Here is a 72,089-nt window from a genome sequence, read left to right as displayed (position 1 = left end):
TGGGACAGTTCTTTGTCGCATGTACCATTGCACAGTGTGGAGGGGAAACAGTTGTGGGGAAGGGCAGGGCAGAGGGGATTCTATTTTAGAACAAACCACTGTGTGTGAATGAAGACATCAAAGCTCCATTCACACGCAATGGACTTGAAACACCAGCCCCAGGTGGAGGCAGGATTGGAGCAGTTTTGACCGTGCATGGCCCATCACGTTGGCCTTCTGGTTCTCCCCAGCCTTCGAAGGAGGACACTATCATCATTATGCCAATATAATAGATGAGAGACGGAGTCCCAGAGAGATGGTAGGTGTCTTGTCAGAGGTCCTACAGCTGGCAGGTGCAGGAGGGGCTGAGTTTGGAGCTCACTGACTTCAGAAACTTTAAGGAGGACAGGTGTGTGTGGTGGAGGGAAGGGGAATTGAACAAGCCCTGGGCTCTGACCCCAATCAAAATGTAAAGGCTGTGGGTTCATTTACCGAAGACAAGGAGCCCTAGGAGAGAGAGAGTGCAGGGAGGGAGAGGCATTCGTGGTCACAGCAGGGACAGTGGGAGACAGAGATATGCAGGGTGGGCAGAAGAGGGGCAGGCAAAGAAGCAGGGGAGACAAAGCCACATGTGGGCTGTCACAGCCACCAGAGGGAGAGGGTGCCAGGAAGGAGATTGTGGAGCTCCAGGAGCAACAGAGTTTCCCCAGATCTGTGAGCATGCCCTGCCTGGCACTGCAGGAAGAGGTGGCTGCCACCCAGGTCAGTGTGGACGTGCCTCTACCTGTGTCTCAGAGGGAACAAATTCTATTTTATCCCAATATAGTTTTGTATTACACAAATGTAACATTCGGCTACTAGATATTGAGTGCCATGTCCTCCATGCAAATAGAGGAGAGGATACCCTAAAAGAGATACCGAAGCATTTGATTTTTCTTTCTCCCTGGGACGATGGGATCCATAAGTTGGGTCCCCCAGCCCACAAGACAGGTGCAACGTAGTGTGGCAGGAAGATTGTGAGTTATGACAGGGAACATTTTTCCTTAGGTTACATGGGTATGTAAAGCTCCGGACTATCTGTCTATCATGGATAGATAAAGAGTGAACATGGTCCCTTCTCCACAAATGTGTTTCTCTCCTCAATTATTACTGTAAAGGGCTGAAGTTACACCAAGTCCTGATACATTACTTTTTCGTGGTTTTTTGTTTTTGGTTTTTTTTTTGTTTTTTTTTTGTTTGTTTTTGTTTTTGTTTTTTTTGAGACAGTATCGCAGTCTGTCGCTGAGTCTGGAGTGCAGTGATGCAAGCACAGCTCACTGCAGCCTCGATCTCCCAGGCTCAAGGGATTCTCCCACTTCAGCTTCTGATCTAGCTGGAACTACAGGCACACGCCACCACACCCAGCTAGTTTTTGTATTTTTTTTATAGAGACGGCATCCACTATGTTGCCCAGGCTGGTCTGGATCCCCTGGCCTCAGGCAATCCTCCTGCCTCAGCCTCCCAAAGTGCTGGGATGACAAGTGTGAGCCACCTCGCCAGGCCTTCACTTTCTTTAATGAACAATTATCAGAGTTTCATCTTAGAGGCAAAAGTGGCTACTGCCAGCCAATCTGTCTGTGGCGTTGGAGGGGAATCTGGCTGATTCAGATGTTTCTAATGAACTTTTTATCTTCATTATACTTTAAGTTTTAGGGTACATGTGCCCAACGTGCAGGTTTGTTACATATGTATACATGTGCCATGTTGGTGTGCTGCACCCATTAACTCGTCATTTAACATGAGGTATATCTCCTAATGCTATCCCTCGCCCCTCCCCCCACCCCACAACAGGCCCCGGTGTGTGACGTTCCCCTTCCTGTGTCCATGTGTTCTCATTGTTCAATTCCCGCCTATGAGTGACAACATGCGGTGTTTGGTTTTTTGTCCTTGCGATAGTTTGCTGAGAATGATGGTTTCCGGCTTCATCCATGTCCCTACAAAGGACGTGAACTCACCGTTTTTGATGGCTGCATAGTATTCCATGGTGTATATGTGCCACATTTTCTTAATCCAGTCTATCATTGTTGGACATTTGGGTTGGTTCCTCTAATGAACTTTTAAATTAACCTACATGATGTGATTATCCTAAGGCCCTTTCCAGCTCCGTGTTTTTTTTGATTCAGGGTTTGGAGATTTTCAGAGGCTTTGTTACAAAGAGAATCTCCTGGGCGGGCGCGGTGACCCACTCTGTAATATCAGCACTTTGGGAGGCCGAGGCAGGCAGATCACTTGAGGTCAGGAGTTTGAGACCAGCCTGGCCAACAGGGTGAAACCCCCGTCTCTACTAAAAATTCAAAAATTAGCCGGTAGTGGTGGCAGGCCTCTGTGAATTCCAATTACTGCGGGGAGTGAGGCGGGAGAATCCCTTGAACCTGAGAGACGGAGTGTGCAGTGAGCCGAGATCACGCCACTGCACTCCAGCCTGGGCAACAGAGTAAGTCTGTCTCACAGAGTAAGTCTGTCTCAAAAAGCAAACAGCATCTCTTTACTACAGTGATTTGAGCTGTGGTCTTGTCTCCTCGGGTTTCTCTATCAGTCTGATCCCATCTACTCTATCTCCCAGGAATGCCTCAATATTTCTGGTGGACCGCTGACATGTTTTCTTATTTTCCTCTACTGTTAAGAGTTGACCCTTGAAAACATTTTCTTCTCAGTTCAATGGAATGTTGAGTGGGGCATGGGATCTGTCTGCCATCTTGCTCCAATCATCTGGTTTTAGATATTTTATGTACTTTTGTCACTATGAAAGTGTAATTTTTCTCAATTTGGTTTTCTAAATGGTTATTATTGGTATGTAGTAAACCTATCTATGATTGTATATAATATTTTGTTACCTGTCTGGGTGCAGCTTCCCCTGCATTTTGGCACAAGACTCAACCTGTTTTATTCTCCAAAATAAATGTGACAGGCCGGGTACGGTGGCTCATGCCTGTAATCCCAGCACTTTGGGAGACTGAGGCAGGTGGAACACCTGAGGTCAGGAGTTCGAGACCAGCCTGGCCAAGATGGTGAACCCCCTTCTCTACTAAACATACAAATGAAAAAATTAGCCAGGCATTGGTGTTGCATGCCTGTAGTGCCAGCTACCAGGGCAGCTGAGGAGGGAGGATTACATAAACTCAGGAGGCAGAGATTGCAGTGAGCCTAGATCGGGCCACTGCACTGCAGCCCAGGCGACAGAGACTCTGTCTCTAAATAAAAAAGAAAAAGAAATAAAAAGAAAATTCACTTCACAGGCAGTAGATATCCCACAGGCACGAACTCCCCTACACTTCTAGATTGCATCACCCGCCCCTTTGGCAGCTGTCTGGGAAGCCAGATCCCACACTTGGAAGTGTAGTGTTTCATACAATCCAAAAGTGGTAGCAGAGGCCAGGCGTGGTGGCTCACACCTGTAATCCCAGCACTTTGGGAGGCCAAGGCAGGCGGATCATGAGGTCAGGAGTTGGAGATCAGCCTGGCCAGAATGGAGAAACCCCGTCTCTACTAAAAATAACAGAAATTAGTTGGGCATGGTGGTACGCGCCTGTAATCCCAGCTACTCGGGAGGCTGAGGTAGGAGAATCGCTTGAATCTGGGAGGCAGAGGTTTCAATGAGCTGAGATCACACCACTGCACTCCAGCCTGGGCAACAGAGGGCGACTCCGCCTCAAAAAAAAAAAAAAAAAAAAAAAGCAAAACAAACGAACAATAAAAAGTGGTAGCAGAAATCGGAAAGTCCAGATATGTAGGTAATTGGCCTGGCTGAATGGCAGCAGCCAAGGGTGAACACTAAATGCTCCCAGGCAAGTCCTAAGTTCATCAGGTAACTGGAGTACCCATCTGTGTTAGTTAATTGCCTTTATCTGAATGAAAAATAAAACTCATGTCTCTACGACAACCAGCTGCTTACAGCTTAGAGCAAGGCATCTAGGCTAAACTCCCCTGGTGACAGGGAGACAAGGACATCATCTTCCTCAATGTTCACATTTCGAAGAGATGGCTCCAAGGCCCTGAAGAAAGACATTTCAGGGGCAGGGCGTGGTGGCTCACGCCTGTAATCCCAACACTTTGGGAGGCTGAGGCTGGAGGATCACTTGAGGCCCGGAGTTCAAGTTCAAGACATTCCTGGGTTCTAGGATGGCCAGAGGCTTACAGATCAAAGGAAGAATTTACAAATACAAATTTTCTCAAGGAAATGCTCTAAGGAAAGTGAAATGGAGACAGGTTTCTTCTTCCCTCTTGGCAACAGGAAAAATTCAATTTTATGTTTAGTTACCCTTACAATTTCCCCCTTTTCTTATTCTTTTATAGTAACACTACAATTTTCTAATTATCTCCACTGCTGTTTCTATCTTTCTCTGCGTAGTTTACAGCCACCTAGATATCCAACAAGTCCATAGTAAGATGCAAAGCAAAGCAATTATCAAGATTGTAATAGAATGATTTTTTTTTTCGGGATGGAGTTTCGCTCTTGTTGCCCAGGCTGGAGTGCAATGGTGCAATGTCGGCTCACTGTAACCTCCGTCTCCTAAGTTCAAGTGATTCTCCCGCCTCAGCTTCCCGAGTAGCTGGGATTACAGGCATGTGCCACCACGCCCAGCTAATTTGGTATTTTTTTAGAGATGGGATTTCACCATTTTAGCCAGGCTGGTCTTCAACTCCTCACCCTAGGTGATCCACCCACCTCGGCTTCCCAAAGTGTTAGGATTACAGATGTGAGCCACCATGCCCTGCCTAGAAAGAATTTTTAAATTCAGTATAATACTCACCCTGTCAGGGGGTGGGGCAACCTTTAAGCACATCATACTGGTTAATTGTGTCAAAGTCAAAATAAATTATAGAGACAAATCCCTAAATCAAATGCTGTATTTGGGAATCACAAAATTGCAATTCAGGGCATACACACAGACTAGGGTGGTCTTCAGTATGTCCAACGAGCAAACAGAAGTTGGAAGCTTTATTAGAAAGAAAAATGTTACATATTGTTTTGAAATGAGGCTCATTGGCACTGGAGAAGCTGGTTCATTCGCACAATCAGCTTTCACATTCCCTCTTTTGATGAAGATCTTTCTTTCAAAACCTCACTGATCAGCCATCTTAAAGTGAGGCTTCACTGTCACTCCATGCCAGGATGGACCTGTGCCGGTTGTCTTTATCCCATGTCAAGGGAAAGGTAAGGGAGTCTAGATCAGGGACATGGGCCATATTTGAGCCACAAAGAGGACAGAAGGAAAAAAAATTTTGGGCAGGTTTGCCTGGAGTTCAGCATCAAGTTCCATCTTGTTAGTCCCATCTGTATTAGCAATCATCTTGACGCACTGGGCTAACATTATTTTCTTGGGAGAACTGGCTTAACAAATATTAGGCAACAAGTATGGAGCTCAAAGATCATAATTCCAAAATAATTAGCAATTGTTTATTTTATTTTATTTTATTTATTTTATTATTTTATTTTATTTTATTTATTTTATTTTGTTGCAATGGATTCTTGCTCTGTCACCCAGGCTGAAGTGCAGTGGCGTGATCCCGGCTCACTGTAACCTACATCTCCCGGGTTCAAGCGATTCTCCTGCCTCAGCCTCCCGAGTAGCTGGGATTACAGGTGCCCACCAACATGACTGGCTTATTTTTGTCTTTTCAGTAGAGATGGGGTTTCACCATGTTGGCCAGGCTGGTCTCGAACTCCTGACCTCAAATGATCCCCCCTCTTTGGCATCCCAAAGTGCTGGCATTACAGGCGTGAGCCACCACACCCAGCTATAATTAGCAATAGTATAATAAATTTAGTTTGTATAATGGTTTTGAACCAAGATCCCAAGCCTAAGGGCCACCAGCTAAACAAATCAAAAAGCTATGGGGGAATTGAATGAGACCTCTTGTAGTCTTTGAGTAGCATTTGAGGACTGGGTTGAATTAAAGCAGAGTGCCAACTCTAAAGGGACCACTAGGTGAGGTAAAGGATTTGGGCGTCGGGTTCTGTCAAGTGAAAAATGTAGACATTCAGGGGGTAAGAGTCTCATTACGATATGAAGACTTATTCTGACGTCTTGGGAAAAGCTGTCTATAGTGTGGAAACGTCAACTTCTCGTCCTGATTTGTCGTTCGAATGTCTGTGGTTATGGCATTGGACAGTTCGGTGAACTTTTTGTGTGGTCCATACATCAGGCAGCAGACTTGTTCCTTAAAATGTATGCACTTTTATCTTATAGAACTTGTAGATCAAAAATAAAATCCTATCCCCCGCCAACCCGCAACCATTTGAATGGACTTCTTCCTCAGCCAGGGCTCTTTTAAAATTTAACCTGAGAGATGGTTTCAGGCCATGACAGGAAGTGGGGGTCAGGCATGCCTCATTATACCTCTCTGGCATCAACATCAACGCAGACTTTCAGTCTAATAAGAAACATGTTACAACCTAGTCTCTCTGAAGCCTAGTACCTGAAGGCTTCCTCTGCAAATAAGAACTTGGGTCTCCACAATCCTTTATCTTAACCCAGGCATTCCTTTCTGTTGATCCTAGGGTTTTGTTTTGAGATGGAGTCTCTCTCTGTCGCCCAGGCTGGAATGCAATGGGCGGGATCTTGGCTCACTGCAACCTTTGTCTCCCGGGTTCAAGCAATTCTTTTGCCTCCTGTAGCTGGGACCACAGGCGTGGGCCACGACACCCAGCTAATATTTTGTCCTTTTAGTAGAAAAGGGGTTTTGCCATGTCGCTCAGCCTGGTCTTGAACTCCTGGCCTCAAGTGATCTGTCCGCCTCGGCCTCCCAAGGTGCTGGGATTCCAGGGGTGAGCCAACACGCCCGGCCTACTAATTAGGTTTCTTCTTGCTTAGGAAAACTGAGCTTTGAAAGGGTAAGTTTTTAAGTCCATGTAACTTTCTGTATTGCTTTTGAAGTCTGTGGACTATCACTCTGGTTAAATGAGTGACTATTATTTCACAGTGACCCATGATCCTGTTTTGCACAAGTGTTTTGAGCCTTTTAACATCTTTGACAAACTTCCCCAAAACGCAATTCTTTTTTAATTTATCTATTGCTGTTGAACAAACTAATCAAATTCTAATTTAAGTCTTTTTAACCTAAAATTGACTTTGAGATTTACCAGTGAGGCCCCTGGAGAGCCTCAAAGAATGTGTCTCTCATTAGGCTTATTTGATATGTTACATTATATGAAAAACAATGTCAGATAATAAAAAATACTAATTGGTGTTTACATTTACATAGATATATTATTGATGTTAATGTTCAGAAGATCATGTAAAATTTACAGAGGTCTGATGGTCCTGGTGTGATGCCATTAGTCATGATTCTGGTTGTTATCTTAAAATTCTCTCTATAATAGAAATAACTGAATTTCCTTGTCAATTATTGAACTTTCATCGGATTTTAATCGTTACTATTCTAAGCTTTATCATCTACAGTGCTGATTCTTCTCTAAAGGCATCCAGAATCAGATTCATAAAAAATATTTTAACAAGTACTATTGAATATAGATTTGTAATAACTTTCAGATCAATGAACTAAATGAATTATTTTTGAAAACTCTTAACGAAAACTGATGGGTTCATGCAACTGATTATCAAGATCAAGCAGAACAAACATTAATTATATGAGGCTAAATAACCCATAATGTTTTTGTGACCTTTATTTAAAACTTTATTTATTCTTGGGCTGGGTGCAGTGGCTCACACCTCTGATCCCAGCACTTTTGGAGGCTGGAACAGGAGGATCCCTTGAGTGCAGGAGTTCAAGACCAACCTGGGAAATATAGGAGACCCGGTTTCTGAAAGAAATTAAGAAAATAAAACTTTATTTGTTTTTTACCTAAATGTTTTGTTTTCCACATTTAAGAAAATTTTCTGGTGGGATGTGGTGGCTCACTTTGGAAGCCAAGGCAGGAGGATCGCTTGAGCCCCGGAGTTCCAGACCCGATTGGGCAACATGGCAAAACCCTGTCTCTACAAAAACAAAAACAAAAATAAGAAGATTAGCTGGGCATGGTGGCACGCACCTGTGGTCCCAGCTACTTGCAAGGCCGAGGTGGGAGGATCACTTGAGTCGGGACGCAGAGGTTGCAGGGAGCCGTGTTTGCACCATTGCACTCCAGCCTGGGCGACGGGGCACGATCCTTTCTCAAAAAAATGAAAAAAAAAGGAGAAAATTTTCTCTGTTAAACTATCTATAGTTTATAATAATTTTGTGAAGTATACTTTTGTAAACTGAGATGGAAATGTTTGCTTTTTCTTACTACTCAATTCCTCCAGAATTTGAAAACTATTTGTAAATATTCCTATGGCAATATGGTTATTTACACAGGTCCAGTAAAAACCTGCTCTTGGTGCCTCATTCAACTCCAACATGGCAAAAGTCTCCAGCCCTACAGAGAGTCCCTGATTGCTGTTTTCCAGAAATAGGCTGGAAAGGATGGTTACGATAGCACTCACTCCAAGATGGAGTTCCCAAGCTTCATGAATACAGAACTGGATGCCTTCATGAAGAACCAGAGGCCCCCAGTGTCTTTGACCACATGATGAAGAAACTGGACCTCACTAGTGATGGGCAGCTAGATTTCCAAGAATGTCTGCATCTGATGGATGGCATGACTGTCGCTTACCATGACTCTTTTCTCAAGGCTGCCCATTCCAAGAAGCGGATCTGAGGATCCCCTGGGCCTGGTTTCCAAGCCACCCCCTTTCCTTCCAGCCTCACCATCACCATCTCCTCACAGCCCACACGTACCCTGGGCCCAGCACACCCACCACCTCATGCAGGCCCTGCCTGCAGGTAGTAATAAAACCATTCCCTCCTCCGTGCCGCTCCACCGCTCCCCCTCCCCTGTCCCCTTCCTCCCCCTCCCCTGTCCCCTTCCTCCCCCTCCCCTTGCCCTTCTCCCCCCCTTTCCTCCCCTCCCCTCTCCTCTCCTCCGTTCCTCTTCTCTTCTCTCAAGTACACCCACCACCTCATGCAGGCCCTACCTGCAGGTAGTTATAAAACCATACTTCTTTTCTCTTTTCCATCTATCTTTCCTTTTTTTTTTCTTTCTCTCTTTTTTTTTTTTTTAGCAATGGGGGTCTAGTTATGTTGCCCAGGTTGATCTTGAACTTCTGGGCTCAAGTGGCCTCCTAAAGCTCTGGGATTTTAGGTGTGAGCCATTGCACCTGACCCACCTTTTTTCTAAACACACACACAAAATCTGCTCTCTCTTTATAGACAGATACAATTAAAAACATTGGTTATAGGGCCGGGCATGGTGACTCACACCTGTAATCCCAGCACTTCGGGAGGCTGAGGTGGGTGGATCACCTGAGGTCAGGAGTTTGAGACCAGCCTGGCCAACATGGGGAAACCACATCTCTACTAAAAATTATAAAGAAAAAATGTAGTAGGGCATGGTGGTGTACATGTGTAATCCTAGCTACTCAGGAGGCTGAAGCAGGAGAATTGCTCGAACCCAGGAGGTGGAGGCTGCAGCGAGCTGAGATCTCACCAGTCTGGGTGACAGAGCAAGACTCTGTCTCAAAAAGAAAAAAAAATGGTTATATTACCAAGGCTTTCATCAAAATGCATGGAATGCCTGACTTCAAGTGTGTTTGGCTTTAGAGTGGGTGAATAGAAACGGTCACTTTCTGTCAGGCCCAGGAACCTTAAGAAGGTAGGTGAAATCTAAAGTCGGCCTTGGTTTCACTTTCTATGCTCAAGAGGTTTTTAAATCTGAGATTCCTAAGTGATCAATGTATAGAGAAAAATTATGTTGCTAAAGAAAAGCTCTAATAGACCAGTTATTAGATTGTAGCTCTCTGCATTTTTTCGAGTTCTTGTGTTTTTTTTCTTTTTTTTTTTTCTTTTTGTGTTGTTGTTGTTGTTTTTGAGACAGAGTCTCGCTCTGTCACCAGGCTGGAGTGCAGTGGCGGGATCTCGGCTCACTGCAACCTCTGCCTCCCACATTCAAGCGATGCTCCTGCCTCAGCCTCCCGAGTAGCTGGGACTACAGGTGCATGCCACCACGCCCGGCTAATTTTTGTATTTTCAGTAGAGACGGTGTTTCACCATGTTGGCCGGGATGGTCTCAATCTCTTGACCGCGTGATCTGCCCGCCTCGGCCTCCCAAAGTGGTGGGAATACAGGCCTGAGCCACTGCGCCTGGCCGAGTTCTTGTTATCTACATACAGACTAGACCAGATCCAACTTTTTCCCATAAAATTACTAAAAACAGAAATTGCTCTGTTCCTGAAGCCCGCTGATGAAAAGAGTCAAACTCTGGAAAACACTTGAAGAGACTTATTCTGAGCCAAATAGGAGCGACCATGGCCCGTGACACAGCCTCAGGAGGTCCTGAGTTGCCCAAGGAGGTTGGGGTGCAGCTTGGTTTTACAGATTTTATGGAGACTCAATCAAATACATTTAAGAAATACATTGGTTTGGTCCAGAAAGGCAGGACAACTCGAAGCAGGGGCTTCCAGCTTACAGGTAGATTAAAAAATTTTCTAGTTGACAGTTGGTTGGGTTTTCTAAAAACCTAGGATCCGCCAGGCCTGGTGGCTCATGCCTATAATCCCAGCACTTCGGGAGGCTGAGGCAGATGAATCACCTGAGGTCAGGAGATGGAGACCAGCCTGGCCAACATGGTGAAACCCCGTCTCTACTAAAAATACAAAAAAATTAGCTGGATGTGATGGCGGGTGCCTGTAACCCCAACTACTGGGTAGACTGAGACAGGAGAATTGCTTGAATCCGGGTGGCAGAGGTTACAGTTGGCAGAGAATGCACCATTATACTCCAGCCTGGGCAACAGATCTAGACTCTGTCTCAAAACAAAAACAAACAAACAAACAAAAATGCCTAGGATCAACAGAAAGGAATGCCTGGGTTGAGATAAAGGATTGTGGTGACCCAAGTTCTTATTTGCAGAGGAAGCCTTCAGGTACTAGACTTCAGAGAGACTAGGTTGTAACATGTTTCTTATGAGATTTAAGTCTGTGTTGATATTGATGCCAGAGAGGTATAATGAGGCATGTCTGACCCACAAGTCCTGTCATGGCCTAAAACAGTCTCCCAGGTTAATTTTAAAAGAGCCCTTGCTGAGGGGGACGTCCATTCAGATGGTTAAGGGTGGGGGTGCTTAGGATGCTATTTTTGGTTTACAAATACTCTAAGATAAAAACACCATAATTTTTTTTTTTTTTTTTGAGATGGAGTCTCACACTGTCGCCAAGGCTGGAGTGCAGTGGTGAGATCTCGGCTCACTGCAACCTCTGCTTCCCGCGTTCAAGCGATTCTCCTGCCCAAACCTCTCGAGTAGCTGGGACTACAGGCACGTGACAACATCCCCGGCTAATTTTTTGTATTTTTAGTAGAGGCGGGGTTTCACCGAGTTACCCAGGATGGTCTCTATCTCCTGACCTCGTGATCTGCCCACCTCAGCCTCCCAAAATGCTGGGATTACAGGCATGAACCACTGCACCTAGCCAAACTGCATACATTTTAAGGAACAAGTCTCGTGTCTGATGTATGGACCACACAAAAAGTTCACCAAACTGTCGAATGCCATAACCAGAGAGATTCGAACCACAAATCAGGATGAGAAGTTGACGATTCCACATTGTAGACAGCTTTTCCCAAGATATCAGAATAAGTCTTCATATCATAATGAGACTCTTATCCCCTTAATGTCTACATTTTTCACTTGGCAGACCATGACTCCCAAATCCTTTGATTCACCTAGTGAATCCTTTTTATAGAGTGGTCCCTTTTATAGAGTTGGCACTCTGCTTTAATTCAACCCAGTCCTCAAATGCTACTCAAAGACTATAAGAGGTCTCATTCAATTCCCCCATAGTCTTTTGATTTGTTTAGCTGGTGGCCCTTAGGCTTGGGATCTTAGTTCAAAATCATTGTACAAACTAAATTTATTATACTATTGCTAATTATAGCTGGGTGCAGTGGCTCGCGCCTACCGTCCCAGCACTTTGGGATGCCAAGGAGGGCGGATCACTTGAGGTCAGGAGTTCGAGACCAGCCTGGCCAACATGATGAAACCCTGTCTCTGCTGAAAAGACAAAAATTAGCTGGGCGTGGTGGTGAGCACTTGTAATCCAAGCTACTCGAGAGGCTGAGGCAGGAGATTCGCTTGAACCCAGGAGGTGGAGGTTGCAGTGAGCTGGGATCACGCCACTGCACTCCAGCCTGGGTGACAGAGCAAGACCGCATTGCAATAAAATAAAATAAAATAAAATAAAATAAAATAAAATAAAATAAAATAAAATAAAATAACGATAGCTAATTACTTTTGTATTATGATCTTTGAGCTCCATTCTTGTTGCCTGTCTAATATTTGTTAAGCCAGTTCTACCAAGAGGAAAATGTTGGCCTAGTGCTTCAAGATGAATGCTAATATAGATGGGACTAACAAGATGGAATTTGATGCTGAACTCCAGACAAACCTGCCTGATTTTTTTTTTTTTTCCTTCTGGCCTCTTTGTGGCTCAAATATGGCCCATGTCCCTGATCTAGACTCCCTTACCTTTCCCTTGACATGGGACAAAGACAACCGGCCCACGTCCATCCTGGCATGGAGTGACAATGAAGCCTCACTTTAAGATGGTTAATCAGTGAGGTTTTCAAACAAAGATGTTGATCAAAAGAGGGAATGTGAAAGCTGATTGTGTGAATGAAACAGCTTCTCCAGGGCCAATGAGCCTCATTTCAAAACAATATGTAACATTTTTCTTTCTAATAAAATTTCCAACTTCTGTTTGTTCGTTGGACACACTGAAGACCACCCTAGTCCTTGTATATGCCCTGGATTGCAATTTTGTGATTCCTAAATACAGCATTTGATTTAGGGATTTGTCTCTATAATTTATTTTGACTTTGACACAATTAACCAGTATGATGTGTTTAAAGGTCCCCCCGCCCAAACAAGGGGAGTATTATACTGAATTTAAGAATTCTTTCTAGGCAGGGCATGGTGGCTCACGTTTGTAATCCTAATACTTTGGGAGGCCGAGGTGGGCGGATCACCTGGGGTAAGGAGTTCAAGACCAGCCTGGCTAAAATGGTGAAACCGCATATCTACAAAAAATACCAAATTAGCTGGGCGTGGTGGCACATGCCTGTAATCCCAGCTACTCGGGAGGCTGAGGCAGGAGAATCGCTTGAACTCAGGAGACAGAGGTTGCAGTGAGCCGACATCGCACCACTGCACTCCAGCCTGGGCAACAAGAGCGAAACTCTGTCCTGAAAAAAAAAAATCATTCTATTGTAATCCTGAGAATTGCTTTGCTTTGCTTTGCATCTTACTATGGACTTGTTGGATATCTAGGTGGCTGTAAACTACACAGAGAAAGATAGAAACAGCAGTGGAGATAATTAGAAAATTGCAGTGTTACTATAAAACAATAACAAAAGGGGGATATTGTAAGGGTAACTAAACATAAAATTGAATTTTTCCTGTTGCCAAAAGGGAAGAAGAGACCTTTCCCCATTTCACTTTCCTTAGAGCATTTTCTTGAGAAAATTTGTATTTGTAAATTCTTCCTTTGATCTGTAAGCCTCTGGCCATCCTAGAACCCAGGAATGTCTTGAACTTGAACTCCAGGCCTCAAGTGATCCTCCAGCCTCAGCCTCCCAAAGTGTTGGGATTACAGGCGTGAGCCACCATGCCCATCCCCTAGGAATGTCTTTCTTCAGGGCCTTGGAGCCATCTCTTTGAAATGTGAACATTGAGGAAGGTGATGTCCTTGTCTCCCTGTCACCAGAGGAGTTTAGCCTAGGTGCCTCGCTCCAAGCTGTAAGCACCTGGTTGTCACAGAGACATGAGTTTTACTTTTCCTTCAGATAAAGGCAATTAACTAACACAGATGGGTACTCCAGTTACTCGGTGAACTTAGGACTTGCCTGGGAGTATTCAGTTTTCACCCTTGGCTGCTGCTTTACAACTAGGCAAAGTAGCTACATACCTGGACTTTCTGACTTCTGCTACCACTTTTGTGTTTGTTTGTTTGTTTTGTTTTGTTTTTGAGATTGAGTCTCGCTCTGTCGTCCAGGCTGGAGTATAATGGTGAGATCTCAGCTCAGTGCAGCCTCTGCCTCTCGAGGTCAAGCGATTCTCCCACCTCTGCCTCCGGAGTATCTGGGATTACGGGTGCACGTCACCATGCCCACCTAAATCTGTACTTTTAGTAGAGACGGGGTTTCACCATGCTATCCAGGCTGGTCTCGAACTCCTGACCTCACGATCTGCCTGCATCGGCCTCCCAAAGTGCTGGAATTACAGGCGTGAGCCACCACACCTGGCCTCTGCTACCACTTTTGGATTGTATGAAAAACTACACTTCCAAGTGTGGGATCTGGCTTCCCAGACAGCTGCCAAGGGGGCAGATGATGCAATCTAGAAGCGTAGGGGAGCTCGTGCCTGTGGGATAAATTTTGACCGTTAAGAAAAGGAACCAGGAGTGAGAGCCAGGTATGTAAATTCCCTCTCCTCTCCTCTCCTCATGCACCGTTCCAGGCGTGGTTTCTCGGTATAGTCTGTCTAGAGGTGTCCGGAATGGCCCAAATTCTGTTTCCTTGGGAACCTGAGCTAAAACAATGGGCATTCGAACACTCGAAGAGAGTGCTAAGTGTTGTGGAGGACCTAGATCTGGGCAGAGGAAAATTATTGCAATAAGAAAATGGACAATTTGAGGATTTGGAATAGAGGGAAGGACTAGAAGAACCAGTAGTAGAATAGCTTAGGGGTAATAATTTTGGAGAAAAAGGCAGTTCTGGTGATTTTTGCTGTGAACTGCTCAGCTCTGTAAAATATACACTTCTTTCTTTCCATCAGTCTTCTCTATGAAATCTTCCTTTTATAACTCTCTATTGCCTGTGAAGTGATTTTTCTTTTTTTCTTTTTCTTTTTATTTAGAGATAGAAACTCTGTCGCCCAGCCTGGAGTGCAGTGGTGCCACCTTGGCTCACTGCAATCTCTGCCTCCCGAGTTCAAGTGATCCTCCCGTCTCAGCTGCCCTAGTAGCTGGGAATACAGGCGTGCGCCACCAGGCGTGGCTAATTTTTTTTTTATTTTGTATTTTTAGAAGAGATGCGGTTTCACCATCTTGGCCACCCTGGTCTCGAACTCCTGACCTCAGGTGATCTACACACCTCGGCCTACCAAAGTGCTGGGATGACAGGCATGAGCCACCACACCCAGACTATCAGGTTTTGTTTTGTTTTGTTTTGTTTTTGTTTTTGTTTTTTTGAGAATAAAACATATTGAGTCTTGTGCCAAAATGCAGGGGAAGCTGCACCCAGACAGGTAACAAAATATTATATACAGTAATAGATAGCTTTTCTACATACCAATAATAACCATTTAGAAATCCAAATTGAGAAAAATTACACATATATAGTGACAAAAGTACATAAAATATCTAAAACCGGATGATTGGAGCAAGATGGCAGATAGATCCCGTACCCTACCCAACATTCCTTCGAACTTGGAAGTGCAGTGGGAGATCTCGCCACTGCGCTCCAGCCTGGGCGACAGAGTGACATTCTGTCTCAAAAAAAAAAAAAAGAAAAAGAAAAAAACAAATAATAATAATAAAAGTAATGTATCAGAACTTGACGGAACTTCAGACCTTCACTGTAATAGTGAAGGAGAGAAACACATTTGTGGAGAGGGGACCATGTTCACTCTTTATCCCTGATAGACAGATAGTCGGGAGCTTTATATACCCATGGAACCTAAGGAAAAATGTTCCCTGTCATGACTCACAATCTTCCAGCCACCCTTCTTTGCACCTGTCTTGTGGGCTGGGGGACTCAACTTATGGATCCTATCTTCCCAGGGAGAAAGAAAAACCAAATCCTTCGGTATCTCCTTTAGGGTATCCTCTCCTTTATTTGCATGGAGGATAAGGCACTCAATATCTAGTATCGGAATGTTACATTTGTGTAATACAGAACTATATTGGGATAAAATAGAATTTGTTTCCTCTGAGACACAGGTAGAGGTAGGTCCACACTGACCTGGGTGGCAGCCACCTCTTCCTGCAGTGCCAGGCAGGGCATGCTCACAGATCTAGGGAACCTCTTGCTCCTGGAGCCCCCACAACCTCCTTCCTGGCACCCTCTCCCTCTGGTGGCTGTGACAGCCCACACTTGGTCTTGGGTATCCCCTGCTTCTTTGCCTGCCTCTCTTCCGCCCAGGCTGCACATCTCTGTCTCCCACTGTCCCCACTATGTCCACGATTGCCTCTCCCTCCCTGCACTCTCCATCTCTAAGGGCTCCCTGTCTTGGAAAATGAACCCACAACCTCTACCTTGCAACTGGGGACAGAACCCGGGGCTTGTTCAATTCTCCCTCCCTCCACCACACACACCTTTCCTCCTTAATATTTCTAGAGTCAATGAACTCCAAACTCAGCCCCTCCTGCACCTGCCAGCTGTAGAACCTGTGACAAGATGCCTACCATCTGTCTGGGACTCCCTCTCTCATCTATCATATAGGCATAATGATGATAGTGTCCTCCTTCCAAGGCTGGGGAGAACCAGGAGGCCAAGGTGATGGGGTATGAATGGTCAAAAGAGCTCCAATCCTGCCTCCACCCGGGGCTGGTGTTTCAAGTCTGTTGTGTGTGAATGGAGGTTTAATGTCTTCATTCACACACACTGGTTTGTTCTAAAACGGACTCCCCTCTGCCCTTCCTTCCCCACAACTGTTTCACCTCCGCACCTTGCAGTGGTACCTGTGAGAAAGAACTGTCCCATTCCCAAATCATCGTCCCCACCCCAGCCCCCAGGCCCTTGGGTGGTGAGATCCTTGATGGGCAGTCTCATGCTCCTGTCCAGGAGACTTTCCCACCGTTGCTCCTTTGCATGGAGACTAAGTGGACTCTTCTATTCCCTGTGCATCACAGGGTCTACAGTGCACGCATCTTCCTCATCCCTCTGCGTTCCCCAGATGACGATTTCATCTGTGTCTCCTCCTACATACTCCCAAATGGACCGTCCCAGCCCTAGAACCCGAAAATGGTTCAGAGAGCGAAGGCCAAGATGCCCAAACACCTGCTGCAGAATCCTGCTCCAGGACTGAAGTGTATAGTCTCTATCAAAATAAAAACTGGAGGCCAGGTGCGGTGGCTTACGCCTGTAATCCCAATATATTAGGAGGCCAAGGTGGGAGGATTGCCTGAACCCAGGAGGTGGAGACCAGCCTGGGTAACATAGTGAGACTCTCTAGACAAAACCTAAAAAAATCAGTGGGGCGTGATGGTGCATGCCTGTAGTCACAGCTACTCTGGAGGCTGCTGTGGGAGGATCACTTGAGCCCAGGAGTTCAAGGCTGCATTGGGCTATGATCATGCCACTGCACTCTAGCCTGGATAGAGCAAGACCCCATCTCTAGAAGAAACAAACAAACAAACCAAGAAACCCAACAACGGGAAACATCTTCCTCTAGAATGGGGGTCAGAAACATCTGTCTGCCTTGTTCCCTGATGTCTCTCCAGCACCTAGAACAGCGCTCAGCATGAGTATGCACTCATTAGTTTTTTGTTGAATAAGTGACTCGTTTGACACAGCAATTCCACTTCTAAGAATCTTTCCTAAAGAAATATTCATACACATGCAGAGAGCTGTGTGCACAATAATGAGAGGAGCAAACAACTGGGGAACGTTTGCAAATGTTTATTAACTGTCAGTGACTGATAGAGGGGAATCGGATGAGGGGAGTACAAGCAGATGGGAGATGCTTATAGTGTTACTTTGTGTGTGTGTGTGTGTGTGTGTGTGTGTGGTGTGTAAATGCAGAGGAAAAAATCGGAAATTAAACACTCAGACCTCCCCTCAGCAGTCACATCTGGGGAGAGAGGAGGGTAGTGTTGTTCTATGGAGAGAATACCTGACTATACTTGTTTTCTAAGGTAGGTGCATGGATACACAAACCGAAATATGCATTAAGTATGTCTTGCTGATCAGTGAAAATGTTAATATCTAACAGAATGGCACACTGTAAGAAAGTACAACGTAAACTCTAACATCGAACTCTTGGCACACTAAGAAAAATGACGCTCAACTTTTCACTGTTGTGAACACTTGCTTTCACTTGCTGTGCAGCTGATGACGAGGGGTCCGCAGCCATGCCCATGTTCGTGAAAGGTCACCACGTTCTGCTTCTCATCATGGGCATGTGTCGTATCCCCGAGGCTGAGGCAAGAAGAGAGAAGGAAAGTAAGTGGCAGTGAGTTCCCACCACGTGACAACTCAATCTCAACTCCTCCTGACCTGCAGACCCTGCACACTCTGATTCTGTCCTACCTCAGGACCTGCACACGCCTTCCACGGTTCCTCGAAGTGAACCAACTGTTCGTGCCACAGTGACTTCTTCGCCTGGGTTATCCATTCCTAGGCTAGAGGAAGGTGTGGCCCGCATATCAGGGCTGACCTGGGGTTTGGGACCCCACAGCATCCTGGGTAGGGAGCATCACTGGATATACAGGGTAGAGAGTAGAAAGAGCATGGGAAATCGGCCGGGCGCAGTGGCTCATGCCTGTAATCCCAGCACTTTGGGAGACCGAGGCAGGTGGATCCCGAGGTCAGGAGTTCGAGACCAGCCTGACCAACATGGTGAAAGTTCATCTCTACTAAAAACACAAAAATTAGCCGGGTGTGTGGGGTGCACACGTGTAATCCCAGCTACTCAGGTTGCTGAGGCAAGAAAATTGCTTGAACCGGGATGTGGAAGTTGCAGTGAGGCGAAATCGGGCCACCACATCCAGCCTGGGCGACAGAGCAAGAATCCCTCCAAAAAAAAAAAAAAAAGAAAGAAAGAAAGAAAGAAAGAAAGAAAGAAAGAAAGAAAAGAAAGAAAAAGAATGGGAAATCTCATCATTCAGCCTCAATGCTGTACACTAGAAAATTATGAGAAGGGAATGATTTGGGGAGCAAGTGACAGATGGGATACCAGTATCATAACAGAATAGCACATCTGCAGGGATGTGGGGGGTGAGTGGAAGGTTCACTTACGGAGTTACTCGTCGTCTTCTTCAGGGTCGCTGATCTCTTCATAAATCACCAGTTGCTTTCTCTCACGCAGTCTGTGGGTCCAGGCATGTTTCCCCCTTTTGGGTCCTATGATGAAGAAGAGTTGGAAGATGAGGGCTGGGTAGATTGGAGAGTGTTAGGCTCTGTTTTCTCAAAAAAAGGAGATGCCTCCCCCCTCCCAAGTGCCCATGGGCCTTCTTTATCCAGTTTTTCACATTCTCTGGCTTAGAGAGGCTGAGGCCTTAGATCCACACCAACATAGGCCAAATGCCAATTAAAGTTTTAGCTTCTGGCTCCTTCCGTTGTCAGGTTTAGATTCCCAACGTCTTCACTTACAGGAACATTCACCCATACCTCCTTTCATGCTGCACGTATTTGTTAAGGGCACAGAGGCATACCTTGTTTTATGGCACCTCATTTTTATAGTGCTTTGCAGATACTGTAATTTTTTGAGGGGAATTCTCACCAATGTTACACTTTTCTGTTATTAGTATATCTGTTATGGTGATCTGTAATCAGTGAGCTTTGATGTTATTATTGCAATTGTTTTTGTTGTTTTTTAGTCTTTAAAATAGTTTTTTTATTTTTGTGGATATACAGTAGGTGTACATACTTATGGGGTATGTGAGATGTTTTGATACATGTATGCAATGCGTAATAATCACATCATGGAAAATAGGGTATCCATCCCATCAACCATTTATCCTTGTGTTACAAACAATCCAATTACACTCTTTTAGTTATTTTTAAATGTATGACTAAGTTATTATTGACAATAATCACCCTGTTGTGTGTAAATGTTTTGGGGGTAACAGGAACTCCACCCAGAGAAGATGACGAACGTAATTGATCAATGTTGTGTGTATTCTGACTGCTCCACAGATGAGCGCTTCCCCGACTCTTTTCCTTTTCTTGGGCCTACCTATTCCCTGAGACACAGCAATACTGAAATTAGGACAATTAACAATCCTACAATGGCCGCTAACAGTTCAAATGAAAGGAAGAGTTGCATTCTCTCGCACTAAATCAGAATCTAGAAATCGCTAAGCTTAGTGAGGAGGGCATGCTGAAAGCCAAGATAGGCTGAAAGCTAGGCCTCTTGCACCAAATAGCCAAGCTGTGCATGCAAAGAAAAGTTCTTGAAGGAAAGAATAGTATATAATGCAAGGGAAAAGTTCTTGAAGGAAATAATAATACTAATACCCAGTGAACACATGAATAAGAAAGCAAAACAGCCTTACTGTTGAAATAGAGAAAGTTTGAGTGATCAGGATAGAACATGAAACCAGCCACAAAATTCCTTTAAGCCAAAGTCTAATTCAGAGCAAGACCCGAACTCTCTTCAAGTCCATGAAAGCTGAGAGAGGTGAGGAACCTGCAGAAGAAACGTGTGAAGCTAGCAGAGGTTGGTTCATGAGGTTTAAGGAAGGAAGTCATCTTCATAACATAAAAGTGCAAGGTGTAGCAGCAAACCCTGTTGGAGAAGCTGCAGCAAGTTATCCAGAAGATCTAGCTAAGATCACTGATGAAGGTGGCTACACTAAACAACAGATTTTCAATAAAGATAAAATAGCCTTTTATTGGAAGTAGATGCCATCTAAAACTTTCACAGCTAGAGAGGATTCACTTCAACTTTGAAAGAAGTTCTAAAGTGGCTAAATGCTATCGAATAGCATCACATACTACAGAGAAATCTTTCATGAAAGGGAGAGCTAATCCATGTGGCAAATTTCACTGTTGTGTTCTTTTAAGGCACTGCCACAGCCACTCCACCCTTCAGCAACCACCACCTTGATCAGCCAGCAGCCATCAACACTGAGGCAAGACCCTACACCAACAAGAAGAGTGTGACTCACTGAGGGCTCAGAAGATTGTTAGCATTTTTTAACAATGAATTATTTTAAAATTCAGGTATGTACATTTTTAGACATAATGCTATTGCACACTTAGTAGAGTACACTATAGTGTAAACATAATGTTTTTATGCACTGCGAAACAATCGAAAAACAATGTGTGTGACTCACTTTATTGCAGTGGTCTGGAACCGAATCTGCAATATCTCTGAAGTACACCTGCATTGGGTATCAGGCATTGAGCTGAGTAAGATATGATCCCAGGTTATCACTGATAGAATCGCTTGAGCACCTTTCATGTCATCAGGCCTTCTAGATTAAATTTAATGTCTCCAAACAATTTATGAACTATGATTCTTTATTTCCATCTTATGGACTAGGAGTCTGGAGCTGAGGAAATTTGGAAGACTTGCCCCAAGTCACGTGGTTTTTTATATGGGTGACAACTCCAGTCTGTGTCTCTGGAAGTCATGTCTAACATCTCATCTGGAGCTGGGCGAGCTCCTCAGCCCAGCCTGGACCCAGACTTGTCTGGGATCCATGCCACACACCCAGTCCACACACCTGAACATAGCTAGAAAAGCCAGAGGAGTTGTTCCCAAATTGATTCCTCTTACGAGATCTCTTATTAATCTTCTCAGAAGTATTTGCTTTTCCCGGGGGGGCGCAGCTGTTTCCCATGGTTCTGTGGGCCAGATGCTTCTGACACTCCCTTCGAATCATTTCCTTCCTCTGCTGGCTTCTTGGGCATGATCTTTATAATGTGAAGGTCACAGATAAACAGAATCAGTGACATTTCTATAGTGCTTTAGAGCTTACAAAGCATCTTCACATGCATTACCTTAATCAATGTTCTCAACAACGCTGGGAGAGTTACACTTGCCTAAATAAGAGAAACCTGGGAGATTAGAATCAAAAGGAATGGCCTAAATGAATGAGGTTTCCAGGGTTAGAATGCTTATCTTCACACTTTTTTAAGACTGGCATTCTTGCAAACAGCAGAAATCTCCATGTGATTGAGAGTGCGGTACACAGAAGATTTGGAGAAAAATAGCATTCTAAGAATTCACAAGGTCTAAAAAAGGAAGAACTTCTATAAAATACAAGGGATCCCATATAAGCTTGTAGACAGCTGCTCAGAGAGTAAATGTAAAAACGTAGAGAGGGGACAAAACACTGCTGGGAAAGATGGTGTGGGGAGATGAATACAGGGAAGGGAGAGGGAAAGAAATGGTTTGCTGAAATTTATCTAGCCAGCAAAGAAAGCAGTACCAGATATGGCATACCACCCTACCGAGGCACCAACATTGAATGTGTAATTCAGTGAGGTGGTACCCATACCAATTCTGGTTGCATTGGGATGTGTCACTGACCAACAATCTTAAGCTACTTTTTTTTTTTTTTTTTGACAAAGTCTCGCTCTGTCACCAGGCTAGAGTGCAGTGGCGCGATATCGGCTCACTGCAATCTCCTCCTCCCCTCCTTCCCGGTTCAAGTGATTCCCCTGCCTCAGCCTCCCAAGTAGCTGGGACTACAGGCAGGCGCTACCAGGCCCCACTAAATTTTGTATTTTTAGTAGAGATGAGGTTTCACCATGTTGGCCAGGACGGTCTCGATCTCTTGACCTCGTGATCTGCCCGCCTTGACCTCCTAAATTGCTGGGATTACAGTCATGAGCCACCGCGCCCGGCCCTTAAACTACTTTTTACTCAACTTCCTCACTTATGAAATAGTGAATAATACATGTAAAATAGACTAAGGGAAAGTCCTCTCTAAGCTTGTAAACGTTGTTCAAATGTAATAATAATAACAATGAATACCTTTCTGGATCCTTCTTTGAATTCGTTCTCCATACTGGCAACCCAGCTCCCAGATCCCTTTACCCTCTAAACCAGAGCTGAATCTGCACTTCCAGAATCACTCATTCAGGGGCCTCTGAGGGATCCCCTGGGCTGGGACTGGGGCTTCTCGGATGCCCCAGGTGCAGACAAAGCCCTTAAGGAGCTCAAGGAGGGGCCAACAGTCAAAGCGATTCCTAAGCCATGGGAGTGGCCCCGGTAACAGAAGAGAGGCCAGCTGGTCCTTCCTGTTGCAAGAGTGGGTGTCTCAATGGAAGAACCAGCAGGCCCTATGGGGTGAAGCCCTAGTGAGCAACATCTGAACTTCATAAACAAATACAAACGTGAATGAGCTTTAAATGGCTTGAAGCTCTGGATTAGACTACCACTGCCACTGCGCCCCAGGAAAATTCTTTAACATCTCTGTACCATGATAGCCTCATTTTATTGTTATATTGCTGATAATTATGGTCTATAACATGAACTATTATTCTTTACTTCCACTTCGTGGACTAGGAATCTGGAGCTCCAATAACTTAGAAGATTTGTGCCAAGTCACATGACTTTTATATGGATGACAACCGAAGTGTGTGACTCATTACTATTTGGAGATAATAAAAGAAACAACATCATAGAGGTCTTCTTATGGATTAAATAAATTCATCCATGTGAACTGCTTAAAATAGTATCTGGCATCACTATGAAAACAAAAGAAGTATTAAGGATCACAACTGTCAGTATTATCAAGCCGTCGGTGCTACATAAGTTGTTGTGATAGACATGGGGAGAAAGAGGCAATGAGGGCATTTTTGATATTCTCCCACTCTTATCAGTGTTCACATCCATGAAGGGAAAAAGGTTCTCTCGTCCTTTAGATTTGAGAGATACTCACCTTCGGGATGATTCTCTGGAGCCTGCCAAAAGTCATCTGAGGACGTTCAACTGGAAGAGAATACATCAGAATTTTTCTTTGTTGGTAAAGATTTCCAAACTCTAGAGAGACTTCTGTCGCATGAGGGCATTCTGCAGCAGAGGGTTATGAGTCCACTCATTGTTGAGGAGTTATTTGAGATTTGCTTCTGAATTATGTTTAGTCATGGTTGGTTCATTTATCTGTGGCATCAGTTCAGAATTTCACATCTCATGGTTTGTCAAATGGGGGTTAAATCCCATCACAGTCTCATCTTATTCTATTACATATCTTTTACTTTTACCCAAATAATTAAATTGATTGGTTGGGAATGTAAACTGTAATCACTCAAGATGTGCAACAACTAAAAATCACTGTACACTTCAAATGGGTGAATCTTATGGTATGTGAATTAAGCTGTTAACTGTGTGATGAACCATGGATGATTTGGTCCAGTGGCTCTGAAATATTTTCAGTACAAAGACACTCCTTTAACGTCAAAAACTTGGCAGATACTCAAGCACTGGCTTTTCAGATCTCTTATAGTGATTGCGGGAGATTGTAGAATCTGGCCTGTTTAGTTGGGGAGTAATAGGTCTATTGGAGACGGTTTGGACATTCTGACCTTGTCTTATGATTGTATCGTCAGAGCAGAAGAGCAGGTAAACACATATGACCCCTTTATATTCCTGAAATGCACAAAGATCTCTACCGAAGAACCTGTCTTTTTTTCATCCTATGTTATCTCTGCTCACTGACAATTGGGAAAGCTCTCTGTGTGTTAGATGAGGGATCACTCTTTCAAACTCACTTCCAAGCTCATCATGGAGAATTTGGGTTGTTTGGGAATGAGAAGATATCTGGTTTTAATAAAGTACAGAGAAACAGCGATCTTTATTACCTAATGTGTTCATCACCCTCTCTCTTAAGATATTTATCCAATATCTACATGCTGTTAATGAAACAATCTCTGGAAGTTTTTGGCGGATCTACACTTTTAACATTTTCTTTTTTTTCACTTTTAAAATTGTCTTAACTGTCCTTTCATTCATTAACAGTGTGTAGCAAGAACAACATGTCCTTTAAAAAAGAAATATTTCAAACACACAGAAAAGTATGGGGAATAATATTAAATTCAGTCGGATCTCAACATTACCCCACAGCTATGTTAGGTCTGATTTATTTATTCAGAATGTTAGAAACACTAGAAACGGCCTGGGTGCAGTAGCTTACACCTGTAATCCCAGCACTTTGGAGGCTGAGGAGGGTGGATCACCTGAGGTCAGGAGTTTGAGACCAGCCTGGACAACATGGTGAAACCCCGTCTCTACTAAAAATACAAAAATTAGGTGTACATGGTGGTGGGTGCCTGTAATCCCAGCTACTCAGGAGGCTGAGGCAGGAGAATCCCTTGGACCCAGGCGGCAGAGGTTGTAGTGGGCTGAGACTGTGCCATTGCACTCCAGCCTGGGCGACAAGAGCAAATCTCCAGTTCAAAACAAAAACAAAAACAAAACAAAACACACTATCAACAAGTCATGACTGAAGCTGTCTGTGCAGCACTCACCAATCCCTGCCCCCGCCCCTTCTCCATTTACAGCCAGTCTCCTCAATTTGATGCCTTTTTATTCGCATTTATGTTTTTATGCATTTACCATTTACTTATTATCCATGAAAATACATATTACTGTTTTGCATGCTTTAGAATTTTATGAATAGCCTCTGTAGTTAACTTTCTGTATGCAATTTTTTTTTTCACTCAACGCTGATGTGTATGAGAGAACAAATGTCAGAGGATCTTTCCCAGGTAGCTGAGCTGAAAAGCAACTGGGCTTCAGGAGACCTTTCCAGCCACTTCCCATCTACTCACCCTGAATCCTGCGGTTACAGTCATTATCAAAATCATTCCCCTGGAAGTCTGTGGCCTGTTTATTACACATGAAAGGTGGGAGGGTGACATTTAAACCTAGAAAGAAGCGAAATGTTTATTCCTTAAGGGACAAACTTAGGCCTGGCACGGTGGCTCATGTCTGTCGTACCAGCACTTTGGGAGGCTGAGGCAGGAGGATTGTTTGAGGCCAGGAGTTCAAGATGAGACTGTGTAACATAGAGAGACCCCCATATCTATAAAATATAAAATAAAATTAGTTGGGCATGGTGGCATGTGCCTGTAGCCTCAGCTATTCCATTGGCTGGGCAAAAGGATTGCTTGAGCCCAGGAGTTCGAGGCTGCATTGAGCTATGATTGCACTACTACACTCTAGCCTAGGTGACAGAGTGAGACTCTGACTCAAAAAAAAAAAAAAAAGGGAGAGAGAGAGAAAAAGACAAGCCGAGAGAAGGAAGGTAGGGTGGGAGGTGTGCTGCAATGCCACAGAGACCGTTGGGCTCATCAGAACAGACGCCTAAGGGAGAGAAAAGTGCAGGGTCCAGGTACAAGCTCCACTATGGCCAGTCCCTGCCCTCAGCTCTGACAGGATACAGAAGAGCAGAACACCCAGAAGCTGCCTTGCGATTTTTCCCTGCACAAAAGGAAAACGTGAGGTACTTTCTGCAGCCTAAGAAGTAGCCAAAGCAGGAAAAGGGATGATCATGTATCCCCAGACTTGTCTGTTCCTACAACTTTCTGTTACCTAGTTTAGTCATGGCCTCATAGTTTCTCCTCATATACACATAGCTGATTTTTTCCGAGGATTTCATCTTTTCCCACTCTTTCTTAGAGAAGTATGTGGCAATATCATCGAAGGCCTAAAAAAAAAAAAGAAATTTTGGCGGCGACTCAGCTAGGTATGTCTGCCATTCAGCTGGAGCCACTTCCTGTGTGCTGGATCTGGGAAGTGAGGATGATAATCCGTCCTGGTTGATGCCACAGCTAACTGAGAGACCACGGGGGACCTACCCTAGCTTCTCCCGTGGCACACATTAGGGCTTTAATGCTGCTGTCTGGCTCTCTTCCCACCTTCCAGAATGGACTGAGAGTTACCAAATGTAGTGCAAGGTCACAGACTTGTCTCCAGGGATGCTAAGTGATGACAGAGTGCAGGTGGGAGGCTCCCAAGGGTCCAGATCTCCCCCGAGACCCTGCTCCTTGTCCCCAGTACCTCTGTCCTCCCCTCCTCAGAAACCTGGTCACCCTACTCTGTCCCCTGGACCACTGCTATGCCCTCTCCAGGTCACCTTACCTTGCTTCTCTTCTCTGATGTTTTAGCATCATCCCTGGGTCTCTTTGCAAAGGCGTCGTCTCCGTTCATGTCCCCAGGAGCAGTCTGACTTGCAAGAGAAACAGCCTGAGACTTTCTAGCCACAGGACCTTTGGTCCTGTGGAGGCAGAAATCAGTGAAGGCCGGCCACACTCAGTCACTTGGAATTAGGGGTTGCATGTCTGCATTCGGGGCTTATCTGTCCCTGAGTAAGGACATGGGGAGAAGTCAGATGAAAACAGGGAGCCTGGAGTCTCTGGGAGAAGTATTGCTTGGGGATGACAGGTTTCCTAGCAGCCTTGAGTCTTTGGGAGGCGTTTGGCTAATGTTGTTAGTAGTTTCCCTGGGGCTAGGCTTACCCTGAAAGATGTACAGACCCTTGTTGGGGAGGCAGGGACGTGACTGTGTAATTCTATTCAGTGGGGGCGTTCTGACACCCCCATTCAATAAATAAAGGGAGGGAAGTGAGTCCCAGACATAACCTGGTCTCTCTGGTGATGGATCTGATCAGGCAGAGGGTTGAGGGGTTCTGTTCTGTTGAAGAGAAATGACCTTCACTAATATGAACAGATTTAGAGGCTATTACTCGGTGATTTGTAAATTATTAGAAGGAAGACAGCTAGAATCTCTGAGACTAGATGAGCCTGCCATCACTTACAGAAAATGTGGGGTGTTTCAATTTGCAGCAATCGGCCAGGCACAGTGGCTCATGCCTGTAATCCCAGCATTTTGGGAGGCCGAGGCATGCAGATCTCTTGAGCCCAGGAGGATGAGACCAGCCTGGGAAACATAGCAAACCCCTCATTTCTACAAAAAAAAAAAAAAAAAAAAAAAAAAAATCACAAAAATTTAGCTGGGGGCAGTGGCACAGGCCTGTAGCATCTCAGCACTTTGGTCAAGGGGGGCGGATCGCTTGAGCCCACGAGGTCGGTACCAGCCTAGCCAACCTAGCGAAACCCTCTACTAAAATAAAATAAAATAAAATAAAATAAAAAGTATTAGTGGGGGCGGGGTGGTGCTCGCCTGTAGTCCCGAGGCCGAGGCAAGAGGATCTCTTCAGCCCAGAAGGTCGAGGCCAGCCTGGCCAACATAGCAAAACCCCATTTCTACTACTACTAATAACAACAACAACAAAATAACATCAGCGAGGTGGTTCTTGCCTGTAGTTCCGAGGCTGAGGTGGGAGGATCACTTGAGCTGAGGAGGTCAAGCCCAGTCCGGCCAACATAGCGAAACCCTGTCTCTAGTAAAAAGAACAACAACAAAACTAGCAGGGGCAGAATGGCACACATCTGTAGTCCTGAGGCCAAGGTGCGAGGATCGCTTGAGCCCAGGAGGTTGAGGCCAGCCTGGCCAACATAGTGAAACCCGGTTTCTACTAAAAAAAAAAAAAAAAAAAAAAGCGTGGGCAGGATGGTGCACTTCTGTAGTCCTGGGGCCGAGGCGGAAGGATTGCTTAAGCCCAGGCGGTCGAGGTCAGCCTGGCCAACATAGTGAAACCATCTGTACTAAAAAAAATAAAAATAAAAAATACTAGTGAGGGTGGGGTGGTGCGTGCCTGTAGTCCCAAGGCCAAGGTGGGAGGATTGCTTGAGCCCAGGCGGTTGAGGCCAGCCTGGCCAACATAACGAATCCCTGTCTCTACTAAAATACCCCCCCCAAAAAAATACCAGGGGTGGGATGATACAGGCCTGTACACCCAAGGCCGAGGCGGGAGAATCCTCCATGATGATCGTCCTGAAAGGCATTAGTTGTCTTTCAGTCCTCAAGATTTTCAGAACCCCAAGCACTTGACGGCCCTACAGAAGCTTCCTCCTTTTCTATCTGCCCCGATTAGCCCATCTAGGGTGTCCCTTGAAGAGAACCTACTTCAGAGACAAAGCAGTGGTGGCGAGGTCGGCAGCAGTGGTGGTGAGTTGGCAGCAGTTGGTGGTGGCTGGAGGAGGAGAAAATATTCTGCAATGTCACTGCTCCAGGATGATGGACCAATCAGGGCAGTTAGTGAACTCCATCTGGTCAATCAGAAGTCAGAACAGTAGGTGGGAAAAGCCAAGCTGATGTGGGGTCTATCAGTCCAGGCTCCAGGGACAGAACCTTCTCAAAATGGAGGCAGAGACTCTGATTTTCCCGCCTAAAGCATCCCCTGGGATTGGCTACTCCAAGTTCAGAGTACGCATGCTCTGATTTTCTCTTTAGATTCTTCCAAAATCAGAGTATGCATGCGCTGATTTTCTCTTTTCATTTTTCCTATCTCCCTTACCGCCCCCCCCCCCAGTGGTGGATTGTTGTTCAGTTTTAATAAGGAGTGTATATGAAGCAGGTCATCATCTCAAATCCTTCCTGTCAGTTCCTAACTTTTTCAGGTATGGAATTTTTCCTAGGAACTCTGTAGTGACGTAAGAAATTTGGGCCTGAGCGGTGGCTTACACTTGTAATCCCAGCACTTTGGGAGGCCACAGCTGGAGGATCACTTGAACCTGGGACGCAGAGGTTGCAGTGAGCCATGGTCATGCCACTGCACCCCACCCTGGGCAACAGAGCAATACCCTGTCTCTTTTCTCTACAAAAAAAATAAATAAAATTAGCGAGGTGGGGTGGTGTGCCTGTAGTCCGTTACTCAGGAGGCTGAGGTAGAAGGATAGCTTGAGCCCAGGAGTACGAGGTTGCAGTGAGCCATGATCCGGCTACTGCTGCCTACCTGGGCCACAGAGCGAGATCTTGTCTTTAAAAAGAGAGAGAGAGAGAGAGAGAGAGAGAGAAAAGTTTCAGTGAGCCAGTCCCAGTGGCTCATGCCTGTAATCCCAACACTTTTTGAGAGGCTGAGGCAGGAGGTGGAAGGATCACTTGAGGCCAGGAGTTCCAGAACAATCTGGGATACATAGTGAGACCCCCGTCTCTATAAAAAAATTTTTAAAAAAGAAATTTAAACAAAAAAAACCACTTCTACACTTCTATGTATGTTTTTTTCTGAAAGACCAAAGAAGCAGAAATATATTTTACCCATTGATATTAATAATATTTATAATAATAGTATTAAAAAGAGTATGTAATTAGGGCCCACTGTGTTCATCAGGGAGCTCATAAGTCAATTTGTCTAAGAAGTTTCCCCTACCCCCATCCCTAGTACCTCCAACAAGTCCCCATTTCTCTCTGGGCTTTCCATCTACAGCCCTGATCTCTCTAAGATCCTCCCAGGATGACAGCAAGCTCTGTTAGGGCAGGGACAGGGCAATGGCCCTTGAGCCCAGCACAAAGCCCTTTATGTGCATCTTCCCATTAATTTTCACAATCTTCTCTTGAGTTAAATACTATTATCATCCCCAGTGTGCAGATGTTGAGACTGAAGCTCAGAGAATTAAGCAGTGTGCTCAAGTTCACATAGTCAGTGGGTGACAGAGCTGGGATTCACCCCCAAGATGAATTGAGTCCAAAGTCTGTGCTTTTATTTATGTATTTATTTATTTTTAATTAAAATAATATTTTTTAGAGATGGGGTCTTGCTATGTTGCCCCCGCTGATCTGGAAGGAACTGCTGGCCTCAAGCAATCCTCCTGCCTTGGCTTCCCAAAACATTGGGATTACAGGAGTGAACCACCCCACACCCGGCCTCAAAGTCAGTGCTTTTAATTACTCTTCTATATTGCCTCGACTATTTGTTGAATGAATGAATGCATCTTACAACTGCAATGGTTCTTTAACATAATTTACATAACTCCTTACAATCACCCCAAATTCCCTCTGGCTGCTGTAACAAATTACCACAAACTTTGTGGCATAAACAACATCAATTTGTTCTCTCACAATTCTGGAGCCCAGAAATCTGAAATCAGTTTCACTGAGTTGAAATCAAGTTGTCAGCGGGGCTGTAGTCCTCCAGAGGCTCTAGGAGAGAATCTGTTCCTTGCCTCTTCCAGCTTCCGGTGATTGCCAGCATTTCTTGGCTTGTGGCTTGACATGGGTTGGCTCTGTATCCCCACCCAAATCTCATCTCCAATTGTAATCCCCACAGATTACAAATCCCCACGGGGGTGGTTTTCCCCATGCTGTTTTTGTGACAGTGAGTTCTCATGAGGTCTGATGGTTTTATAAGCGTCTGGCATTTCCCCTGCTTGCACTTCTGTCTCCTGCTACCATGTGAGGAAAGTCTTTGCTTCCTCTTCACCTTTGGCCATGATTGTTTCCTGAGGCCTCCCCAGCCATGCGGAACTGTGAGTCAGTTAAATCTCTTTCCTTTATAAATTACCCAGTCTCGGGCAGTTCTTTATAGCAGTGTGAGAACGGACTAATACATGGCTGCATCACTCTAATCTCTATCTCCATGGTCATTGCCTTCGTTTGTTTTCTGTTGCTATAATGGAATACCACAAACTGGGTAATTTATAAAGGATAGAAGTTTATTTCATATGCAGTTCTAGAGGCTAGGAGTCCAAGAACATGGCGCTGGCATCTGGTGAGGGTTGTGTCATGATGGAAGGATGAAAGGCAAAAGCAAGTGCAGGAGACAGACAGAGAAAATGTGGCTAAGCTCCCTTTTATAACAAACCCAGTCTCGTGATAACTAATCCACTCTTATGATAATGGCATTAATCACTTCCTAACAGCCCCACATCTTAATATTGTTACAATGGCAATTAAATTTCAACACAAGTTTTGGTGGGGACGTTCAAACCATGGCAGGCATACTGCCGTCTTCTCTTCTGTCTGTGTCAGATCTCCCTGCCTCAATGTGATAAGGACACTCATTATTACATTTAGGGGCCACCCAGATAATCCAGGAGAATCTCCCCATCTCAAGAGCTTTAACATAATTACTTTTTTTTTTTTCCGAGACGGAGTCTCACTCTGTCACCCAGGCTAGAGTGCAGTGGCGTGATCTCAGCTCACTGCAACCTCTGCCTCCCAGGTCAAGCAATTCTTTGCCCCAGGCTCCTGGGTAGCTGGGATTACAGGTGCCCGCCACCATACCCAGCTAATTTTTATATATTTTTTTTTAGTAGAGACGGGGTTTCACCATCTTGGCCAGGCTGGTCTTGAACTCCTGACCTCGTGACCCATCCGCCTCAGCCTCCCAAAGTGCTGGGATTATAGGCGTGAGCCACCATACCTGGCCAACATAATCACTTTTTTTGTTGTAAGCTAACACTCACAGGTTCCAGGGGTTACTATGTCGCTATCTTTTGGAGGGGCGTTGTTCAGTCTACCACAGCCTGCCCTCTGGCCCCCAAGTATTCACATCTCTCCCACATGCAAAATACATGCGCCCCATCCCCAAATCCTCAAATGTCTCAAACCGTGCAACATTAGCTGAAGTCCAACATCTTATCCATATAAGATAGCTCAAAAGTACCAACTCTCATCTAAAACAGATAAGGGTGAGACTCTGGTTATGAAACATCCTGGGGCAAAATTCTCCTGCCGTGAATTTGTGACACTAGAAAACAAGTTATCTGTTCCAAAAATAAAGTGGCGAGACAGGTGTAGGATAATAGTTACTGATATTTCCATTTCAAATGGGAGAAACTGGAAGAAAGGAAGGAGTCACTGCTCCCAACCATTTTGAAATCTAGCAGGACAAATTCCATTTGGTTTCAAGTACTCAGAATAATCCTCTGTAGCTTGAAGCTCTCCCCTCTGGTCCCATAGCCCTCCTCTCAGAATGTATGTCATAGTGATTCACACCCTTAGATCAGCAGGTCCTTTTGTATCTTTCCCAGATAATATCATTTCTATTAGCAGCTATGGCTGAGCATAGTGGAAGAGCTCCTTGAGTCACGTGCCTAATCTCCTCAGCACTGGCAAACATAGCCACATTCTTGACTTTCTCTCTAGAGCATACCTTCCTGACAGTGCCTCTCCTAATTTTAGTGTCTTTTGCAATCTTGATAGGCTGAGAATTTCCCTGGATCCTTTTTGCTTAACAGTCCTTTCCTCAGTTTATCCTTTTCCTCTAACATTTTACTAGAACTTGAATTGGAGTCCAATATAAAAATGAAAAATTATGGGACTAAGACTGGGGATAAAAAATGATGGAATCTCTAGGCAAGTTGCTGAGGGTTTATGAAGGATGAGCCTTGGGAAGGGAGTCTTATATATGATCAGGTTGGTTGTGATTGAAAATAAATTGTTTATCAGTTTATCTAAAAATCGACCATTAGTGTCAAGGGTGCACTGAAGCAGGGCGAGTCTACTCCTCTCGTTTTGAAATAGGTTTTCTTAACATGTTGATCTGTTTTTCTTTATCTTTTAAACAATCAGTCTAAAAAAACGGGGATTTTGTGTTTTAAGATAGTTTCCTAACTGCATTTATTAGGTTTTTGTTTTTGTTTTCTGAGATGGAGTCTTCCTCTGTCGCCCAGGTTGGAGTGCAGTGGTGGGATCCAGCCACTGTAGTAAGCAAGGTTGCTTACTGCAACCTCCACCTCCCAGGTTCAAGTGATTCTTGTGGCTCAGCCTCCCGAGTAGCTGGGATTACAGGTGCCCACCACCACGCCCGGCTAATTTTTGTCTTTTTAGTAGAGACAGGGTTTCACTATGTTGGCCAGGTTGGTCTTGAACTCCTGACCTCAGGTGAGTCGCCCGCCTCAGCCTCCCAAGGTGCTAGAATTACACGCGTGAGCCACCATGCCCGGCCTTTTTTTGTTGTTGTTGTTAAGACAGTTTCACTATTGTTGCCCAGGCTGAAGTGCAATGGTGTGGTCTCACCTCACTGCAACCTCTGCTTCCCAGGTTCAAGTGATTCTCCTGCCCCCACCTCCTGAGTAGCTGGGATTACAGGTGTGCACCACCACACACAGCTAATTTTGTATTTTTAGTAGAGATGGGGTTTCGCCATCTTGGCCAGGCTGGTCTCAAACTCCTGACCTCAGGTGATCGTCCCACCTTGGCCTTCCAAAATACTGGGATTACAGGCATGAGCCACCATGCCAGGCCTATCCAACAGTTTTTCTGTATAACTCTTTGTTCCTGGGAAGACGTGTCAGCCCAGACACTCCATATGAGTTTCAGGGTTTCTGGATTGATAGGTCGTAGGATATAGAGCCTCTAGAGCTGAGCTGAGCCAATTCTTCTTTCCAGTCCCTAGCCTATGAGCCCCCAGAGACGCTTATAGGATTTCTGCCTTACAGTGTGGAGGGAGTCTATGGATGGGTGATATTGGTTGTAATTGCCTAGCTCAGAGGGCAGAGAAAGAGGTAGGAAAGGAATGCTCAGTTACTGGCCAGCTTTGATGAGTCTGCACTTTTTCTAGGAGCTTTCCAAGCCCCCTATTCCTTAATGTTATCACGCCACTTTCGGCTGCCACTGGGCCAGCCCTGCCAAGTGTCTGCTCTGTATGTTTACAGAACAGGTAATAAGCCATCTAGAAAACAAGGAGAAAAAAAGAATGTAACTTAGAAAGCTCCAACTGGGCTGATCCTCCATCTGTGGCCTCTGACCTTTTCCCACTCGAAGACATCTCACTCCCCAGTGGGGCCAAACCATCAAGGGTTTTGTTACAGGAACTGTTCTGAACTCCCAAATAGCTGGGATTTCAGGCACCCACCACCAAACCCTAGTAGAGACGGGGTTTCATCCTGTTAATCAGGCTGGTCTCAAACTCCTGACCTCAGGTGATTTGCCTGCCTCGGCCTCCCAAAATGCTGGGATTACAGGCATGAGCCATGGCGCCTGGCCCAGTCTTTCTATTCTCTACCTCTGGAACTTTTTTTTTTTTTAAGACGGAGTCTTGATCTGTTGCCCAGGTTGGAGTGCAGTGGCACAATCTCGGCTCACTGCAACCTCTGCCTCCCAGGTCCAAGTGATCCTCCTGCCTCAGCACTGCTAGCAGCTAGGATTACAGGCAAGTGCCACCATGCCCAGCTAATTTTTGTATTTTTAGTACAGACGGGGTTTCACCATGTTGGCCAGGCTGGTCTCAAACTTGTGACCTCAGTTGATCCGCCCACCTCGGCCTCCCAAAATGCTGGGATTACAGGCGTGAGCCACCATGCCTGGCCTATCTCTGGAACTTCTATTGGATGAACTTTGAAACTTCTGGGATCTATTCTCCATTTCCTTTATTATTTTTCTTTTATACTTTCTATTTCATAATCCTTTTGTGCTATACAGTGAAGTAGTGCCATGCCTGAACACATTTTTTCATTGAGTTGTTCCAGTTTCTCTTACTGATATGCAAAAGCTTTGTTGTATATTAGAGATAGTTACTGTTAGTTTATTGGGGATGCTTCACCAATTTCCCCAACATTTGCCTTTTTAAACAGTTGTTTATGGTGTCTTTTGAATTAGATGATACTTTAATTTTTGCATCTTTATGTCAGATTCATTGTTTATAGCCTTAGAGTAATGTCAGGAAGTTCCTATGCCAACTCAGAATGTCTTACACTGTAATATTTTCCTAAATTTTCATCTAGTTCTTTATGATTTCACGTTTTCACATTTAAGTCACTGAATTTTTAGAATTTTTTATTTTATGTGCTTCAAAGTAAGGATTTAATCTTTAGTTTTTGAAATGGATAGACACTTGTCAAGCAATCATTTATTATACAACCCATCATCTGTTGCCCACTGTTTGGAAATGCATGCTGAAGTTTGCATATAGATCAGTCTGTTTCTTGAGTTTCTATTTTGTTTCACTAATAAATGTTTCCATGTGTTTTCATTTTTGATTGCTGCTGTAACAAGTTTCCAATAGCTTAGACAACACTGGGTGCAGTGGCTCAGGCCTGTAATCCCAGCACTTTGGGAGGCCAAGACAGGCGGATCACTTGAGGTCAGGAGTTCAAGACCAGCCTGATCAACATGGCGAAACCCCCTCTCTACTAAAAATAAAAAAATTAGCCGTGTGTGGTGGCGCATGCCTGTAATCCCAGCTACTCAGGAAGCTGAGACAGGAGAATCACTTGAACCCTGGCGGTGGAGGTTGCAGTGAGCCGAGATCACCCCAGTGCGCTCCAGCTTGGGCAACACAAGTCAGACTGCATCTCAAAATATATATATATGTAGCTAAGACAATTTTTGGAAAGGAAGAATAAGGTGGGAGGAATGGCTCTACCATATTTCAATACTTCTTATATAGCTACAGGAATCAAGTCTGTGTAGTACTGGGAGAAGAATAGACACATAGATCACTGGAACAAAATAGAGAACCTAGAAATAGCCCCACAATGATTTTTTACAGGGACAAAAAGAAGGAAGGGTCATCTGCTTAACAAATGGTGCTGGAGCAGTTGCAGAGCCATAGGCTAAAAAAAAAAAGACCTAATCTTCATATTTTTATACAAAAAATAACTCAAGTGGATCATAGATTTAAATCTAAAATATAAAACTAAAAAAAATCTTTTACAGGAAAGCATAGGACAAACGTCTGAGATCTAGGGCATAGTGAATGGTTCAAAAAGCATAATCCATAAGGAAAACAAATAAATTAGATTTCATCCAATTTAAAACTTGTGCTCTGCAAGAGACCCTGTTAACAGGATGAAAAAACTGGGTCTTGACTAGGAGAAAATGTTTGCAAACCACATATCCAAGAAAGGACTCACATCCAGAATATATAATGGATATGTATAGTACTCTCAAAACTCAATGGTATGCTGAGTGTGGTGGCTCACGCTTGTAATCCCAGCACTTTGAGAGGTCGAGGTGGATGGAGGGCAGATCCCTTGAGGCCTGGAGTTCAAGGCCAGTCTGGGCAACATGGCAAAAGCCCATCTCTACTAAAAATACAAAAATTAGACAGGCATGATGATGCGTGCCCGTAATCCCAGCTACTCGGGAGGCTGAGACATGAGAATCGCTAGAACCTGGGAGGCGGAAATTGGAGTGAACCAAGATCGTGCCACTGCACTGCAGTCTGGGTAACAGAGCGAGACTCTGTCTCAATAATAATAATAATAATAATAATAATAATAATAATAATAATGATAATAATAATAAAAAACTTCAATGGTAAAAAATGCAAACAAATAATCCAATTAGAAAATCATGAAAAGATATGAACATACATTTCACTGAAGAGGAAATAAGCAAATAAGCACATGAAAAGATGTTCAACACTCATTTCCTTCACTAGATGCAAGTTAAGACCATGGTGAGGCATCACTACACACTTATTACAATAGATGAAATAAAGCACATAGTGACAACACCAAATGGTGACGAGGATGCAGAGAAACTGGACACCTCATTAAGTGCTGTTGGGAAGGTAAAATCTTACAGCCACTCTGGAAAGCAGTTTGGTAGTTTCTGACAAAACTAAACATGCAATGACCATACAATTCTACAATTACACTTCAGAGAAGTTAAAATGTATGCCTATCCAGAAACTTGTACATAATTGTTCATAGCAGCTTTATTTGTAATAGCCAGTAGCTGGAAATAATCAATATGTCCTACAATAAGTGAATGGTCAAACTGTGGGACATCCATCCTATGGAATACTACTCAGTAATAAAAATGAACTATTGGCCAGGCACAGTGGCTTACCTTGTTATCCCAGCACTTTGGGAGGTTGAGGCAGGCAGATCATGATGTCAAGAGTTCAAGACCAGCCTTGCCAATATGTTGAAACCCCGTCTCTATGACTAATACAAAAATTACCAGGGTGTAGTGGCGTGCACCTGTAGTCACAGCTACTCAGGAGGCTGAGGTAGGAAAATCACTTGAACCAGGGAGGTGGATGTTGCAGTGAGCCGAGATCATTCCACTGCACTGCAGCCTGAGTGACAGAGTGAGACTCTGTCTCAACAACAACAACAGCAACAATGAACTATTGATACACAGATATTAATAGCTTGGATGAATCTCCAGGGAATTATGCTGAGTGGAATAAGCTCTTAAAACGTGATATACTATAAGATTTCATTTGTACAGCATTCTAGAAAAGACAAAATTGTAGAAGTGGAAAACAGATTAGTGGTTGCCAGGGGTTAGGAATGGTGGGTGGGAGGAGAGTGAGTATTACTAAAAATGACTAGCACAAGGAATAGCATTGTGGTGATGGAAGTGTTGTGTACCTTTTTTTTTTCCAAAGGGATTCTCACTCTGTGATCTAGGCTTGAGTGCAGTGGCATGATCTTGGCTCACTGCAACATCTGCCTCTTGGGTTCAAGGGATTCTCCTGTCTCAGTCTCCCATGTAGCTAGGACTACAGGCACCCAGCACCTCACCTAGCTAATTTTTGTATTTTTAGTAGAGACGGGGTTTCTCTGTGTTGGCCAGGCTGGTCTCAAACTCCTGACCTCAAGTGATCTGTCCACCTCGCCTCCCAAAATCCTGGAATTACACGCATGAACCACTGCACCTCGCCATGTTCTGCACATCAAAACACTTTCACTGAATATAGATGCCATTACATTCTCTTACTTATGTTACAAAGCAAAAGGCAGCTTCATAAACACTATTCTATTATGTATCAACTGAAAAAAAAACCATATATTCCAGAAAAAGGTTTTGAAGACACATGGGAGTGGAATGTGCCCACATTAAGAGCAGAGCTTTTACAGGACCACCTGTCTCTAGTTGGCTCCCAGGGACCACTGAAAATGGCTGCTACACTCAGAACGACAAGATGGTCTTGTTATTGATTTCACTGGACTCTCGAATCTCATCCTCCTTGACCACTAGCAGAGGCAAAAACTGATGATGTCACCATGGATTGGCTGGGCCAGAAATCCATAATCTCGAAGCTGTAGATACACCTTCCAAGCATCACAGTCTTTGTTGTCTTGAATAACAATAGCATTTAATAATTCTTTTCCTCCTAGGCAGAGTGGCTCACGCCTGTAACCCCAACATTTTGGGAGGCCGAGGCAGGTGCATCACCTGAGGTCAGGAGATCAATACCAGCTTGGCCAACAAGGCGAAACCCCATCTCTACTAAAAATACAAAAATTAGCTGGGCATAGGGGCACATCCCTGTAATCCCAGCTACTCAGGAGGCTGAGGCAGGAGAATCCCTTTAACCCAGGAGGCAGAGGTTGCAGTGAGCCAAAATCGTGGCATTGCACTCCAGCCTGGGCAACCGGAGTGAATCTCTGACTCAATAAAATAACTAAATGAATAAATAAAACAATAATTTTCCTCTTACGGCAGTCACAGCATCAGAAGGTAGCTTCATGGGTTCATTTCTCAAGAGAATACCCATTTTTTTTCTGCATTTTCAGCAAGGTTTTCTTCTTCTAAAACCTCAACGGCTGTGATGGTCACTCAGCAGCCTAGTGGATTGCCGCCGTATGTGGACCCATGTTCCCCTGGCTTAATGGTCAGCATTATGTCATTGTCTCACAGCACCACTGACACAGAGTATCAGCCCCTAGAAAGGGCCTTTCCAAGGAGGACTATATCAGGTCTGACATTTTCATGATCAACAGCCAGCCATCTACCAGTTCTGGCCAATCCTATCTGTATTTCATCAGCAATGAACAGAACCAAGCTGGGAGCATGAGATGGGACGAGGGTAAGTAAAAATACCACAAAGCTTACTACTATTCTTATGGAGATTCAGCTGGTCTTTCTTTCTTTCTTATGTATGTATTTATCTATTTATTTGACAATCTTGCACTGTCGCCCAAGCTGGAGTGCAGTGGTGTGATGTCGGCTCAATGCAACCTCTGCTTCCCGGGTTCAAGTCATGGAGTGAGCCCAGGAGGTCAAGACCAGCCTGAAAACATAGCAAAAGGCAGGGTGGTGCATGCCTGTAGTCCCTAAGCTGAGGTGGGAGTATCGCTTGAGCCCAAGAGGGCGAGACCAACTTGGTCAACATAGCAAAACCCTGTCCACTAAAAAAAACAAAAATAAAAATATTAGTGGGGGCTGGGTGGTGCATGCCTGTACTGTAGTCCCAAGATCGAGGCGGGAGGATTGGCCAATGTGCTGGGATTACTGGCGTGAACCACCACTCCTGGCTGATTGCTGCATCTTGAAATACCCCATATTCTCTCTAAGTGTTGGTGGGCTCTTGCAGTCTCAGAAATTCTAGCTCACTTCCTTCTAATAATTTACAAATCACCCAGTAATAGCCTCTAAATCTCTTCACAGTAGCCATGCTCATTTCTCTTCAACAGAACAGAACCCCCCAACCCTCTGCCTGATCAGATCCATCACCAGAGACCATGTTATCTCTGGGACTCACTTCCCTTCCTTTTTTTATTGAGTGAGGGTGTCAGAACGCCCTCACTCAATACAATTACATAGTCATGTCCCTGCCTCCCCAACAAGGGTCTGTACATCTTTCAGGGCAAGGCTAGCTCCAGGGAAACTACTAACAAGAGTAGCCAACCCCCTCCTAAAGACTCAAGGCTGCTTTGCCCATAGGAAACCTGTCATCCCCTATCAATACTTCTCCCAGAGACCCCTGGTTCCCTGTTTTCATCTGATTTCTCCCCATATCCTTACTCAGGGACAGATAAGCCCCGGATGGAGAAATGCAGCACCTGATTCCAGGTGACTGAGTGTGGCCGGACTTCACTGATTTCTCCCTCCACAAGACCAAAGGTCCTGCGGCTGGAAAGACTTGGTCTGTTTCTCTTGCAGGTCAGACTAGTCCTGGTGCCATGAACGGAGACAACGACTGTGCAAAGAGAGCTAGGGATGATGCTCAAATACCAGAGAAGATACAAAAGCTGAGGTGACCTGGAGGGGGCATAGTAGTGGCCCAGGGGACAGTGTGGGGTGACCAGGTTTCTGAGGAGGGGAGGACAGAGACACTGGAGACAAGGAGCAGGGTCTTGGGGGAGATCTGGATCCTTGGGAACTTCCCACCCTCGCTCTGTCATCACCTAGCATCTCTGGAGACAAGTCTATGACTGTGCACTTCATTTGGTGAATCTCAGTCCACTCTGGAAGGTGGGAAGAGAGCCAGCCAGCAGCATTAAAGCCCTACTGTGTGGCAGGGGAGAAGCTAGGGTAGGTGCCCCATGTTCTGTCAGTTAGCCATGGCATCAACCAGGAAGGATTATCATCCCCAGTTCCCAGATCTAGCACACAGGAAGTGGCTCCAGCTGAATGGCAGACATGCCTAGCTGAGTACTGCCAGAACTCCATTTTTTTTCTTCTAGGCCTTCAATGATATTGCCAAATACTTCTCTAAGAAAGAGTGGGAAAAGATGAAAGCCTCGGAGAAAATCATCTATGTGTATATGAAGAGAAAGTATGAGGCTATGACTAAACTAGGTAACAGAAAGTCCTAGGTACAGACAAGTCTGGGGACACATGAGCATCCCTTTTCCTGCTTTGGCTACTTCTTAGGCTGCAGAAAGTACCCCACATTTTCCTTTTGTGCAGGGAAAAATCGCAAGGCAGCTTCTGGGTGTTCTGCTCTTCTGTATCCTGTCAGGGCTGAGGGCAGGGACTGGCCACAGTGGAGCTCATACCTGGATCCTGCACGTTTCTCTTCATTAGGCCTTTGTTCTGATGAGTCCAACTGTCTCTGTGGCATCCTGGCAACCCCCCACCGACACTACCTTCCTTCTCTTGGCTTTTCTCTCTTTTGAGTCAGACTCTCACCATGTCACCCAGCCTAGAGTGCAGTAGTGCAATCATAGCTTACTGCAGCCTCGAATTCCTGGCCGCAAACAATCCTCCCGCCTCAGTCTCCCAAAGCGCTGGTGCTATAGATGTGAGCCACAGTGCCAGGCCTAAGCTTCTCTCTTAGGGAATAAACATTTTGCTTCTTTCTAGGTTTCAAGGTTACCCTCTCACCTTTCATGCATAATAAACGGGCCGCAGATTTCCAGGGGAATGATTTTGATAATGACCATAACTGCGGGAATCAGGGTGAGTAGATGGGAAGGGGCTGGAAAGGGTCTCCTCAAGCCCAGTTGCTTTTCAGCTCAGCTACTTGGGAAAGATCCTCAGGCATTTGTTCCCTCATACACATCAGGGCTGAGTGAAAAAAAATTGCAGGCAGAAAGTTAACTACAGAGGCCATTCATATAAAATTTTAAAACATGCAAAACAAGAATATATATTTTTATGGATAATTAGTAAATGGTAAATATATGCAAACATTAATGTGAATAAAAAGCCATCAAATTAAGGTGACTGGCTGTAAGTGGAGGAGGGAGGGAGAGCAGGGATTGCTGAGTGCTGCACACACAGCTTCAGCTGTGACTTGTCGATAGTGTGTTTTGTTTGTTTTTATTTTTGAGATGGAGTTTCACTCTTCTCGGCCAGGCTGGAGTGCAATAAGGCAATCTCAGCTCACTCCAACTTTCAACTCCCGGGTTCAAGTGATTCTCCTGCCTCAGCCTCCGGAGTAGCTGGGGTTATGGGTGCCCGCCCCCACACCCAGCTCATTTTTTTATTTTTGGTAGAGACGGGGTTTCACCATGTAGGCCAGGCTGGTCTCAAACTTCTTGACCTCAGGCGATCCACCCGCTTCAGCCTCCCAAAGTGCTGGGATTACAAGTATGAGCTACCACGCTCAGCCTGTTTGCAGTATTTCTAATATTCTGAATAAATAAATCAGACCTAACATAGCTGTGGGGTAATGTTGAGATCTGACTGGACTCAATATTATTCCCCACACTTTTCTGTGTGTTTGAAATATTTCTTTTTAAAGGACATGTTGTTCTTCCTAAGCACTGTTAATGAATCAAAAGACAGTTAAGAAATGTGAAAAGTGACAAAAAAAGAAAGAAACTATTAAAACTGTGGATCCGCCAAAAACTTCCAGAGTTTGTTTCATTAACAGCATGTAGGTATTGGATAGGTATCTTAGGAGTGAGGGTGGTGAACACATTATGTAATAAGCATCGCTGTTTCTCTGTATTTTATCAAAACCAAATAGTCTTCTCATTCCCAAACAACCCTGATTCTCTGTGATGAGCTCGGGAGTGAGTCTGAAAGAGTGATCCCTCATCCAACACAGAGAGAGCTTTCCCACTTGTCAGAGAGCAGAGATAACATGGAGTGAAAAAAAGACAGGTTCTTCGGTAGAGATCTTTGTACATTTCAGGAATACAAAGGGGACATATGTGTTTACTGGCTCTTCTGCTCTGACAACACAATTATAAGACAAGGTCAAACTGTCCAAACTGTCTCCAATAGACCTATTACTCCCCAACTAAACAGGCCAGATTCTACCATCTCCCACAATCACTATAAGAGATCTGAAAAGCCAGTGCTTGAGTATCTGCCAAGTTTTTGACATTAAAGGAGTGTCTTTATACTGAAAATATTTCAGAGCCACTGGACTAAATCATCCATGGTTCATCACACATTTAACAGCTTAATTCACATACCACAGTATTCACCCATTTACCACAATATTCATCCATACCACAGTATTCACCCATTTGAAAATCACCCAATGATTTTCAGTTGTTGCCCATCTTGAGTGGATACAGTTCAGATTCCTAACCAATCAATTTAATTATTTGGGAAAAAGTAAAAGATATTTAATGGAATAAGATGAGACTGTGACGGGGTTTAGTCCCCATTTGATAAACTATGAGATGGAAACCATGACTAAACATAATTCAGAAGCGAATCTCCAATAACTCCTCAACAATGAGTGGTCTCACAACCTCTGCTGCAGAATGCCCTCATGCGACAGAAGTCTCTCTAGAGTTTGGAAATCATTACCAACAAAGAAAAATTCTGATGTATTATCTTTCAGTTGAACGTCCTCAGATGACTTTCAGCAGGCTCCAGAGAATCTTCCCGAAGGTGAGTATCTCTCAAATCTGATGGACCACAGAACCTTTGTCCCTTCATGGATGTGAACACTGGTAAGAGTGGGAGAATATAAAAAATGCCCTCATTGCCTCCTTCTCCCCATATCTATCACAAAACCTGGTGTAGCACCAACGGTTTGATAATACTAACAGTTGTGATCCTTATTACTTCTTTTGTCTTCATAGTGATGCCAGATACTGTTTTAAGCAGTTCACATGGATGAATTTATTTAATCCCTAAAAGACCTCTGTGACGTTGTGTCTGTTATTATCTCCAAATAATAACGAGTCACACAGTTGAGTTTTCATCCATATAAAAGTCATGTGACTTGGCGCAAATCTTCTAAGTTCTCTGAGGTCCAGATTCCTGGTCCATGAAATGGAAGTAAAGAATCATAGTTCATGTTTTAGATCATAGCTATCAGCAGCATAATAATAAAATGAGGCTATCGTGGTACAGAGATGTTAAAGAATTTTCCTGGGGCACAGTGGCAGTGGTAGTCTGATCCAGAGCTCCAAGCCATTTAAAGCTCATTCACGTCTGCATTTGTTATGAAGTTCAGATGTTGCTCACTAGGGCTTCACCCCATAGGGCCTGCTGGTGCTTCCATTGAGACACCCACTCTCACAACAGGAAGGACCAGCTGGCCTCAGCTCTGTTACTGGGGCCACTCGCATGGCTTAGGAATAGGTTTGACTGTTGGCCCCTCCCTACTGTGAGCTCCTTGAGGGCTTTGCCTGCACCTGGAACATCCGGGAATCCCCCGTCCCAGCCCAGGGGATACCTCGGAGGCCCCTGAATGAGTGACCCCACAACTGCAGATTCAACTCTTGTTTAGAGGGTAAAGGGATCTAGGAGTTGGGTTGCCAGTATGGAGACCGAATTCAAAGAAGGATTCAGAAAGGTATTAATTGTTATTATTACTACATTTAAACCGTGTTTACAAGCTCAGAGAGGACTTTCCCTTAGCCTATTTTACATGTATTGTTCACTATTTCATAAGTGAGGGAGCTGAATAAAAAGTAGCTTAATGACCGGGTGCAGTGGCTCACGACTGTAATCCCAGCAATTTCGGAGGCCGAGGTGGGCAGTTCACGAGGTCAAGAGATCAAAACCAACCTGTCCAACATGGTGAAACCTCATCTCTACTAAAAATACAAAACTTAGTGGGGCGTGATAGCACCTGCCTGTAGTCCCAGACACTAGGGAGGCTGAGGCAGGAGAATCGCTTGAACGCGGGAGTTGCATGTTGCAGTGAGCTGAGATTGCGCCAGTGCACTCCAGCCTGGCGACAGAGCAAGACTGCGTCAAAAAAAAAAAAAAAAAAAAATAGCTTTGTCAGTGACACATCCCAAAGCAACCAGAATTGTTATGGGAACCACCTCACTTAATTCCACATTCAATGTTGGTGCCTCGGTAGGGTGGTATGCCGTATGTGATACTGCTTTGTTTGCTGCCTAGATTAATTTCAGCAAACCATTTCTTTCCCTCTCCCTTCCCTGTATTCATCTCCCCACACCATCTTTCCCAGCAGTGTTTTGTCCCCTCCCTATGTTTTTACATTTACTCTCTCAGCAGCTGTCTACAAGCTTATATGGGATCCCTTGTATTTTACAGAACCTCTTCCCCTTGTAGACCTTGTGAATTCTTAGAATGCTATTTTTCTTCAAATCTCCTGTATACCAAACTCTCAACTACATGGAGATTTCTGCTGTTTGCAAGAATGCCAGTCTTAAAAGAGTGTGAAGATAAGCATTCTAGCCCTGGAAACCCCATTCATTTGGGCCGTTCCTTTCCCTTCTGACCTCCCAGGTTTCTCCTAATTTAGGCAAGTGTAACTCTCCCAGCGTTATTGAGAACATTGATTAAGGTAATGCATGTGAAGACACTTTGTAAGCTCTGAAGCACTGTAGAAATGTCACTGATACTGTTTATCTGTGACCTTCACATTATAAAGATCATGCCCAAGAAGACAGCAGAGGAAGGAAATGATTCGAAGGGAGTGCCAGAAGCATCTGGCCCACAAAACGATGGGAAACAGCCGCGCCCCCCAAGAAAAGCAAACACTTCTGAGAAGATTCACAAGAGATCTGGTAAGAAGAAAGAATTCGGGAACAACCCCTCTGGCTTTTCTGGCTATTTTCAGGTGTGTGGACTGGGTGTGTGGCATTGATCCCAGACAAGCCTGGGTCCAGGCTGGGCAGAGGAGCTTGCCCAGCTCCAGATGAAGCCATGTCTAACGTGACTTCCAGAAACACAGACTGGAGTTGTCATCCATATAAAAAACCACATGATTTGGGGCAAGTCTTCCAAATTTTCTCAGCTCCAGATTCCTAGTCCATAAGATGGAAATAAAGAATCGTAGTTCATAAATCATTTGGAGGTATTAAATTAAATCTAAAAGGTCTGATGATATGGAAAGTGCTCAAGCAATTCTATCGGTGATTACCTGGGATCATTTCTTACTCAGCTCAATGCCTGATACCCAATACGGGTGTACTTCAGAGATATTGCAGGTTCAGTTCCAGACCACTGCAATAATGAGAGTCACACATTTTTCTTTTTTGAATTCGTAGTGCATAAAAACACGTTTACACTATCCTGTAGTCTACTAAGTGTGCAATAGCATTATGTCTAAAAATGTACATAGCTTAATTTTAAAATAATTCAGTGTTAAAAATGCTAACAATCTTCTGAGCCTTCAGTGAGTCACACTCTTTTTCCTGGTGGAGGGTCTTGCCTCGGTGTTGATGGCTGCTGGTGGATCAAGGTGATGGTTGCTGAAGGCTGGAGTGGCCGTGGCAGTTCTTAAAAGAACACAGTGAAATTTGCCACATCGATTAGCTCTCCCTTTTGTGAAGCATATCTCTGTAGTATGTGGTGCTATTGGATAGCATTTTACCCACAGTAGAACTTCTTTCAAAGTTCAAGTCAATTCTCTCTAGCTATGAAAGTCTTAGATGGCATCTCCTTCCATTAAAAGGCTAGTTTATCCATATTGAAAATTTGTTGCTTACTGTAGCCACCTTCAACAGTGATCTTAGCTAGATCTCCTGGATAACTTGCAGCTTCTCCATCAGGGTTTGCTGCTTCACCTTGCACTTTTATTTTATGGAGGCGGCTTCTTTCCTTAAACCTTATGAACCAACCTCTGCTAGCTTCACACGTTTCTTCTGCAGCTTCTTCACCTCTCTCAGCATTCATGGACTTGAAGAGAGTTTGGGTGTTGCTCTGAATTAGACTTTGGCTTAAGGGAATGTTGTGGCTGGTTTCATCTTCTATCCTGACCACCTAAACTTTCTCTATTTCAGCAGTAAGGCAGTTTTGCTTTCTTATTCGTGTGTTCACTGGAGTATTAGTATTATTATTTCCTTCAAGAACTTTTCCTTTGCATTATATACTATTATTTCCTTCAAGAACTATTCCTTTGCATTCACAGCTTGGCTGTTTGGTGCAAGAGGCCTAGCTTTCAGCCTACCTTGGCTTTCAGCGTGCTTCCTCACTAAGCTTAGCCATTTCTAGCTTCTGATTTAATGTGAGAGACATGTGACTGTTCCTTTCATTTGAACACTTAGCGGCCATTGTAGGGTTCTCTTAGTCATCCTAATTTCAGTGTTGCTGTGTGTCAGGAATTAGGAAGGCCCAAGAAAAGGAAGAGAGGCAGGGAAGAGCTCATCTGTGGAGCAGTCAGAACACACACAACATTGGTCGATTAAGTTTGTCATCTCCTATGGGCTCAGTTCCTGTTACCCCCAAAACCATGACACACAACTGGGTGATTATAGTCAATAATAACTTAATTGTACATTTAAAAAAAATAAAGAGTGTAAGTGGATTGTTTGTAACACAAGGATAGATGGTTGAGGGCATGGATACCCTGTTTTCCATGATGTGAGTATTACGCATTGCATGCCTGTATCAAAGCATCTCATGTACCCCATAAGAATATACACCTACCGTGTACCCACAAAAATAAAAAACCAAGATTTAAAACACTAAAGAACAACAAAACAATTGCAATCATAATATCAAAGCTCACTGATGACAGATCACCATACCAGATAGAATAATAATGGAAAAGTGTAAAATTGGTGAGAATTTCAAAAACAAAATTGCGGTATCTGTGAGGCACTATAAAAATGAGGTGCAATAAAACAAGGTATGCCTGTGTGCCCTTAAATACATGCTGAATGAAAGGAGGTATAGGTGAGTGTTCCCTTAAGTGAAGAGGTTGGGAATCTAAACCTGACAGCGGAAGGAGCCAGAAGCTAAAACTTTCATTGGCATTTGGCCTGTATTGGTGTGGGTCTAAGCTGTCAGCCTCTGTAAGCCAGCGAATGTGAAAAACTGGATGCAATGTTGCAAAGGTTTCTTAAACGTCAGTGACTGATACAGGGGAATCTGATGAGGGGAGTACATGCTGAACAGGAAACAGAGTGAGCTGGGCTTGACCAGGACACATGGCAATGGGAAAAGCAGATGTGAGATGCTTATAGTGGTACTTGGTGTGTGTGTGTGTGTGTGTGTGTGTGGCGTGGTATGTAAATGCAGAGGAAAAAGTCTGAAATTAAACACTCAGAACTGCCCTCAGTAGTCACATTTGGGGAGAGAGGAGGGTAGTACTGTTCTATGCAGAGAATACCTGACAATACCTGTTTTCTAAGGTAGGTGCATGGATACACAAACCGAAATATGCATTAAGTATGTCTTGCTAATCAATGAAAAGGATAATATCTAACAGAACGGCACACTGTAAGAAAATACAATGGAGACGCTAACATCGAACTCTTGGCACACTAAGAAAAATGATGCTCAACTTTTCACTGTTGTGAACACTTGCTTTCACTTGCTATACACCTGATGATGAGGGTCTGCAGCCATGCCCACGTTCGTGAATGGTGACCACGTTCTGCTTCTCATCATGGGCATGTGTCATATCCCCGAGGCTGAGGCAAGAGGAGATAAGGAAAGTAAGTGGCATGAGTTCCCACTGCCTGATAACTCAATCTCAACTCCTCCTGACCTGCAGACCTGGCACACTCCGATTCTGCCGTACCTCAGGACCTGCACACGCCTTCCACGATTCCTCGAAGTGAACCATGTGCTCATGTCAAAGTGACTTCCTCGCCTGGGTTATCAATTTCTAGGCTAGAGGAAGGTGTGGCCCGCATATCAGGGCTGACCTGGGGTTTGGGAGCCCACAGCATCCTGGGTAGGGAGGATCCCTTAGATATACAGGACAGGGAGTAGAAAGAGCATGGGAAATCACCCGGGCATGGTGACTCATGCCTGTAAAGCCAGCACTTTGGGAGGCCGAGGTGTGCAGATCACGAAGTCTGGAGCCTGCTGAAAGTCATCTGAGGACGTTCAACTGAAAGAGAATACATCAGAATTTTTCTTTGTTGGTAAAGATTTCCAAACTCTAGAGAGACTTCTATTGCATGAGGGCATTCTGCAGCAGAGGGTTATGAGTCCACTCATTGTTGAGGAGTTATTGGAGATTCGCTTCTGAATTATGTTTAGTCATGGTTGGTTCATTTATCGGTGGCATCAATTCAGAATTTTCCATCTCATGGTTCATCACATTGGACTAAACCCCATCACAGTCTCATCTTATTCCATTACATATGTTTTACTTTTACCCAAATAATTAAATTGATTGGTTTGGAATCTGAACTATATTCACTCAAATGTACAACAACTAAAAATCATTGTACACTTAAAATGGGTGAATCTTATGGTATGTGAATTAACCTGTTAAATGTGTGATGAACCATGGATGATTTGGTCCAGTGGCTCTGAAATATTTTCAGTATAAAGACACTCCTTTAACGTCAAAAACTTGGCAGATATTCAAGCACTGGATTTTCAGATCTATTTTATTTTATTTTATTATTATTATACTTTAAGTTTTAGGGTACATGTGCACAATGTGCAGGTTAGTTACATATGTATACACGTGCCATGCTGGTGTGATGCACCCATTAACTCGTCATTTAGCATTAGGTATATCTCCTAATGCTATCCCTCCCTCTTCCCCCCACCCCACAACAGTCCCCAGAGTGTGATGTTCCCCTTCCTGTGTCCGTGTGTTCTCAATGTTCAATTCCCACCTATGAGTGAGAATATGCGGTGTTTGGTTTTTTGTTCTTGTGATAGTTTACCGAGAATGATGATTTCCAATTTCATCCATGTCTCTACAAAGGACATGAATTCATCCTTTTTTATGGCTGCATAGTATTCCATGGTGTATATGTGCCACATTTTCTTAATCCAGTCTATCATTGTTGGACATTTGGGTTGGTTCCAAGTCTTTGCTATTGTGAATAGTGCTGCAATAAACATACTTGTGCATGTGTCTTTATAGCAGCATGATTTATAATCCTTTGGGTATATACCCAGTAATGGGATGGCTGGGTCAAATGGTATTTCAAGTTCTAGATCCCTGAGGAATCGCCACACTGACTTCCACAATGGCTGAACTAGTTTACAGTCCCACCAACAGTGTAAAAGTGTTCCTATTGCTCCACATCCTCTCCAGCACCTGTTGTTTCCTGACTTTTTAATGATTGCCATTCTAACTGGTGTGAGATGGTATCTCATTGTGGTTTTGATTTGCATTTCTCTGATGGCCAGTGATGGTGAGCATTTCTTCATGTGTTTTTTGGCTGCATAAATGTCTTCTTTTGAGAAGTGTCTGTTCATGTCCTTTGCCCACTTTTTGATGGGGTTGTTTGTTTTTTTCTTGTAAATTTGTTTGAGTTCATTGTAGATTCTGGATATTAGCCCTTTGTCAGATAAGTAGGTTGTGAAAATTTTCTCCCATTTTGTAGGTTGCCTGTTCACTCTGATGGTAGTTTCTTTTGCTGTGCAGAAGCTCTTGAGTTTAATTAGATCCCATTTGTCAGTTTTGGCTTTTGTTGCCATTGCTTTTGGTGTTTTAGACATGAAGTCCTTGCCCATGCCTATGTCCTGAATGGTATTGCCTAGGTTTTCTTCTAGGGTTTTTGTGTTTTTAGGTCTAACACGTAAGTCTTTAATCCATCTTGAATTAATTTTTGTATAAGGTGTAAGGAAGGGATCCAGTTTCAGCTTGCTACATATGGCTAGCCAGTTTTCCCAGCACCATTTATTAAATAGGGAATCCTTTCCCCATTTCTTGTTTTTGTCAGGTTTGTCAAAGATCAGATAGTTGTAGATATGCGGCGTTATTTCTTAGGGCTCTGTTCTGTTCCATTGATGTGTATCTGTGTTTTGGTACCAGTACCATTGATGGGACGTATCTCAAAATAACAAGAGCTATCTATGACAAACCCACAGCCAATATCATATTGAATGGGCAAAAACTGGAAGCATTCCCTTTGAAAACTGGCACAAGACAGGGACGCCCTCTCTCACCACTCCTATTCAATATAGTGTTGGAAGTTCTGGCCAGGGCAATTAGGCAGGAGAAGGAAATAAAGTGTATTCAATTAGGAAAAGAGGAAGTCAAATTGTCCCTGTTTGCAGATGACATGATTGTATATCTAGAAAACCCTATCGTCTCAGCCCAAAATCTCCTTAAGCTGATAAGCAACTTCAGCAAAGTCTCAGGATACAAAATCAATGTGCAAAAATCACAAGCATTCTTATACACCAGTAACAGACAAACAGAGAGCCAAATCATGAGTGAACTCCCATTCACAATAGCTTCAAACAGAATAAAATACCTAGGAATCCAACTTACAAGGGACGTGAAGGACCTCTTCAAGGAGAACTACAAACCACTGCTCAGTGAAATAAAAGAGGATACAAACAAATGGAAGAACATTCCATGCTCATGGGTAGGAAGAATCAATATCATGAAAATGGCCATACTGCCCAAGATAATTTATAGATTCAATGCCATCCCCATCAAGCTACCAATGACTTTCTTCACAGAATTGGAAAAAACTACTTTAAAGTTCATATGGAACCAAAAAAGAGCCCGCATCGACAAGTCAGTTCTAAGCCAAAAGAACAAAGCTGGAGGCATCACGCTACCTGATTTCAGATCTCTTATAGTGATTGTGGGAGTTGAAAGAATCTGGCCTGTTTAGTTGGGGAGTTATCGGTCTATTGGAGACGGTATGGACTTTCTGACCTTGTCGTATATTTGTGTTGTCAGAGCAGAAGAGCCAGTAAACACATATGTCCCCTTTATATTCCTGAAATGTACAAAGATGTCTAGCCAAGAACCTGTCTTTTTTTCACCCCATGTTATTTCTGCTCACTGATAAGTGGGAAAGCTCTCTCCGTGTTGGATGAGGGATCACTCTTTCAAACTCTCTTCCAAGCACATCACGGAGAATTGGGGTTGTTTGGGAATGAGAAGAGTATTTGGTTTTGATAAGATACAGAAAAACAGCGATCTTTATTACATAATGTGTTCACCACCCTCACTCCTAAGATACCTATCCAATACCTACACGCTGTTAATGAAACAACCTCTTGAAGTTTTTGGCGGATCCACAGTTTTAATAGTTTCTTTCTTTTTTTGTCACTTTTCACATTTTCTTAACTGTCCTTTGATTCATTAACGGTGCTTAGGAAGAACAACATGTCCTTTAAAAAGAAATATTTCAAACACACAGAAAAGTATGGGGAATAATATTGAGTCTGGTCGGATCTCAACATTACCCCCAGCTATGTTAGGTCTGATTTATTTATTCAGAATATTAGAAATACTGCAAACAGGCTGAGCGTGGTAGCTCATACTTGTAATCCCAGCACTTTGGGAGGCTGAAGCGGGTGGATCACCTGAGGTCAGGAAGTTTGAGACCAGCCTGGCCTACATGGTGAAACCCCGTCTCTACCAAACATTAAAAAATGAGCTGGGTGTGGGGGCGGGCACCTGTAACCCCAGCTACTCCGGAGGCTGAGACAGGAGAATCACTTGAACCCAGGAGGTGAAAGTCAGAGTGAGCTGAGAGTGCCTTATTGCACTCCAGCCTGGGCAACAAGAGCGAAACTCCATCTCAAAAACAAAAACAAACAAAACACACTATCGACAAGTCACAGCTGAAGCTGTGTGTGCAGCACTCAGCAATCCCTGCCCTCCCTCCCTCCTCCACTTACAACCAGTCACCTTAATTTGATGGCTTTTTATTCACATTCATGTTTGTATACATTTACCATTTACTTATTATCCATAAAAATATATATTCTTGTTTTGCATGTTTTAAAGTTTTATATGAATGGCCTCTGTAGTTAACTTTCCGCCTGCAATTTTTTTTTCACTCAGCCCTGATGTGTATGAGGGAACAAATGCTTGAGGATCTTTCCCAGGTAGCTGAGCTGAAAAGCAGTTGGGCTTGAGGAGACCCTTTCCAGCCCCTTCCCATCTACTCACCCTGGTTCCCGCAGTTATGGTCATTATCAAAATCATTCCCCTGGCAGTCTGCGGCCCCTTTGTCACCCATGAAAGTTGGGATGGTAGCCTTGAAACCTAGTAAGAAGCAAAATATTTATTCCTTAAGAGACACGCTTAGGCCTGCCATGGTGGCTCATGTCTGTAGTACCAGCACTTTGGGAGGCTAAGGCTGGAGGATTGCTTGAGGCCATGAATTCAAGGCTGTAGTGAGCTATGATTGCACTACTGCACTCTATCCTAGGTGACAGAGTGAGACTCAGACTCAAAAATAAAAAAAGACAGAGAGAGAGAGAGAGAGACAAGCCGAGAGAAGGAAGGTAGGGTGGGTGTGTTGGGGGCGGCGGCGGGGTGGGGGAGGCCTGGGATGCCACAGAGACAGTTGGGCTCATCACAACAGACTCCTAATGGAGAGAAACGTGCAGGATCCAGGTATGAGCTCCACTGTGGCCAGTCCCTGCCCTCAGCCCTGACAGAATACAGAAGAGCAGAGCACCCAGAAGCTGCCTTGCGATTTTTCCCCGCACAAAAGGAAAATGTGGCGTACTTTCTGCAGCCTAAGAAGTAGCCAAAGCAGGAAAAGGGATGCTCATGTGTCCCCAGACTTGTCTGTACCTAGAACTTTCAGTTACCCTGTTTAGTCATGGCCTCATACTTTTTCTTCATATACACGTAGATGATTTTCTCTGAGGCTTTCATCTTTTTCCATTCTTTCTCAGAGAAGTATTTGGCAGTATCATTGAAGGCCTAGGAAAAGATAAAAAGGGAATTCTGGCAGTACTCAGCTAGGCATCTCTGCCATTCAGCTGGAGCCGCTTCCTGTGTGCTGGATCTGGGAAGTGGGAATGATAATCTGTCCTGGTTGATGTCATGGCTAACTGACAGAAAATGAGGGACTTTCCCTAGCTTCTCCCCTGCCACACAGTAGGGCTTTAATGCTGCTGGCTGGCTCTCTTCCCACCTTCCAGAATGGACTGAGAGTCACCAAAGATGCAAATCAATTTTTTAGACTGAACGGGGAACCCTAGAGGGAAAGGTTTCTTTGTGGGATGCCACAATGGAGGCCTTGGCCAGCTCCTTCCTGATGACTGTATGTCCTGCTGGGGCTGCCCTAACAAGGGTAAACTCTTGTTGTCCAGGGGTACCACCTGTGTCCTCTGGGATTGTTCTTACCTGTGCGCCCTGACTAGCCCATCACTCCCTTATTCACATCAGCTTCAGCTTCCTGGCCGGAGTTGTGCTGAGCCAGAAATGCTGGCTTGGGCTGGATAAAAATGGTTAATACAGAATCTTAGGAAGTCCCCTGCCTTTGTCAGATACACCTTCATCATTAATAGGATTTGTATAAGATGGCTATGATGGGAAATCTGATGTGTCAACTTTGCTAGGTCACAATGCATGAGAAATGTTCACTTTGACCAGGGTAGATGTCTCCGTGGAGGGTTTTCTTTACAAGAGAAGTAGCATTCAAATCAGCAGACTTTGGGTAAACCTCCCTAATGTGGGTGGGCCTCAACCAGTCACTTGAAGGCCTTCAGAGAAGAAGACCCGGGTCCTCCTCAAGATGAAGAAATTCTGCCTCCACACTGCCCTTGGATTTGAGCTCTCATATCACCTCTGCCCAGGCTCTCCAGCCTGACATCCAGCTCTGTGAGATTTGGACTTGCCATTCACAACAGTTGCATGAGCTAGGTCTTCAAACTCAGTCTCTCTCTCTCTCTCTCAATCTCTAAACACACACACACACACACACACACACACACACACACGGGAACCCTAACCAATAGGCTGCTTACATCTGGGATGCTTAAAGGGCGTAACTGCAATTAGTACTGCAGGTTCGTCTCACTCTGCTGCATGACATTCTCCTCCCACCCTCTGCAGACTGACATCCATGGGGCTCATCACTGTGACTCAGGGTTTGGTCATCCAACCATGTAGAGATCACTACCATTCCACAAGTGTTCCCTGCTCTCCTTCTGCATGTGAGGTCCTCTGTTCCATCCTGAGGATACAGAGATCTATAGGGTATGTTTCCAGCCTTCAGGAAGGCACTGGGAGCCTGGTGAGGGACATACATATGCAACATCGTTACAGCAACAGGCATAGCCAGTGTGTTCACCAACTCATGAGAGATCACATTACCAACATCTCCCACTTAAGTTTCCCCATCAACTAACAGCTTATCCTGGAAATGGTCACGTTCATAGGTAAGTTGCATTCCCCTTTTTCTATTTTCTCCAGGAATGGACACACACAAAGCAAACTGATACCGGAATGTTGTGTCGGAGTAGAATCCAAGAATGGAATGCGCTGCAGTGATGTGATTTCTCAAGCAGTCAATAAGTCTTTATAAGTTCCCAGATGAAGCAACATACAGGCCCCCCTCGGTTTAAAGGGAGTGACATGTATGGAAAATCCAGTTTAGTGAAGACTCTGGAAAAAGATGTTTGCTTCCCTGTAACACTCAGTCCCCAAATGCCAGTAGCCCCTGCCAATCATTCCAACAACTGCAGCTGCCCTCAAAAATTTCCAAAATGACCCAAAGTGGGCAAAGATATTGGGGCAATAAACCACAAGTTTATGATTGAAACAAAGTATCCTCAAGCTTCTTATTTACATCAAAAAATCGGAATGTTGGAGTTGGTGCAGAGGAAATAGCAGGGTAGCATGAAGAAGGACACAGTTTTCCCCAGGAGGGCTTGCAGGCTCCTTCTTCCTCTATCTTGGTTTCTGTGATTAAAAAAAAAAAAAAAGTGGTTCAGGGATAGGTGAGGTGGCTCATGCCCCTAACTGCAGCACATTAGGAGGTCGAGGCATAGCTATTGCTTGAACCCAGGAGTTTGAGATCAGCCTGGGCAACATAAGGATACCCCACCTCTACAAAAAAATAAAAAAATGGCCAGGGGTGGTGGAACCTGTGTGTTTTCCCAGCTACTTGGGAGGCTGAGATGGAAGGATCATTTGAGCCTGGGAGGTCAAGGCTGCAGTGAGCTATGGTTTCTCCACTGCACTCCAGGCAGAGCAACAGACCCCTTCTGAAACAACAATAACAAGTGGTTTGGGGCCAGCTGGGGGGTGTGGTGAAGCTTATCCTGGAAAAGATCCTGTTGGTAGGTAAGATGGATTCCCTTCGTTGTTTCCCCCGGGCGTGCAGAGCTACAAAGCAAACTGATACTGGCATGTTGTGTCAGAGTGGGATCCAAGAATGGAATGGCCTGAAGTGATGTGATCTTCCAATGGAGTCAGTAAGTCTTTCATAACTTCCCAGATGAAGCAACATACCAGCCTCCCTCAGTTTACAGTGAAGTGACATGTATGGAAAATCCGGTTTATTGAAGACTCTGGCAAAAGATGTTTGCCTCCCTGTAACACTGAGTCCCCAAATGCCAGTAGCCCCTACCAATCATTCCAACAACCACAGCTGCACTTGGAAACGTCGAAAATATCCCAAAGTAGGCGATGATATTCTGGCTATTAACCACAAGTTTATGATTGAAAAGAAGTATAGTCACACTTCTTATTTACATCCAAAGAATAGAAATATTGTGGTCAGTACAAAGGAGATAACACGGCATTAAGGAGGAGGCCTTAAGGAGGAGGCATTAAGGAGGAGGCCTTAAGGAGGAGGCCTTAAGGAGGAGGCATTAAGGAGGAGGAGACAAGGTGTCTTTGCACACTGTTGGTTGTTTATTTTGCTGTGCAGAAGTTTTTGAGTTTGAGATAATTTTATTTGTTTACTTTTGTTGTTGTTCCCTGTGCTTTTGGAATCATATCCCAAAAAAATCATTGCCCAGACCAATGTCATGGAGCTTCTTCCCTATGTTTTCTTCTAGTAATTTCATAGATTCGGGTCTTACATTATAAGGTTTTAATTTACTTTAAGTTGACTTTTTTATATGGTGAGAGATGAGGGTTGAATTTCATTCCTCTGCATGTGGATATACCATTTTGCCATTACCATTTATTGAAGGCTGTCCTTCCCTCACTGTGTGTGCTTGACACCTTTGTCAAATTCATTTGATTATAAGTGCATGGATTTATTTCTGGGCTCTGCATTTTGTTCCCTTGGTCTATGTGTTTATTTGGGGGATGCCATTGTATTTTAGTTGTCTTTCTGGATTTACATTACTCTGTTTTGTTGTACTTGCTTCTCTCTGTCAGTTTTCATGTATTCCTTGGCTTATCTCTTTATTCTTTCCTTTGGAGAATTGATCAAACATTATAGGTTTATGTTACGTGATGAACATAGATGCAAAAATCCTCAATAAAATACTAGGAAACTGAATCCAACAGCATATCAAAAAAACAATCCACCATGATCAAGTGGGTTTCATACCGGGAATGCAGGGATGGTTTAACATACATAAGTCAATAAATGTGAAACACCACATAAACAGAATTAGAAACAAAAGTCACATGATCATCTCAACAGATGCAGAAAATGCATTTGACAAAATCCGGCATCGCTTTATGATTAAATCCCTCAGCAAAATCGGCATAGAAGGCACATACCTTAAGGATGTATTCTTCCTTCCCTGTGGCCACTACATTCATTGTTTTTTATTCCCATGGCTCCCTTCCCTGTGTTTCTCCTTTGCACTTCAGCTGCTCTTCTGTTTAAGGATCTCTCCACCCCACCACAGTGTGATAGCCCCCACAGAAAGTACCACGTGTTGTTGGTTGGTCTTCCAATTCCCAGATATTTCCTGTAACATGGCAGGCCATCAATGCATGTCTACTGAATTGAATAATCTATCTTCTGTAATGATCCTAACAGAAAAGCATTGCCTCTGTTTAGGAGACATTATTGTAGATGATATGTTTCTAGGCACCTTACATGTGATCCTTGATTTTGTGCTGGACACTCTAGGGTAATGCATCTGCCACGGTGCCCTGGAGCTCTAACAGGTCACCACATAGGGCACGTATGCAAAACTAGATTCCAGGCTAACCTGAGTCTTGGCAGAATACATTGAATGCCCTTGGAGCAAGGGGAGATAGGAAGCATGGTGGGGGAACTGCTACAGGTTATTTCTCACCAGTTCCCTATCTGGTTGGAGGCTGAAACAAGGCCGTTCTTCATCCATCTCCCTAGTTTCAGGTAAGCACAGACCTTTCCTCATCTTAGGGTACAGTTATGGAGTATAAAAGTGCCCACTGCCTTAAGGTACGGCTGTGGGCTCCTCACAGGTGGAGAGACCAACCATCTTTGCTGTCACTGAGAACCCCCAATTCGCTGTCATTCTATGGGACTAGGAACATGGTGCCAAAGCAATGCTGATCTTGCTTTTGCTGTGTCTGCAAGCAATCAACCATTTGGATCCATTTGGGCTCATGATCTCCTTATTGGCCAAATCTATGAATATGTGACAAGGTAAACTAACAACTGCAGTGGTGATCCTTGTGGCCCTGTTAGCCACGACAGGGCTGCTTACGGATGGCTTGAGCACTTGACACACTACTGTATTGAGTTGTGTGGTGCTGAATGGCCAGAATATTGACTTATTCTTCTTGGCATCACATATAGCAAACAGGTTTTCGGTACATAGTACTGACTTGGGGTTGGCTTTATCACACCTCGGTTATTTTCCAATCAACTTCAGAATCAATACCATGTCTGACACCAGCTACACTGCTATTTCACTAATACATTTATTTAAATCAAATAATTTTCTGAAGTCAAATGCAGATTAAAAGTAACTTGACATTCCAAATTGAAATTCAAAAGCACTTATCACATACTAGAGATGCAGTTATAAGGAAAAATGAAATGAAAATGTTTGAAATCTAAAGGGAAAAAGGAAATCTAAGTAGTAATCCAAATTTATCTGCAATGTAATGCCTACTTGGTATGTTATTTCCTTCATTCTTCATAGCAAGTATTTAGTGTAAATATTGTAATTTCTACTTTGGAAGAAGGGAAACAGTCCCAAAGGATGTAAGCATATTGCCCACCATCTCAAGGCCAGTATGTGAGAGGCAGGATGGAAACCCGTGACTATTTCATGCCATAACCTGTAAAGAGAGAGTGTAGGTAGGACCCAAGTCATCTTGCTTCAGCAAGTTGCCCTGGTTGCTTGTCCCTTTCTTCTACCTAGGCCCTAATTCTTTCATCCAGTTCTGTAGCTTAGGGACTTCTTACATGTTTTGTGGCAAATGGGATACCCTAAGAAAGGAAGTAGATTAGGAGACACATAGGGTGAGGTCTGGGGAAAGGGGCAGGGAGCTTCCATGCCCTCTACGGGTATGTTTCCCTCCATGTGTTCAGCTAGGCTGGAGCCTCTCTGAATCCTGTCCTTTTGGGTTTTCATGGAGGTTTTCATTTTGTAGGCGTGATTGATTAAACCGTTGGCCCACCACAGGTGGTCAGCTTAACCTTCAGCCCCTCTCCCTTCCCTGATGTTTGGGGGTGAGGCTGAAAGTCCCAACCCTCTTATTCCCCAGCCTAGAGCTACTTAGGTGCTGCCAGCCATCAGTCAACTCACTAGCACACAAAAAGACACCACTTTGTAGAGATCCTAAAAATTGTAGGAGTTCTATACCAGGAAGCATGGTCTAGGACCAAATATGTATTTCATAATATCATAACTGTGCATACCAGCTGAGTCAGAATACAAAATTTCAAAAATTATACTAAATTTTTTTAAAAATGGAGTCTATAGTTAAAAAAAAATTAAGCTTATAACTGGATTTTCCAAACATGTCACTCCCTGTAAACTGAGGAATGCTTGTATGTTGCTTCATCTGGGAACTTATAAAGACTTATTGACTGCTTCAGAAATCATACCACTACAGGGCATTCCATTCTTGCATTCCAATTTGACACAACATTTCAGTATCAGTTTGCTTTGAATCTGTGGATTCCTGTGGAAAACAGAATAAGGGGAGTCCAACTTAGCTACCAAAACTATCGTTTCCAAGATAAGCTGTTAGTTGATGGGGAAAATCAAGTGGGCGATGTTGGTAGTGTGATCTCTCATGATTTGGTGAACACACTGGTTATGCCCATTGCTGTTACTGCACTGAAGTTCCCTTCGCAGATGTATCTCCCTCACCAGGCTCCCAGGTCCTTCCTGGAAGTTTGGAAACATACCCAGTAGATCTGTGTGTCCTCAGGATAGAACAGAGGAACTCACAGGCAGAAGGAGGGCAGGGAACACCTGTGGAATTGTAGTGATCTCTACATGGTTGGATAACCAAACCCAGACTCACAGTGATAAGCCATTTGGATGTCAGTCTGCAGAGGATGTGAGGGGAATGCCACAGGCCTCTGCCTTAGGAGGCATGCAGCAGAGTGAGACCAACCTGCAGTAGTGATCTCAGTTATGCCCCTTAAGGGGCCCAGATGTAAGCAGCCTATTGGTTAGAGTTACTCTGTGTTCATGTGAGTGTGTGTGTGTGTGTTTGCATGAGTGTAGAGAGACAGACAGAGAGAGGGACATTGATTTTCAGGAGGGACATTGATTTTCAGGAGAGACATTGATTTTGAGGTACTGGCTCATGCAACTGTGTGGGCTGGCAAGTCCAAATCTTGCAGAGCAGGATGTCAGGCTGCAGACCTGGGGAAGAGCTGATATGAGAGCTCAAATCCAAGAGCAGTGTGGAGGCAGAAATTCTTCATCTTGAAAGGACCCCAGTCTTTTTCTCTGAAGGCCTTCAAGTGACTGGATGAGGCCCACCGACATTATAGAGGGCAATTAGGTATACCCAAAGTCTGCCAAGGTACATGTTAGTTCTTATGTGGAGAAAACTTTTCACAGAGACATCTACCATGGTCAAAGTGAACATTTTTTGTGCTTTATGGCATAACACAGTTGACACATCAGATTTCCCATAATAGCCGTCTTATACAAATCCTATTAATGATGAAGGTCTATCTTAGAAAGGCAGGGGACCTCCTTCCTAAGATTCTGTATTAACCATTTTTGTCCAGCCCAAGCCACCATTTCAGGCTCAGCACAACTCTGGCCAGGAAGATGAAGCTGATGTGAATGCCTTCCAGGGATAAGGCAGTGACGGATAGTGAGTGCACACATGTAAAAACAATCCCAGAGGGCATAGGTGGTACTCCTGGGCACCAAGAATCTACTCTTGTTAGGGCACCCCCAGCAGGTCATACATTCATCAGGCAGGAGCTGGCCAAGGCCCCCAGTGTGGCCTCTCACTGAGGGACCTTTCCCTTTAGGGTTCCTCTTCCAGTCCAAACAATTCATTTGGGTCTTTGATTTAAGCAAACTGTTAGAAGGCAGTAAGTTCAGGGTACTCATTGACACCAGTTTCTCCTCTTCACAAGCGTGGATGACATCACTAAGTGTTCTGTGTGGGATGTTTGGGAGCTGGGTCACCCCTGCTGTCCCATAGTCGCAGTTCTGTCAGGGGTGATCTTGGGTTCAGGATTCAGTGTGGTTAATTTGGCCTTAGGGTATGACTGTGGGCTACTCCCAGGCAGAGAGACCCAACATCTATGCTATCACTGAGTATCTCTGATTCAGTGTGGTATTGCGGGGGTAGGGACACAGTGCTGAGACAGTGTCGATCTGCATTAGCTGCGTCTGCAAGTGTTCAACCACTTGGATCAATTTGAGTTCATTGTCTTTTTACTGAGCAAATCTATGAATATATGACAAGCCAAAAGCAACTGCACTGGTGATCCTTGTGGCCCCATTAGCCACCACAGGGCTGCTTAGGGACTGCTTGAGCAACTGACACACTATTGTTTTGAGTTATGTGGTGTTACCTGACCAGAATATTGACTTATTCTTCATGGCATCACACACAACAAAGAAATTTTTTGGCCCAAACTGCTGCCATAGGGTTGGCCTTGTCACACCTCAGTTATTTACAAATCAGCTTCAGAATCAATGCCATGTCTGATACCAGCTACATTGCTATTTTATTTACATATTTAAATAAAATATGCTTGTGAAGTCAAATGCATTTAAAAAGGTAGATTCATATTCCTACTTGAAATTCCATAGCATCGGTAACATACTAAAGATGTAATTATAATGCAAAATGAAAGAACATTATTTAAAATTTTAAAGGGATTAAGGAAATATAACTAATAAATTTATGTGCTATGTAATACCTGCTTCCTATGTTATTTCATTTATTCTTCATAGCAACTGTTTAGTGTAAATATTGTAATTTCAACTTCCGAAATGGGTAAACAGTCCCACAGGATGTGTCTTGCCCACCATGTCAAGGCCAGTGTGTGAGAGGCAGGATAGAAACCCATGGCTATCATAACTTATAAGAGACAGTGTAGGTAGGACCGAAGTAATTTTGCTTCAGGAAGTTGCCCTAGTTGTTTTCCCCTTTCTTCTACCTAGGCCCTAATTCTTTCATCCAGCTATATGGCCTAGGGAATGCTCACATATTTTGTGGCAAATAGGATACCCTAACAAAGGATGCGTATAAAGACCTACATAGGGGAAGGAATGAAGGAAGGGGAAGGGAGCTTCCATGCCCTCTATGGGCATGCTACTCTCCATGTGTTCAGCTAGCCTAAAGCTCTCTGAACCCTATACTTTTGGGTTTTGATGGAGGTTTTCATTATATAGGCATGATTGATTAACCCGTTGGCCAAGCATTGGCAATCAACTTAACCTTCAGCCCCTCTCCCTGCCCTGAATGTTGGGGATGGGGCTGAAAGTCCCAATGCTCTAATCCCCCATCCTAGAGCTACCTAGGAACTGCTAGCCTTCAGGCAACTCACTGGCATCACTATGTGGAGATTCTAAATATTGTAGGAGTTGTGTATCAGTAAGCGGGGTGTGGGACCAAATATATATTTCACAATACCACACCTGTGGATACCAGATCAATGAGAATGCAAAGTTTGAAAAATTGTACTATTTTTTATTCAAACAGAGTCTCAGTCACCCAGGCTGGAGTTGTAGTGGCATGAACGTGACTACCTGCATCCTCGACCTGCTGGGCTCCAGGGATCCTCCCACCTCAGCCTCCAGAGTAGCTGGGACTACAGCTACATCCATACATGAATACATTCATGCATTCATTCATTTATTTTTGCAGAGAGGGTATTTTCCCATGTTGCCCAGGCACTTCTCAGTCTCCCAAGCTCAAGCAATCCTGCTGCCTCAGCTTCCCAAAGGGCTGGGATTACAGGTGTGAGCCACTGCACCCAGCCACAATTTTCATTAGCGTCTAATATGTGAGAATAAATGAACAAAAGATGTGCAAGACTTCTTTGGAGAAAGCTGTAAAGCTTTATTGAGATTTTTTTAAAGCCAAATATCTCAGAAAAATTCAGCTTGCATTCTTTCAGCTTGTCTTCGTTTAAACCTGTGGTTGCCCTTTACCTGCAACAGAAATATAACAGGAGGGAACATTACTAGGAGAACTGTATTCAGATGAAATGAAAGGTATACAAAGGACACCAAAGTTTTAGTTTTATACAGTGGACTAAAACCAGAAGCCTAAAAGTCACCCTATGGCTAGCATTCAACTAGATCTCTGTAGAGACTTTGAAGATACACTTCCAAGCATATACATTAGCAACATGTTTTAAACACAGCCTGCTTTTGGTGCTAGAAGGAAACCAAAAGACAGTCCGAGGTCAGAATACATTAAATCCAGTGAACCTATTAAAAGAGGTTAAATTAGATAGTAAACATTGTGTAGGGTTTTACTCAAAATACAACCAGAACACAAAAAACCTAAGAAACAGAAGGAATTTGTGAAAAATGTATAATTTAATGTTTTGGCTTGAAACTATGGTCTGGATATCCAATGGGCTCCTTCAAATAGTCAGAAAACTATGTTTTGAGAAAACAGTTAATGTTACATTAGGAAATACATAAGTGAAATGAATAGAAAGGCCAGTATTGCATTTGTTTTTTCTCTATTATGCAGAAGTGTAAAAATATTGCTTTGGGCTAGTTTACTCTTCTCTCTCTCTGTGTGTGTGTGTGTGTGTGTGTGTGTGTTTTAACATACAGTAACCATTTGCATCTAGTTTTCACCTGCAGACCTCATGTTAATATGAATAATGATAGTTTTTTCACCAGAAAGTATTCTTCTTTGTATAATTAATTAAATGGTCATACAAGTTTTAAGCTGTCATTATCATTATTGATATTACACTATAAAAGAGGTACGCATCATAAACAGTGTGGCAAAAAAAAGAAATGGAGAGGGAAATGAAAAAGGAGAGAAAGACAACTGGGAAAGCTAAATATTTGCATCTAAAAGTAATTGTTGTGAGGGACAACTGGCAAATTTCACAAGCTCATACAGAGTCTCTGTGATGTTCAGATATTCAGGTATTACAAGGATAGACTGAATAATGTAGGCATTCCTAGCATGCCAAATATTTCATCCATACTCTGAAAATATTAGTATTCAAGAGTGTATTCACTTTCAATTATGCCCTACACTCAATATCTGTGTCTTGCTCATAATCCGTGCTGTGCTTTATCCATTTTCTTCAAGATTGTGTAAACTACTAGATGCTCTCTTCACAGCTATTTCTCAAAAGAACAATCTATTAAATTTATTAATTTTGGATTAGTTTTCCTTTTGTTAATGATTTGTACCTTTTATTTACTGCCTGCTTCCTTCTTCCTTAAGTTCATTCTGTGACTCTTTTATAATTTTTTTATTTCTTGGTATTATTTTCTTGGATCATGTAATTTGCTATCTATTTTAATAAGATGTGCATTTAAGGCTATGACTGTCCGAATAATTCAACTGATGCCTTTTCAATAGGCTCCTGAAAATCATCTGAAAAACTATCTTTTAATATAGTCGAATGGAAGGGTTCTGCATTTAGGTAATTTCTCCCTTGAACATGCAATGCTTCCTTTAAATTCAGAAGTTCTTCTAATTAAGTCAGCAATTTTGAAAATATGTGTAAAAGATATTTATGTCTACTACACAGGAATTGGTACATTACAGTCTTTGAACTTTACATCGTATCATCTGATGACTGAAGGCAGAAACCTGTAATATGTAACCTCTGATACGGTTAGAGGTGATCCTATCATATGTGTCTTCAATCTAATCACACACAGTAGCTCCTGAAGGGACTGGAGGGCAGGGATCACGCTTAGCACAGGCATCTTACACCCACCTTGAGCATCACTGACCTACATGCATGCTCCCTACTTATCGGCCACAGAAACCTGACTGTCTCTTGCCATGTTATTATTCAGTCATTCGAGCCTTCACTGCGGGAAAGATTTAAAATGCAATCATTGTTTAAGAGCCTGAGAATTCAGAATCTGACAAAATCCAAGAACACTCATGAAAGTCTCCATTCACAAAAACAAAGATCAAGCAGAGTCCCCACTCATTTTCTTAGGAGCAATGAAATCTCAACTCAGATATTACAATTGAACTGAAGATGATTGTTACGAAAAACAAACCATGAAAATCAGAGTATCTTTGTTTTCTCTCCAACAGAACCAGAGCATACAGAAATCAGCATTGAAATGGATTTTAATCTATCTGATGTGCATTCACTACTTTCAATAAAAGCAAAAATGGGTGCAGGATTTATGTGATTTGTCCAGAATCTCACAAATTATGTTAGAGCTGGTACTAGGATCTCCTTCAGGGATCAGCATATTTCATATAAGATGGCATTACAAAGGTATTATGCATTCATGAAAAGCAGAAATTAGAAAATAATCTGAAAATTGTTAGCTGTTGGATATACTCAGAAGTAAGAAAATGCTTTCCTATTTGATGATTCAATATGGCTTTGAGCCTGTTTGTTTCTGTATCTGATAGTGTTTCAGTCTTGCAGTCAGGCATGTTGGGTCTGAACTACCTTCCAAGAAAGGTCTGCATTTGAACTCTGTTTAAAGAGGCAGTGATGTTCTCTCTTTTTATTATCAAAAATATAATTTTATGGAAAACAGAAAGCATATAATTCTGAATCTTAATGGATAACATACCTCCTTATGAGATTTTAAATTGCTCTGATTTTGGCAGAATCTTCCCCTGGACATCAGGACCATCTCTGCCTTTACCCTGGTCTTTGACTGAGACAGCTCCTGGAAATCAGCTGCCAGGTCAGGCGCTGAAAAACACAAAGGTTATTAATTAAAGCAGGCAAACAAGGAGATAACTAAGGAAATGATAATATTCTTTTCCTCATTGTTATGCAATAAAAGCCTGTAGGCAACTGTGGTTATAAATGTGATGCAAAGATGCCACGCCTTTGTTTTCCTGTATTATGATACCTTATCTTAAATGACAATCTGAGGATAAATCACACCACATCTCTGTTTCCTATACTTTAACCTTGTGTATTATAAACAGTGAGTATCTGCTATCTAGGAATTCTGAAGACTGCCCCATGGAAAGCAATTTAATCATACCTTAAATGTAATTTTCTGAAGAATTAGATCAATGTATTGGTGGCCCTATGACAAATCTTATACTCCTGACACTCCTCCCGTGTTGAGGTACCTTGAAAATGTTGGAGTTAAACTTAATTAAAGTGATGCTTAGGTCCAAAGGCCCTCTATGTGACTTTCCATACATGATTGCCATTAAGAAACAGTACAAAATATAATAGCAAAATCACTGTCTTCCAGTGAGAGTACCGGAACTGAAGTGCAAAGAAATTAATGGGCATTGTTGACAGTCATATTCTGGAAATCCCTCAACAATGAATGGCTAAAATAATACATGGCCCAAATTCGGTTTATGTTTAGTTTTAAAGTGCTATCCACTGAGGAAATTATTTCTGTTTCATGATAATCTTATCGTACTTTGGGGTTTCTAATTACAAAAGTATTTAAACAACTTTTAAAAGCCCTTTCAAAATCCTACTAATATAGCTACCTGTATGCTAGTGTCCTGAATTATCCAGCTTTTACCAAATATACTGTCAAAAATACAGAGGAAAACGCAACAGTGGCTTTCATTCACTGAGCTCTTTTCTGGGGTTGCTATCCTGCTTCACTGAACTGTGTTTTGTCCTGAGCCAATATTGAAGTATCTTATAGTACAGAGACATCCGAGTATTAAACATTCGTAAGCAAAATCATTCATATTTTCTAACAACGTAGATGGTAGAAAGAATGCAAACCTTGGAACAAAATATGAATTCCTTCTCCATGAGTCAAGTGGTCTTGGAAAACCTCTATCTCCAAGTCTCAGGTTTCTTATTGATAAAATGGGGCTAACATCCCTTTGCAAATGGTCTTTATTCAGGATGTTAAAAGGTAGGGTGACTTGGCACTCCACATGTTATTAAAGGGTGCTTACAACATTGTGGACAGCATGGCTGAGGAGGTCACACTGCAACATCCTAAGAAGATCAAATTAAATGAGTGAAATAATGTACCTTTTTATACAACCAATTAAACAGTTTCATCTGATTTAGGAAGAACTGTATTTTCAAGCCTACAAAATGCATCTCGAAGAAAAAGAGAAGAATCATCATATCCAGGGACTGCAGGAAGCTGCAAACTATGCCTGTCACGTTTCCAGCCAACTCTCAGCAAATGTTTTAGATCCTTTCCTAATGTTTTCTTTCCTCCTGTTACTGGTCATGGCATAGGGCATGATGCACATACAGGCCTCCTTCCCCCCATAGACATTCTTTCTTTCCCTTCCCACCACCTCGAATCTCAGCTGCACCCTGATCTTCTTCTGTCTTCTGACCAGGTGTACCATTCTGACTTTCAGCTTGTGGTTCCTCTTGTTAAGGCTCTGGCACACTGGGCTCCTGGGACAAGGTGTGTGTGTGTGTGTGTGTGTCTGTGTGTGTGCAAAGTTTTATCAATACATGTCAATAATATGAATATACAGATTACATAGGTACTTCTGATCATAAGCATGTCGAAAGACGTGCTCCAACACTATCCCAACACTATTCCACATACTTATTCTTCATAAAGTTACTCTTCCCATAGAGAGGTTACTCTAAGGCAGTTATCCTCAATGGCTTTGGAAGCCATTTTAATTTACCTTGGATTGAATATATGTAATGTGCTATGGATAAGCATGAGGAAGGAATCATCAGCAAAATCCACGCAAAACCAGTACTTAGTCTTCTTGGGTTAGTCTTTCCTTCATGAGATGCCACAATCATTTTTTATCAACATGGGAGGCCTTTATCAGTGTATCTATACGAGTCCAACAACACTATCAGAAAAATAACTTTCTGCAAATAGAAAACATCGAATGGTAAGACATTCACAAGCAGAGGCCCAATCGGCTGAACAGGCTATAAATATTGTCTTGATCTACATGTTGATCTTCCTCGCCAACTCATATTTCACTCTGCAAACAGAATACTGTGGGAAAATGCATGTAAGAGGATACTATATTTGAGCATTTCCATGGCTAAATGTTAACTTGTTATTTTTTAAAAAGTTGGTAATATATTGAAAAATATGACACAGGGCATGTATCAATGTGCATGCCTTCTGAATTGAATGCTTGCACAGCCACTTAATTTGATCAAGCTAGCTGAGCAATGTCTTAATGCTCATGGCAAGACACATGGTATTTCCGATGAGGTTTAGTTTCACAGCTGGACTCTCCATCATGACGCATTTAGGAAAATACACCTTGAGAATTAAAATTAAAGTGACCATGGCTTTTGTCACACACCCAGTTGCTAGGCCCATTTCCCCCTGAAAATCAAGTTTTGTTGGAACGCAGAGCCCCACCCATTGGAACTTCCAAGATGGAGTTGAGAAGTTGCCACACAGCGCTGGGTGGTCCTCACTGGTTGGGCACCTCTGCAGGGCACTATACACACCTTGTAGCCAAGGTCACCATCCCGAAGACTTCCCACTTTCCAGGCCCCTTCCTTACCGCCCAAGCCTTCCGAGCCCTGATCCCCCTTGAGGAGTCTGGAATCTGTCCTCTGTTGGGGTTTTCAGGCGTTTCTGGGACTCGGATACCACCAACAGCACCCCAGTATCACCCCGGTTTCACCTACCCCACCCCCCAACCCACTCTGAGGCCCTCCTTCTCCCTTTGTTAGGACTCCAACAAGACAAGAAGGCCCATAGTCGCCAGGCGGCATGAGAAGGATGGCGACCTCAAAGCCCTTCTCCTTTGGAGTCACCGACCACGATGCCCGAGCCTCTGAAAGCCCACCGGCTCCTCCTCACCCTCATTCACACTTCAACTCCCAGTTGAATTGGCCTGTGGACCTACTGGCTGCGTCTCAGTAGTGGAGAAAGAATCCAGACCTCAGGGTCCCGAGCTGCAGGCTGACAACCCCGTAGCATTCACCATGTGGGCAAAGGGGCAGATGGAAAGATGCCCAGTGAACATGTGCACTGAGGCGGGCACCCAAGGAGCATGCACAGTGAGGTCCTCTCTTGCCTTAAGGGCTGCACTGCCCTTCCTCCTCCGGTCCTGCCCTGTCCTCTACCCTTTCCAAGGTCCCCACTAAGGACTTTGGAATCCATCTTCTCTGTGGTTTTTTATGCCTTCAAGACTGAAATACCTCAGATAATGTCATGCTTCAACTAATTCCATGTTTACTTGGCCTTCCTCCCCTCTACGGCCCTCCTTCCTCCCTTGCCCGGGACCCCACAACAGCAAGGCCATGGCGGTGTTGCTGCCTTTTAGTTGAAGGATGACGACCTCTATGAGGCCATGGACCGAGTGGTCCAACCCATGGGAAGCCCTCTGCTTTCCCTCACACTCACTGACACTTCAACTTCTGGGAGGACTGATCTGCAGACCTACCTGCTGTGTCACAGTTGGCAAGAAAGAGTCACGACATTTCCTTCCACAGCTCTGCAGGGACAGAAGGCAGACAGCAAGGCGCATGGGCAGCGGGAACTTACATAGCAAGGGGCATGCCCATTGAGTCAGGCACTTGCAGGACTTGCAGGGTGGGCCATGGTTTTCCTGCTGTTCTCATACCCGCATCCACGGGGTGCTTATAGTAGAAAGAACGGGACTAGGCTGGGTGCGGTGGCTCATGCCTGAAATCCCAGCACGCTGGGAGGCCGAGGTGGGTGGGCAGATCACCTGAGGTCGGGAGTTCAAGACCAGCGTGACCACCATGGAGAAACTCCATCTCTACTAAAAATACAAAATTAGCCGGGCGTGGTGGCACATGTCTGTAATCCCAGCTACTCAGGAGGTTGAGGCAGGAGAATCGCTTGAACCCAGAGGCGCAGGTTGCGGTGAGGCAATATCACGCCATTGCATTCCAGCCTGGGCAACAAGAGTGAAACTCCATGAAAGAAAGAAAGAGAGAAAGAAAGAAAGAAAGAAAGAAAGAAAGAAAGAAAGAAGGAAGGAAGGAAGGAAGGAAGAAGGAAGGAAAGAAAGAGAGACTAAAGAGAGCTTTTGTTTTTGTTTGCCCAAACAATCTCATGCATTGAGAAACATTGTGAACACACAGTCTCATGTCACCTTTAATGGAGGATGTGTCCTATACCTCACTAAAGTCTCGATCTCCTGGGTTTAAACAATCCTCATGGTGCAGCCTCCCAAGTGGGTGGTACTACAGATGAGAACACCACACCTGGGCAATTAATTTATATTTAGAGGGGGGCCTCACTCTGTTGCCCATGCTGGTCTCAAATTCCTGGGCTCAAGTGGTCCTCACACCTTGGCCAATTTTTATACATGCTTTGATTAATCACTTTTTCCTCTGGTTTTCAGTTTTCTGCCATGCTTCTAATGAATGTAATGGAATAAACTCTTCTGCAAACTAAATATATTCACACGTGTTTACTTTTTTTAAGGTTGTGTTATTGCACGTTTAAATCTGTGGAATGGTAACTGATTTACCTGAATATACCTGTAGGTCATTCACACTGTGTATTATGGTTCAGAAATATTCACAGATATTGATGACAGGATCTAGGCGCAGTCTACTGTGACATGATGCACAGCAGTGGTGACTATCTGCATCATATACTGTACTCCTCAAATATCAGCCAAGTAGCCTGTTCATAAGGCAGGGCTGACATTATTTGCATAATGCTGTAAGGGAGAGCACTACCTTGACAGGGGCACTAGTATGTTAGAGGTCAAAGGGATTTAAGTATATTTATTCTGATATTGAAATTGGTGTAAAGTGGGTCTTTTAAAGTAAGGGAGGCCAGGCGTGGTGGCTCATGCCTGTAATCCCAGCACTTTGGGAGGTCAAGGTGGGCAGATTACCTGAGGTCAGGAGTTCGAGACCAGCCTGGCCAACATGCCAAAACCCCGTCTCTACTACAAATACAAAAATTACCTGGTGAGCTGATGAGTGCCTGTAATCCCAGCTGCTAGGGAGTCTGAGGCAGGAGAAGTACTTGAACCCGGGATGCGGAGATTGCAGTGAGCCGGGATCTTGCCACTGCAATCCAGCCTGGGTGACAGAGCAAGTCTCCGTCTCTGTCTCTCTCTCTCTCTCTATATATATATATACAATACATATTGTATCAGCAATATCTAGAAGGATAGAACTAATAGCATAGATGTATATATGAAGTGGAGTTTATTAAGGAGTATTGACTCACACGATGACAAGGTGAAGTCCCACAAGAGGTCATCTGCAAGTTGAGGTGCAAGGAAGCCAGTCCGAGTTCCAAAACCTCAAAAGTAGGGAAGCCAACAGTGCAGCCTTCAGTCTATGGCTGAAGGCTCCAAAGCCCCTGGCAGATGACTGGTGGAAGTCCACGAGTCCAGATGCTGATGAACTTGAAGCCTAATGTTAGAGGGCAGGAAGCATCCAGCATGGGAGAAAGTGGAAGGCCGGAATACTCAGCAAGTCTAGTTTTTCCACCTTCTTCTGCCTGATTTATTCTACCCACACTGGAAGCTGATTAGATGGTACCCTCCATGATTGAGGGTGGATCTGCCTCTCCCAGCGCACCAACTCAAATGTGAATCTCCTTTGACAACACCCTCTCAGACACAACCAGGAACAATACTTTGCATTCTTCAATCCAATGAACTCGACACTTAATATTAACCATCACGCACAGACCTGGACTTTAATGATTCCTGAGTGGCCTCACTGCAGCTCAAAGGGCAGGCTTGAATTTCATGTCAAATTTGAGCTTCCTGCTGCCATTCCTATGGAATATAACTCCAGACTTGCTGGATGAGCTCAAAGGATCATAATAGGATTGGGATCAGGGAAGCTGTGAAGGAGCCCTTGTGACTCACAGGCTGCAACAGAAAGTATAAAAGACACTGTAGAGAGAAGAGTTGTCTGATACATGACCCTAGCAACTC

At 43.8% G+C, this 72,089-nt stretch overlaps 4 pseudogenes; 2 read left to right on the top strand and 2 right to left on the bottom strand.

The window, feature by feature from the left end:
• Window positions 1–8,358: 8,358 nt before the first annotated feature.
• LOC115932068 (protein S100-A11-like) lies at window positions 8,359–8,659 on the top strand (annotated as a pseudogene).
• A 10,356-nt stretch (window positions 8,660–19,015) lies between these two features.
• LOC115932247 (putative protein SSX8) lies at window positions 19,016–26,881 on the bottom strand (annotated as a pseudogene).
• Window positions 26,882–38,383: 11,502 nt separating this feature from the next.
• LOC101150988 (ornithine aminotransferase, mitochondrial-like) lies at window positions 38,384–40,214 on the bottom strand (annotated as a pseudogene).
• Window positions 40,215–40,380: 166 nt separating this feature from the next.
• On the top strand, window positions 40,381–44,191 carry LOC101150613 (protein SSX5-like; annotated as a pseudogene).
• Window positions 44,192–72,089: the final 27,898 nt, after the last annotated feature.

The sequence above is a fragment of the Gorilla gorilla genome, chromosome X (genome assembly GCF_029281585.2).
Source record: "Gorilla gorilla gorilla isolate KB3781 chromosome X, NHGRI_mGorGor1-v2.1_pri, whole genome shotgun sequence".
Classification (NCBI taxonomy): Eukaryota; Metazoa; Chordata; class Mammalia; order Primates; family Hominidae; genus Gorilla; species Gorilla gorilla.
The sequence above is the reverse complement of the archived record's forward strand: the minus strand, read 5'-3'. Positions and strand labels throughout refer to the sequence as shown.